Source organism: Ipomoea triloba, chromosome 11 (assembly GCF_003576645.1).
Source record: "Ipomoea triloba cultivar NCNSP0323 chromosome 11, ASM357664v1".
Taxonomy (NCBI): domain Eukaryota; kingdom Viridiplantae; phylum Streptophyta; class Magnoliopsida; order Solanales; family Convolvulaceae; genus Ipomoea; species Ipomoea triloba.
In genome coordinates, this window is record NC_044926.1 from 16,873,695 (window position 1) to 16,945,783 (window position 72,089).

Below are 72,089 nucleotides of genomic sequence, written 5' to 3' on the forward strand. Positions count from 1 at the left end.
TTTGACTGCGAGGTAGCAATAGCTTGTATAGACCGCTCGCAGTGGACCCCTTAAGAAGAACCGCCTGAGTTGTGCAGTCTTTCACAAAAAACAGAATTTTATGAAACTCGAAATACACGTTATTTTCATTAGTAAATCTGTAAAATGATAGTAAAGGGAGAGATAATTTCGGAACATGGAGTATATTTGACATTTGGAATTTGTGCGATTTGGAATGAATAACCGTGCGACCCACACTAGAAACGTCCAAACCTACACCATTGCCGACTTTTAGAACATCACTTCCGATGTAAGGCTCGGTGTGATCCATCATATGCCCGTCGGGTGTGGCATGGGACATCGCACCGGTGTCAGGGTACCATGCCTCAGTCGCCGCCACTTCACCGGAGAATGCCACGTGCGCGTGAGAGGTCGGACGATCATCGAAGCGTTTGAAGCAGTGTGGCCATGTGACCGGCCTATTTGGCATCGCAGTGTACCTCCTCATCCGTGACCTAGTGCACCATTGCCTCTGCCACACCAATGTCGACTGCGACCAGAGGAGTAGCGACCTCCCACGCCGGTTCCAGTTCTGCCGCGACCTGTATAAAATGCCAACGACGATCCTTGTGTGGGCGACGCATCTGCCACGGCAAAATAATCCGACTGGATGAACTCCTCGGCTTGGAGATGATCGGCGAGTTGGGGAAGGGTGACCGGTGTGCCGGCGGTGGTTAAGGAGCTCGCCATTGCTCGAAACTTCGGGCGCAATCCGTGAAGGACATATAGGATTTGCTCATCAACGGAGAGTGGGCGACCGGCGAGAGAGAGAGCTTCAACCAGCATATGTGCTTGACCCAAATACTCCGCCGGTGTGTAGTTGCCTTGCTGGAGAGTCTGGAATTGCCTGAGCAAACTCAGATAGCGAGAGCGAGAGGTTGACGTGAGGGCGGCCGTGATGGAGTCTCAAACAGCCCGAGAGGTCTCTTTTCCGACGGCCAGGTACATCACCTCGTTCGTGAGGGAGGATACGATCAGCGACAGGATTGCCTGGTCTTGCTGGATCCAGGCTAGGTACGCCGGATTAGGGGATGGCGGCGACGTGGCGGTGGCGGTGGTTGGAGCAGCAGGAGGGATGCTCGCCAGAGGACACGGCAGGCTTCCATCGATGTATCCAATCAACCCTTGGCTACGTAGGAACGACATAATCTGGGTTCTCCAATAGAGGTAGTTTCGGGCATTGAGTTTAATTGAGAGGAAATGGTGAGCCGCCGACAGGGAGGGTGCCGGCGGCGTAGCAGCAGTGGCGATGGTGGTGATCGCTTCATCGGCCGCAGGTGTGGTCATGTTGGGTTACGTGGAAGGAGGAGGAAAGATGAAGAGGATCCTAACCTAACTCAACTGATACCAGATGAACGTAAATTATCTCAATTACACAATTACAGGTGTGAGAAAGAGTCCATATATGAGAGTTAGCATAAAACTCTCCTAACCTATAGGAGCTCATTATTGACTAAATAGTAACCACTACTACAGAACTATATAATATAAACATATGGAATATAATATCACTAACATTTATATGTGCTAGAATAATGAAATTCATGGGGTAAGGTAATGTATTTTATGAGTTAGAATAATGTACTTTATGTGTTAAAATAATGTATTTTATGAGTTAGAATAATGCATAATGTACTTTAATTTATGTATTAGAATAGATAATGTATTTAATTTATGAGTTATAATAATATATATACTTATATACTTGATGTATTAGAATAATGTATTTAGTTAGAATAATATACTTTATGTATTTTTTGATAGTGATCCATATAGTCTGTGTTGACCACTGCCTATGCAATAATACCAATGTACTCAAGAGCTAGTGATATGTACCTTAGTAGTAGATGAATTCAAAACAAAGAAAGCACACCATAAGAGAACCCCTTTTTTAGTCGGCTTGATGACATTGATGCATGGCTTCTTGTTTGTAGTTGATGGAACAATTTTCCAATGCAGGCTGGTACTTGAATTCCACCTCATATTTCTTCAAAGCCTCCATCAAACGTTGAGTCATTTCCAGGGAAGCTATATACCCCTACAATTTAAAAAAAAAAACAACAAGTTAATAGACACACATTACACAAAACACACCTAGCTAAGCTAGTCAAATTAACAAAGTCCCATACATACATCACTCTGGACTTTGAGCATATGCAATGCTATCTGTTCTGGAGTGGTGGCCTCATTGTTCAGATCCTTAGATTGCAAGAACTCCAAAACGCCACTCTTCAGTTTGGAGCCCTCTGCCACAAGTCTAGTGGCCTCATCAACCAATTTCTGAATTGGCTCTGATGCATGGGCGGCCTTAACATTAGAGCCCAATATTGGAGGAGGAAGTAATGAAGGGCTCGCCATCTCACCTGCAAGTAAACATATAACTTCTAAATTAGAACCAGTGATGATTAAGGAGATGGTTTGGGAGTGCGTTTAATTTGACCTTGTACTAGAAACTGGGACTTTTGCTTTTGCTGGCTTGTTGCTCTCACTCTGCTTTCGTTCTGATTCTGGAGAAGCCCCCAAGCATGCCTAAATTCTGCTATTTCATCAAATTCTAGGAGCCCCTTTGTGCTTGGAAAGAAATGCACTTCACCATCCATGTTTCTGTGTAATACACACAAGCAATAATATATATTCAAAGGATACAACACTACATACAACTCCAGTTCTTCTCTATCCTTTATTCCGACCTTAAAATGAAATCTTTCAGACGTGTTTACCACAATATCATCTTCCAATCTAAAGTGAAATGTTAAAGGGTGATGATGCTTTAAGCACGTGCAATCTACGTGGGTGACTTCCTTTACAATCAAAGCACCACTCATTTTGTTTTTGACAATGATACGAGCTTCACAAGAACAATTAGGATCAAATCCCCCGTGGATAATATCAAAGAACTCATGTGTCAATTTCGACGGAATAGTGCAATATAAAAAAGATCCGACCATTTGAAGCCAAATCTCAACGTCATCACCTTTAGAATGCGCCTACATTATGTAAAAATACAATATAAAGAGCATTACTTGTTAGGGATAATTGTATTAAATGATGATATATGTTGTTGAGATTAATGAGAAGGAGATACAATAACAATGACAATGACAGAAAGTAAAGAAGACAAAATTTACGTGGTTCAATAAAGTTCCTACATGCATGTGAACAAAGTTTCATTATATTGTTCTTTTATTAATTGTGGTGATCATAAAAATAAAATCAATGTCATATTTATTGACATCTCTAAACATGTATATCAAAATACCCTTGTCCTGTACTATGGGCCCAACCCATTGCGTACTTATGAGATATACTCAACAAACCTCCATTGTGGTAAATATGCGAACTCTTAGGAGAAAAACCTATCTCACATATACCCATGGTTAAGGTAGCCATGCTCATCTAGCATATGGAAACACCCAATAACAAATCCAAACAATGCTTGAACTTGCCAATTGCCATAGTATAGTAACTGTATTTGTCAACATGTCTGATCTAATGCATTTACACTAGTATGAATTTTCTACAACAATATTTCACTAAAAGCCCCCAACTCTCTTACCTTATGGAATCTTACATTAATATGCTTCGTTCTGGAATAATATACTTCATTTTTAGCCAAAAAGAAGGCATTCTGGCTGTCACAATGTAATTGAACTCCACCTAACTCAATACACAATTCCTCAATCAAGCATGAAAGTCACAAAGCCTTTTTTAGCTGCCTTAGTCATAGCCATGTATTCTACTTCAGTTGTAGACAAAGCTACAACAAACTGAACTGATGATCTCCAATAAATAGGACCACCTGTTGTAGAACATTTGTTATCCATATCACCAGTATAATCAGAATCCACATATCTCACAAGTACATGCTCACTCTATTAACTTCCACTCACAATATAATGTCTCATAGTTCCCTTAAGTACCAGAAATTCTACTTAACTGACTCCCAATGCTGCATCCCAAGTTTAGACATGTACTTACTCCCAATGCTGCATCCCAAGTTTAGACATGCACTGGCATAAAAAAAAACATTTCTCATATCTTCAATCCACTAACTGTTTGGGGGCACTAACTAGATGAGAGCTTAAAATGATTAGCCAACGGAGCGCTAATCAGTTTAGACTTACTCATCCCAAACCTTTCAATGACCTTCTCAATATAACTCTATTGAGCTAGCTACAACTTCCTTACACCCTTATCCCTGCAAATTTCCATATCAAAATTTCCTATGCAATTCCTAAGTTTTGATATCAAATTCCTAACTCAACAAAGCTTTTAATACAATAATACCATTCATACTCTTAGCAGCAATCAACATATCATCTACATATACTAATACAAAAATAAAAGAACCATTATCAATGATCTTAACATAGACACATGAATCATACTCACAACATGTCTAGTCAACATGCGTCATTACCGTGGAACCTGTTTCAACCCATACAATGACCTTTAAGCTTACAAACTAAATGCTCACCTTCGGTTTAACAAATCCTTTAGGTTACTTCATAAAAATTTGTTCATCTAGATCACCATGTAGCAAAGCAGTATCACATCTATCTGGTCCAAATGCAAATCACAAATAACTACCTAAGCAAGAACTAACCTGATAGAAGTATGTCTAACAAGAGAAAAAACCTCATCATAATCAATCTCCTTTGTTGAAAAAAACCCTTCGCAACTAACTAAACATTGACATGCTTGCACGCTGCATCCTTCTTGCCTTGAGAAAGCTTAACTAACTCCCATGTATGACTCTGGTGCAAAGACTTCATATGACCAATCATAATTGCCATCTATTTATCTTTCTCATAGCTAGAAATAGCCTCTTGAAGGTAACTTGATCATTATTAGTAACAAGAAGTTCAAAAGAGACTATATCCTCAAACTCATATATGCTAGGTGGTTTGACATTGGTATGCCTTGGTCTATCTCTTGCCAAACAACAATCTTATAAATCCTCTTAAACTGAACATGTTGCAGATATGGAACTTGCTGCATATGTGGATCAGAACCTGTTGTAGATGTGGAATCTTCAACTTATTGAGTTTAAATCGTAAGTGGATTTCTTGATCTCTTAGTCAAAAGAACTCGATTTATATGCAGTTCTACTATGCTAAAAGCATCAACCAGTGCCATCTTCTTTTTTTGGCTTAAGCATAGAATGCTCATCAAATAAACATGACATCTCTGCTAGTCACCACCTTCTTGAAGCTCAGAAAGATGCACTTCTTTGACACCCTTGTAATTCTCCCTTACTTCCTTCTACGATTTTGACTCCCTTAACATACAAATTGTCACCAATAGAGTCCTTCTGTGCATTCCGCCTGCACTGATTATGAGTCACCAGGGTTGTGGAGATCTCATTGAATTTAATCATGACTTTCATGTATGTGAGAATAGTCACAAGACTTTCAAAGGAAAGAGTAAGTGAAAATAACAAGATCATCTTATCTTGATCTTCAATCTTGACATCAAGCTTGACCAGATTTGAGATTATTTGGCTAAAAACGTTAATATTCTACACCAAGTTTGAACCCTTCTTACATCTTAAGTACGTTAAGTCTCTATTCTAGATACAGTTTGTTCGTTAGAGATTTTCCTATTAACTGACCCACTAATTTATTCAAAATTTCTTTTAGAATTTCCAAGTTCAAAGCGTGATGCAAAACCTCATTTGCGAGGTATAACCAAGTGGTTATTGTCGCACGGTTCTTCAAATCTTCCCCGCTGGCCTCTCGTAGATTAGCTTTCTTTATGCGTTCAAGGTTTTCATAAGACCCTAATGTGTGATAAGCACCAAGAATAGTACGTAAAAAGGGTCTAAAATGGAATAGAAGTGTAACGTTTTGCCAACCGATCATAACAATATCGTGCATTTTAGCTCAGATGTGATTAAAATCTTCTAACATCAATTCTAGGAAAAGTTTTGAAGTATTTTACAGGTCGGAAAGGGATTTGAGGCTAAACAGAGCAAAAGACAAACGAAGCCGCAAAGTAGTATCTTCCCACGCAGCCCAACACGCGTGTGGAGGGGCGTGGAATCTTTCCAGTATCCATCCACGCCCACCACCATGCGTGGTGGCATGCGTGGTCGGGCCAAAGGGCCATTTTGGGAAATTTGTCTCTTTTTGTCACCTATATAAACCCTTTTGCCCTAAACCTAGGGAGAGAGCTTTTAGGATAGTTTAGATATGAAATTGTTGAGGGTTTTCTCCCCTCTTGGGGGAAAATTCCTTCTCTTCTAGGTTAGATTAGATTCAAGGGCAAGGTAGAAGATTGAAACTCCAAGAACAAGATGTAAGGAACCATTCTTATGGGTGGTAACTCTTTTCTCTAATGTCTTAATTTAATACTTTTTTCCTTTGAGATTTTCATTTCTTCTTCTTGTTTCTTTAGCATGTTAGAGTAGATTAGAAAGGGGATTGGTAGCCCCAAAGCTAAACTATGTGGTTGTTTGATATAAAATTGCTAGATGAAATGTGAGCTTTTTGATTGTTGGATGATGAACTTGTGTGGATGATGTTCTTTAGCTTTGTGCCTAAGTGTGGCCACATTAGGTAGCAAACCCAAAGAAAGTGAGTGTGTGCGTGATAGCGGCCACTCACGAGTCCAACTCACCCACATCTCCGCCCTTAGTTCGAAGGGACAAGGTCCGAGAGGAGTGGTAGACAATGTGTTCGATGAAATGCCCCAACCGAATGAGGATTTGGGAGTCCAAAGTGTGACGCCACTTGGTGAAGTGCCATGAACTCCTTAGTCTATTCCACGTCATTTGCTCGCAAGACCATACAATGATAGACCACGTAGGGAAGCTTAAAGCCCCAATCTCCGCTTTTCCATTCCTCTTACACAACCATTTTCAATCTTCCATTTACTTACAGATGAATCTTACCCTTAGCCATTCCCGTAACTCTTCCCTTTCAACTTCCTAAATGTCAACACACATATTCGTTCCCATTCGCCATCCTTGAGAGACACGACACTCGGGGAATCTTGACTCTTTGTTTTAACACACTTCCATACCACATCCAACTCACCCCACATACTAACATCCTTGTCAATGTGCTAACAAATCCTTAACCCTAGACTATCATAATTTGAAATTCCATGTATAATCAAACTTTGATACTTTGAATTTCAGACTCGAACTGGTCATGTACCAATTTGTTGAGACTAACAAAAATGAAAAGTAATAACAATGACGACAAAATGCCGACGTCTACGGGAGCAAAGCTGTTCTTTTATTAATTGTAATGGTGATAGAACAATTAGAGATACAATCAATGTATTTATATGTATCTCTAAACATGCACATGTACTAAAATATTGATGTACTATACGGCGGCCCGACTCACTTCGATCCGTTTTATTCCGTATATATGAGACATACTCAATATATGTAATAGCAAAGTATATTCACCTTTTTGTCATACTAGGTTATTGACCCAAAAGCTAAGGAGGATATTTTTAGATTTTAAATAAAAGATTATTCAATGTACAAAATTCTAAAGTAAAGCGATAAACTATGCTAACTAGACCAATAGTTACCAAAGCAAGGAAGATGCCAAAAGTAGTTGAAGCACACACAATGATATAAATTAGTCAACTTGGGGATCAAAATTTAAATTTGAATTATCTACTTCTTCAATGGATAGTTCAAACTCCACCTTTACAAATAGAGCTTGCGAGCATAAGAGAAGAAATGAAAACGAGTGTGAGAAAAATTATACAAGTCCAAGCACTAATAACACAAACATTTAGTCTACCTTCTACAAGCTCAAAGACTCAAAGGCTAGAAAGTTCTTACCATGTTATTTATAGTTAGTTGAAATAAAGTTTAACCTTGTTCTTGAAAAGCAAATGGATTAACCGATTGCAAAAAGACTTTTTTCTCTCTAGTTTTCTCTCTCTAGTTTGTGCTTTCTCAGTGGGTTCGTCTTGTTTCTTCTGTCCGATGGAGATCGACCTCCTAGAGCACACCACAAAGAAGACTAAGACTGCAATGACGACCACTCCGATGGACAACAACGATAACTTTCAAAGGAGTGGGGAAGCAATTTGTGTAACCGACAAAGATAATGTTAGCCCAAGCGTACAGAACCTGTCGTACAGTGAAATGGTCTAGGGTGGGCATGCAAAGGGTGATCAAGAAGAAGTCCAAACGATGAAGACCTAATAGTGGAAGAAGGGTCGGATAGATGCCCGATCATCAAATTGACAAAAGAGGAAAAGAGAAACATTCATCGTCCATGGAAGCTTGTCCTTATAATTAAAGTTTTAGGTAGGAAAGTTGGGTATAATTACTTGCTAAACAGAATCAAAGCTTTGTGGCACCCAAAATCCAAAATGGATCTTGTGGCAATTGAGTATGACTATTTTGTTGTTAAGTTTGGCTTGGTTGATGATTATGAATATGCGAAATACGAAGGCCCCTGGATGGTGATGAATCACTACCTAATCACAAAGGAATGGGTACCAAACTTTGATCCGTTTCAAGATATGATGGAGAAGATCATAGTCTGGGTACGCTTCCCATCTCTACACATGGAATTCTGTGGAGGTTATTCAGTGGACTACTTTGTGGTACACATTCAAGGATGAGTTAGAGAATGAAAAGAATATGCTTGGTGGCTTCTTAAGTATTAAGGCGGACCAACCGACCTAGAAGTCGTGGCTAAGGTAAGGAAGACGTCAGGTGAAAGGCGGTTCTAGGAAGGTTTCCTAAAGACATTTTTGGAAGGTTTCCTAAGGGCAAAGGCGGTTGATCGCAAGATTTTTGCCAAAGATATGGAAAGAAGGTCGGATTGGATTAGGAAAGTAGCCAAATGTAATAAAGAAAGAAATCTTAATTTGTATATGGTAGTTTAGGGTTACCAAAGGGAGAAATCCCTCCTAACTTGTATAAATAGGGGTGTAAAGTCTTGATAAAGGCTAAGCAATTCATAAAACAAAGAGGGACGAAACGCTACCCTAATTTCATCTCAAATACTTAGTCAATTTTCCAGTGGTGTTAGCTTGCCGATCGACCATCCGTGGTTGATAAAACCAACATTGGTGTCGTCTGTGGTGATCGATACAAAAAGTCGTGTGGATCTAGTTGACTAAGAAGGTTGAAAGTACGTAGCAATGGTGATTGGTGACTAGTAAGAGTTGTCAAGGTCAAGGAAGGACGCAGCCCCAAGGGCAAGTGAATGGGGGTGTAGTGTGAACCGTTTCTTAAGAGCTGGACTTGCGAGAGCAACTCAATCGAGCTCGTTCTAGCGACTTGCAAGAACAACTAAGCCGTCAAAATTCTCGTGGATTGGGCAGACGTGAACTAGAGCACGCTTCAGTTAACGAGGGGGGGGGGGGCAAGTTACGGAGGTACCCCCTCCACCTCCGTCGCCTGTGCTGGTTGGGCTTGGAATTGTAGATGCCATAAACAGAGTGGTGGAGGTATACAAGTGAGCCATGGCTGCTGGTAAAGTGTAGGCTCTAGTGGAAGGCATGGTTCCAGCCCCATCACTAAGGGCTCAAAAGAATCAGGCACAGCAGCCTCGGTCTATTCGACCAGAGACACAAGAAAGGCCAGTTGCTTCTCACAGATCTCCAGCCCTGTCTTTTTCTTTGCCTGTGTTTTTTTTCTTTTCTTCGTTTGTTTACTGGAGCTTCTTTCTTTGTTTTTTTGCTCTATTTTGTTTCCCATGATGATTTGTAGCTAGAACTATCAAGAGGCGGAATATACGGAATTCGTTAGAGCCACTAAGCATTCATCAACACTTAAAAACTTTCCATGCCCTGCCTTCTTGAACAAAAAATTTCTGATTTTCAAGCTAATGTGATTTGTCGCAAGTTGGCTTTTGACTAGTGGATCAGGATAGAAGCCGCCAAGTTTAGTGCTGGTATCTAAATCATGTGGATGGATAGATGGGCAGTGGAAATAATCTACACCCACCCCCAATTTGCTCTCGTTAAAATTACAGATGACAATAGAAAACTTTGGTACCTTGCTTATGTGTATGGCAGTCCCACCCCCCATTTAAAGAATAGACTCTGGGAAGCTTTGGGTAAACAAAAAATGAATTTCAATGGTTCTTGGTGTGCCTTGGGAGACTTCAATTCTGTTACCTGTAGGGAGGGTGGATGTTGGTTAACCTTCTCGACAAACAGGTGCAACAATTTTAATAAATTGTTGAATATTGAAGGTTTGGTGGATGTTGGTTTAGCTTCTCGGGACTTCGGTTCACTTGGACTATGGGAAATGACATTGACACCTTTAGAGGAGCCCGCCTCAATAGAGTTGTGTGCTCAACAGACTTCCTCGACATTTTCCCAGGTATTAATGTTCATCACATTGTCTCGCTCCACTCTGACCATCTGGGTATTTGGGTCAGGTTGGAAAACAAAAACTTAAAGCAAAAAAGGAACTAGTTCATCTTTAAACCTGCTTAGATCTCACATGACAGCTTCAATGAGGTTGTTGATTCAAATTGAGACATGAATGCTAGTCTGAATTCTAATCTTCAGCAAACAGTGAAAAGACTTATTGACTGGAGCAGGAAGGATCTTGGATCATGATAGACGGCAAAAGTACCTAGCTATTTAGAATTAATTAAGTTAGAATTCCTGCTAAAACAAAGATTTGAAAGATGCAATATATGTTTTTTCATGTTATTTTGCTAACAATTACGAAAGAGCTTTGCGTGGTATGTTTTGAAAGATTTCCATAGGATCAAAGACTTAAATCAACCAAGGAAAGCGTGAACAATGAAGAGAAGAACAAATCCAAACTAGGGACACGCAAAAGACCAAGCCAAAGACAACAAAGCAGAAGTGAACGAAGAAACTTCCGTCCACGACCCCCACCACGCGTGTAGGCGTGCGTGGACAAATTCCAGAATGCATCCACGCCTGCTCACACGCGTGTGGTCGGCGTGGACTGGCACTAGAACCCTGCGCGATATTTTAGTATAAAAGGGGCATTTCAGCTAGGAGGGGAGGACCTTTTTCCAATTTTCCACTTCTCAATTTTAGATTAGGGTTAGATAGGATTAGTGAGAGGAGGAAGAACTTCTTGGAGAAGAGAATCTTGGATCTCCATAGCTTGGGAATCCTCTTGGGTACACTCTTCCATTGTTATTTGATTTTTCCTTGGAATTCTTTCTTACACTTTCATTTTTCCTAAAGATATTTGCTTTTTGCTTTGATCTTGTAAATATGCTTTACTATTTGAATGGCATGATGTTATTGAAGCCTATGAAGGGCTAGACCTTAGGATAGGGGCTAGGAAGGATGGAGATTTTGTGTTCATGATCTAAAATTGTTGAATGAGTTTTGATTTCTTTGGGATTATTGAAATTGTGTGTATGTTTTGGATGTTCTTGTTGGATCGAGGGCCCCGATCTCTTCAAAGATTTAGGATCATCCCTTTGGTGAGATATCGCAAAGGGATGAGAGCCCACTACTCACATCTCCCGTTCTCAATCTTAGAATATGAGATCCGGAGGGAACTTGTAGGCAAAGTGTTCGATAATTTTCCCCAACCGACTGAAGATTGGGAGCTTGAGTGTGACGCCACTCAGGACCGTGTTCCGAGTTCCTTCAATCATGTCTCAAGGGAAATCGAATCTCCCCAGTATGCTTTGAACCAATCTCCATGATATTCTAGCCCCCGTCCGCCTTTATTTCACATTTATCTCTTATAAACGCACCCAACCTTGCACTCTCATTATCATGTTTCACTGCACTCTATATTCCCTACTCTTGTGTTGTCTAAACCTTCAAAGATAGGAAGCTTTCACTCTCCAATTTGCCATCCACAAGAGACACGACACTCGGGGAGTTCAAGACTCTTCATTTTAACATAACCCTTCATTTTGTTCCATACCAATCTCCACACCTCACCACGAATAACTACCCTTCAGATCAATGGAAAAAAAGAAAAAAAAAAGATTGAGGCTCGTTTTGAAGGAATCAAAAACTTTCTTAGTACCTAAAGAAGTAGGGGTCTCATTAAATTAGAGGCCATGCTTCGAAAAGATTTAGATGATATTTTATTCGAGGAGGAACTCTTCTGGTTCCAAAAATCAAAAGAGCAATGGATATCCTCTAGAGATCGCAATAAATCCTTTTATCGTATGGCCACTAAAATTAAAAGGATGAGGAACAAATGTACCAACCTTACCAATGAGGAGGGTATGTAGATCACTGACCAGGATCAAATGAAAGATATGGTTAGAAAATATTTTGTTAAAATATTTTCCGAAGATAAAAGGCCTTTGACATACAATAGTCTTCCAAACCTTTTTCCATAGTCAGTAATGAAATTTGGAGAAATATTTACAAGGATTGTACGGATGATGAGGTCAAGAACGCATTCTTCGACATGGCACTCTTTAAAGCTCCGAGACTCGATGGTTTCCATGCAGGATTCATCAGAAATCTTGGAATACAGTGGGTAAGTCGCTTATCAATTACACTAAGGACTTTATGAACAATGGTATTCTCCGAGAAGGTCTTAATGATACGCTTGCCCTCATTCCGAAGGTCAAAAACCCTTAAAAAACCTTCATAGTTTCTTCTAATCAATCTATGCAATGTAGCCTACAAGGTAATAACCAACGTCCTAACCAATAGAATCAAGGAGATTGTTCGTCAAGTGATTGACCTTGGGCAAAGTAGCTTCGTCTCGAAAAGAAGATCACTGATAACATTGTGATTTTCCAAGAAACATTGCACTCATATGAAAAAAAAGACAGGGAGTTATTGGACAAATGGTTATTAAAACTGATCTTGAAAAAGCTTATGACCACATCTCAATATCTCCGTACAATTTTGTTCTGTGCATGGAAAGATTAAGCCATATCATAAAGGAAATTGTTGGTAAAAGAGCTTGGCGTGGAATTAAATTATCCAGGTATGGCTCCATTCTCACCCATCTATTTTTTTACTGATGATTTGGTGTTGTTTGCAGAAGCTACAGTACAGTTGAACAAGTCAAGGTAGTGAATCTTGTCTCGATCAGTTTTGCAACGCTTCGGGTCAAAGGGTCAACCTTCATAAATCCTAGATGATCTTCTCCAACAGTGTTGATAAGGAGAAAGCTCAGATTATCACCCACAAAATTGGCATAAGAGTTACTGACAACCTCGAAATGTACTTGGGGGTTCCTGCTTTTCACAACCGTGTGAACAAGGATTTGTAATCTAAAATCATGAATAGAATCATTGATAGATTGGAAGGCTGGAAGACGAAAATGCTATCCTTCACTAGTAGACGTGTGCTAGCGCAGAGTGTCCTCTCCTCTATAACGTTTTACACCATGCAATCCATGTGGCTCCCGAAAAGGGGTTTGCGATGAGGTTGAGAAGAAAGTCATATCTTTTCTATGGAATGGGGGCAAGAATGGAAACCACTTGCATCTTATTAACTGGAAGACTATCACCAAGAGTATTGATAAAGGAGGGCTCGACATCAAACGTATGAGGGATATGAACAAGGCTTTTATGGCCAAATTGGGTTGGAGACTCATTAAAGAAAAAAAAAACCCCTCTAGGCTTCTGTTGTCTCTAAAAATATAATCACAAGGATGAAGACATGAAGGAGTGGAAGGAAAAACACGACTGCTCTAACCTTTAGAAGGGCATCGTTCGTAGTAAAGACTTGCTCTATGAAGGCCTGGATACCGGACAAAATGGGGGAGGAGCTCAAACCAAAGGAAATTTCTTAGTGGCTAGAGCCTACAAGGCTCGGAGGAAGAGAATACCCATCATGAGAAAGATTGAACTACTATCTAGAAGCTCAAAATTCCTTGCAGAGCCTGTGCTTTCCTTTGGCTTTTAAAGCATCGAAAAATTGACAAATGATGAAAGATTTGCAGGGGATTCACCATGGGTAACACATGTCACATTTGTAAGAGAGGAATTGAAGATAAAGAGCACATTTTTAGAACAGGCAATGCTAACTTGGGAGAAAACTTTCGCCATCACTATTTAGTGGCTTTGGAAGTGGCGGAACGCTATGATCTTTCAAGGAAATGCTTGGACTATCCAAATGAAAATGGAGTGGATCGGAAAACAATGGCAAGACATTAAAAGAGCTTAAACCAGAGCCAATATTCCAGGAGGAACACATGGCCGATTTGGCTCCAAAAATCTAAAGTAGGAGCCCACAACCAATGCTCATTACATATTAATCATTGATGCTAGCTTCAAAAACTGCGACAACTTAGCTAGAGGTGGAGGAGTCCTCAGAGCTACGATAACAAAGGAAAAAAATCATTATACATACCGTAACTCATATTTCTATGAGCTACGATATTACATTCTTTGATATTTACGATATTTCTAATGTGTTCGAAATATGAGTTATGATATGTGTAAGGATTTGTTTTCATTGTTATATGTCAATTTTTTTTAAAAAATAAATAGGAGTAAATGTGGCAATGACACAATTGTCGATAACTAAAAGTGGAAGCTGCTCAAAGTCATGGATGTAATATGACAAAATTAAAAGAATATGACTAAAGGTGACAATGTCAAAATAGTCGAGGACTAAAAGTAGAAGTTGTTCAAAGTCAGGGATGTAATATGGAAAATTAAAATTAAAAGAGTAAGACTAAATGTGGCAATGCCACAATAGTCGAGGAGTAAAAGTGTAATTTGCTCCACTTGTTTATTTACATTCTATGAATTCCCATCCCATTTACCACCTTAACAAACCAATTAAAAATTAACGTGTGCACATTTCCACAACAAAAATTACAACAATATATTGACTATTAAGACCTCCGCTATGTTCTAAACTCAAACAAATTTTAAAGACTACATCATTAAAATTTCAAGATAACACTCATGTATCTTTTTTAAAATTTGGGGCAATCACCATCATTGCTATCTTTTTTTTTTTTAAATTATAAACAATCAATCTTAGCTTATTTATGATAGCCAACATAATATGCTAACTCTTGAATTAGGGTGGGATTGTGACCCTCCGTTTAGAATGGTAACAAGTCATCAAATCACAAGGTACTTATTTTTAGTACATGACACCAAATATGAGAGACATTGAGATCGTAAGATTAAAAAAAACTAACCTGAAAGCAGCTTTCAATCAACGGGATACTCAGAGCAGTACAATTTGTTATCTCAAGTCTTTGTATGGAATCAAGGCTCTCCAGACCTGGAAGCTCAACTAAACTTTTACAGTTAGGAAGGTACAACTCCTTAAGTCTTTTCAAGTTTGATATGCTTGCTATTTTTTCCAATGAGACACAACCTTTTGCCGAGAGTTTCTCTAAACTATGAGGAAGTTGTTGGAGTTCTTTGAGATTGAGGCATTCCTCCAATTCAAGGTTTTCCAATCTAGAAAGGTGTAAAAGGGTGAAGGGTAAACTCTCAACACAATAACTTCCTCTTAAACTTAAAACTTTCAAAGAGGACAATCTCTGAAGATTAATGGGAAGATCTATCTCACGCAGATAGTTGTCGGTTATATATAGAGCTTCCAAGAAACATAAATTTGCAACTGTAGGTGGGAAAAAGCCAATAAGATTAGAATTTGGAAGATGGGATTTTAATTTTGGTTGTAAGAAATGGTTGTGGCGCCCAACAGACAGGATCTTCAGGTTTCTCAAACATCCCAAAGAAAATGGCAAATGTGAGATGTTAGTGCTATGAGCAAGTAATTTTCTTAGTTGCTTCAATTTTCCCAACTCAATGGGGAATTCTTGAAGTGTGGAGCAATAACTTAGGTATAAAAATTGAAGTGATTTTATGTGGCAAATGTTAATTGGAAGCTCCTTCAGCTTCTCGCAAAATGTCAAATCTAACTGAATAAGCCTCTCCAAACTCCCAATTGAGGGGTGTAATTGGACCAAATTTGAACAATGCTTAAAGCACAGTATCTGAAGACTCGGTGTCCCGGTGAAGTTTGGCGTCTTTATAAGTTGTTCACAGCCACCAAGATTTAAGATCTTCAAGCTTTTGAAATGCTGTTGAAATCAATCAAGCCAAAGCTAGGGTTTAATTTTCAACATCTTATACTCTTTTAGTGCAAAAGTTCCTAGCTAGGTTATATATATTTAATGTTAAAAGAAGGAGTTAATTTCATTTTTAGTCCTAGATTTATAGGTAGCAGTCCACTTTTAGTCATTTTTTTCAAAATATTTACTTTTGGTCCTAGTATTATTGTGGCATGACTTGTATCAACAAAACAGTTTAAATTTCGTTAAATACAAGGGCATTTCAGCCTCAAATTTAAAAAAAAAACAAAATTAAAAATATAGCAAGTCAACCTAGTTTTTTATTAAAAAAAAAAAGATCGAAATGTCCTTATAATTAACTTCATTTCAATGATTTTGTTGACGGGGGACAAAAAATGATCATGTCAGAATAATACTATGACCAAATGAGGATGTTCTGATAAAAAATGACTAAAAGTTGACTGATACATATAAATCTAAGACCAAAAATGAAATTAACTCTTAAAAAGGAGCATTATATTAGACATATATACCTGCATACTGAGTTGAACTCGATTGATCTTGCTACCCTGCAAGTGTAACACTTCAAGGTTTGCATGTCGAAAATCAGATGATATGCTTCTTGAATTACAATTATGCCACCAAAGCCATCTAAGCTCCTTCGGCAAATGTTTAAAAGATCCTTTGAGATGAACACCATCCAATTTGAGTAGTCGTAATTTTTTCATTCTTGAGAATATTTTGGTACTCAAAGGCTCATTTTTTAACATATTAGAATCTACATACATCCCTTCAATTGCTTCTGTGCCCTAATAAAATAAATAAATAAAACATTTTATAGAAATATAAGAAAATCTAAATTTTCTTTTAGATAGATTTTTATAAAACTAAGTAAGCAAATGGATTGAGGCGAATAACTAAGTGAAAAGGGCCAAAGGCCTTGTGGTCGAGCGGCATAGCTCCGCGGCTTCATAAACGAGAGGTTTCAGATTCGAAACTCAGTGTAGGGGCATTGACTCCAAGTGCTTCAGTAGGTTAAGAAATTATGTGTGAACAGATACTACATATTCTAACAGAGCCAATAGTACTGTACTCAACAAAAAATAAAAAATAAAAAAAAAACTAAGTGGAAAGGAAATGTTTTACCTTGTCGCCATGCAGCACTTCATAGACATCATCTGGGTCCATAACTCTACTTCGTTTGCAAGGATCTCGAGGGCATTCCTTTCGAACAATACTTCTTGCCATTTCCCGCACTAAATCATGCATTTGGAGTTTCTCTTTTTCTCTGTTTCTATGTATTGTTAACAAGCATCTTTCTGTCAAAGTTCTTATTCCAATTTCATATCGAAAGCCAAAATCTTGAATAGTATCATTTTTGTCTAATCCAATGAAAATACAAGCAATATCAAGGAAGGTGCTTTGAATGTCATCATCAAGTGTGTCATAGCTTATTCTAAGAATTTCTTGGACATCATCAGGAGGCATCAACCTTAATTTCTCAATGTTATTGCTCCATTCTTTCACTGATCTTCCACGCAAATGAGAGCCTAAAACTGTAAGTGCTAATGGAAGTCCACCAGTATAACTTACTATTCTTTCGGATACTTGAGTATAATCAGTTGGTGGTATAGGAACACCAAAAGCATGCCAACTTAAAAGTTGTAAAGATTCATTACAGCTTAACGCTTCAATCTCGTACTTCTCATGTGCTCTAAGGTCACTCAACAAATGAGCATTTCTAGTCGTTATTATAACAACGCTACCCAAACCAAACCAATTTCTTTGTCCCGCTAATGATTCTAGTTGGCTTATGTGGTCTATTTCATCAAGAACAATAAGAACTCTTTTTGATTTCAATCTTGCTTTAATCAAACTTATTCCTTCATCAACATTACCTATATCAAATTCTTTTATCTTGAGTATTTTGCGAAGAAGCTTCCTTTGTAAACCAACTAGACCATTATGTCCCTTAGAAATTTCTGATCTAATGCTTGCAACAAAGCAACTACTGTCAAACCCTTGACACCCCACGATCAAGTGATTATATATGGCTTTAGCAAGGGTTGATTTTCCTATACCGCCCATACCAAAAATTCCAATCATTTGGACACCATCATTTGTTTGAATTTTTAATATATCAAGTATATCTCTAACACGAGAATCAATTCCAACTGGGCGCTTTGCAACATTCATCGGCATAAAATTCAGCACCACTAGTACTTCTTTAGTAATGATGTTAATGAACTTTGATTCAAACCTGATCAAAATTTAAATTTATTGCATATAATATTAGTCTATATTGTTTAAAAAAAAAGTTAAAAGAACAAAGAATTAAGAATTAAGAAATCAAATTGAACACATCATAGTAAACATTAAAAATGCTAGTATAGCAATTTAATGTTATCACAAACTTATTTCAGTATTTTTATATATAACAAGTTAGATAGATTCTAGATATTTGATAGCGATGGAGAAATTGGGCTTGGCCCATAAAGTGATTAGAGTCCCAATCATTATGATCCACACAGCTGTGTGGACCACATTATCAAATAATGTACATTCAATATAAAAATAATATACATTGTATTCAGAGAATATACATTATTTGTGTACTGAATGTATATTATTTTTATAGTATAAAAATAATGTACATTCAGTACGAAAATAATGTACATTTAATACATTAAAAATGTACATTTTATCATGGTCCACACAGCTGTGTGGATCATGGTCCACACAATAATTTGCCTTAGAGTCCAGGGGTAAAGGAGGCAATCATTATTGTGTGGACCATGGTTCACACAACTGTGTGACTATACTATCAAATAATGTACATTCACTATAAAAATAATGTACTATTTGTATATTAAAAATGTACATTGTATTCAAGAGATGTACATTATCTGTGTATTGAGTGTACATTATATTGTATAATGTACATTCATTACACAAAATTTACATTTAATATATTAAAAATGTACCTTTTATTATGATTCATACAACACTATGTGGAATATGGTCTATACAATAATTTGCCTAAAGTAGGGGTATAAGTTAGGCCCGAGGGTTGGGCCCACTGGGCTTAAAAGGGACGTGGGTGTGAATTTGACTAAAGTGCAAAGGAAGAGGGTGAAAATTGAGATGGGGAAGAAAGATTAGGATGTTTGAGTGCAAAGGTTGGAGAGATGGGATAAAAAGTGGGATGGGCAAGGATTTTGTGTCAAAAAGCAAGAAGTGGGGTGGGGAGAAACGATTCTGGATCCATAATTCATACTTGTAAGGTATAAAATTTTATAATACAAGACACAGAAAATGAGAACACAAGACATATATAAATGTTATATATTTACTTATTTTTTAAATCTAATTTAGGTACATAATTTATGTTCATAGGCGTAGAAATACTTTAACAGGGACTCATAAAATAAGATACAATTACTAATGATGCAATAAAATTGCACTATATACTCTGTGTGTATGATGATGTATGTAGAAGGTAGGATCAAGGCAATAATTTAGCTCAAAGTTCATCTCTTTATTCATTGTTTTAGAATAAATGTAGAGAGAAGGGAGAGAGCTAACTATCATTAATCATAGAGAGAGGAAGAAGAGAGACCAAAAGGGCCTTTAACTTGGAGGGCTAAGGTCCCTTAAATAGGGATGAGCCAATACCTGTATAGTACATGCAACATACGTATAGTATTCGTAGGGCGGTATACGCGGGGTATATTCCCTATCAACTAATTTGCCTCAGATATAGAATTCGTACTCTTAAAGTACATAATTTCATAACACAAAATACAAACACTTACAATAAAAGACACATACACATGTACCAGGGTCCACAATGCACTGTGAACCCTAGTTCATGGTATAAGGATTGGGTAAAAGGGGTGCTAGGGAACCTTGGTATTCCAGTTAGCTAGGCGGAGCATTATTGGGCATGTAGTGACCTGTTGCCGAGTGTTGTTGGTAGATGTTGGTCATGAAAGGCCCAACAATAGGTACTGCTAGGTTGGGGTAAATTATTGTGTGGACTATAGTCTACATAGTTATGTGGACCATGAATGCAATATAAAATGGGACGGAGGAAGTATTTAAAAATAAAAGAAGAAGGGGGTCACCCACTAACAGATCATACAAAAGTCAGTCACTATACAAACAACGCCAAAGCGGTAAACCAAGTCGATCATCGTCAAGTATCCCTAAGATTCCTTCCGGTGGGAAGTGAAGAACGTGCAAGTCTCTGGAAAGGCCAGTTGACATCTTTGCTAAGTAGTCAACCGCATGATTTTGATTGCGCCTTATTGTCTTCAACTGCCACATATCAAGGTTACGGAGTTCTCTTTTGTAGGCATGTAGGATATTCTGGGCAATTGAGGTTGGTGGATTATTGCTGTGTATGTAGTCCACCAGGTCCTTTGCATCACATTCGAACTGAACCTTGTTGAAACCCAATGATACAGCTAGCTGGATGCCTTTCAATAAGGCCCAAGCCTCCGCTTCTAAGGGGAAGCACCTGCCTATTGACTAACCATAACAAAAAAAAACGAAAGAAGACGCGCTAAGAGCATAGGTGCAGGGGCACCACTTGGCCATCCTGGCCAACAAGATACTAGTCTTCATCCATGGCTTCATTTAATTGGTCTGTTCTCATGGTGTAGTTGCGATCAGTGTCCGGGGGTGCTTCTTTGAGCACTGTTGCAAGACCATCAATTATGGGAGGATTGAGACCACCCTCATTATGGTAGACCACCATTGTTGATATGGTTTTTCCTCTAGTTGAGCCTCTGACGATTGTGTGTTTGGGCTCCGCCGCAGCGCGGTTGGGAGTGCCACCCCTTCCGCCACGCCCTCTATAGCCTCCACGATTAGCTTGCTGGACCTATCCATGGGCAACAGGCTGAGGAAGAGCTCTTTGCGTGACGTACGGTAACTTCTGCTCCGGGCGAGTCCGGTCTTTTGGAATATTCGTTCTGATTCTAGGCAGTAGGTTTGTATGCTGTTGCATTGGTAAGGATTAGTCAAGTACGTCCTGTTCTTGAGCCATTTCATTAAGGTCAAGATCTTGTAAGGGGGCGAATCTTAACTGAGTTTCAACTCCTTCAAACCCCTGTTCTCTAGTTCATGGTTGTTCCGGCCGTCTTCCCTAAGCCGCACCTTTGTTAGCTTGACTAGAAGTTCTAGGGCGTCCTCTTCTATTCGATCTAGACACTAACATCCAAGAACCGTATTTCCTTGGGTCTTTCTACTTTATTCTGGAGTCATCCACCTTAGTGTTGGTTCTCGTTTCCTCGCGTGCTGCTGCAATGTCATTCCCATTCTCGTCTTTCCCGCATTGCTCATGTCGATGACCATATGTTCCACAGTTGAAGCATACAAGATGGATTCCCTCGTACTCGATTGGCCATTCTTTTTCATTCAGGACAAATCTTGACAGTAATGGCTTCGAAATATCAAGTTCGATACAAATTCTTGTGAATCAAACTTTACCGGACGCCCGATGTCTTTCCCGATCTTCATGAAGAAATCTTCCTCAAAGTATTATACTGGTAAGGATGGAAAGCGCACCCATACCAATAGCTTTGTCGTCTTGTTGTTTCTTGTGTCGAAATTGGGCTCCCATTCTTGCACCACAAGATAGTGATCTAATATCTTCCATGGCCCCTCGTACTTTGCGAATTCATAGTCTCTCCGCGATTCGAACTTGGCAATGAAGTATCCATGATTCAACTCAATCAGATTAAACACCGCTTCCGGCTTCCACATTCGCTGAAGTCTCTGCAACAAGTATGCATATCCCACTGTTCTGCCCAAGACTCTAATAATAAGGGACCTGCGCCAAGGTCTTCGTAGCCTTTTCTTTTCTTCTTTGGTGACCAAAATTACGGGATATTCTGAACGCGCATTGTCCATATCCATGGTGTCATCATTAGAGACTTCTTGGTTCTCCTGGAGATCGCCGTTATTCCTCTGTGTCCAAGCCTGGCTCGGAGTTGCCGTAGGGGTTGTCCAGTTATTTGAATCCGGGGTCGCTGCTCCCGCCATGGATGGCGAATCTTACATGCTTTCCTCAAGGGGAATGTCGTTTGTTACCGTCCTCTGATCCCTGAGTCGCTTCATTTTTTTTCATACTCCGCTCTAGTAGGTCTTGACCTTTCGGCGACCCAACGGTCGCCGCTGGTGAGGCGTGCTCAAAGAGAGAATCCGTTACGTACTGCATGGCCTTTTTTATGAAGGGCTAGTTAAGTGTGTAAGATAATGCATAGAATCGGAAAGACAGTAATTGATGGAGGAAATATTAGTATATTAAAAATGTACTTTTTATTTATGTTACAAACAAATATGTGGACCATGGTCCATGAAATAATGATTAGCTAGTTGAGGTGACAAGTGTCTATTATTAGTGGTTGGGGGCCAAGAATTTCCCCTCCTTAGTAGGCCCCCAATTCAGCATGAGGGGCAGCTAGTATGGGACAATAACTTGGCCCACCTAATTGGGATAATGAGCGGCTTGGGAGCAATGATCGCATGAAATCATATAAAATTGCAAATCATATAGAGGAGAGTGTTCGCTTCATACGAGTCATGGGATTATAGGCAAAATGTGATATCATTTCTATATATTCAAGGAAGATATCGCATGCTTCTTATGTATGGAGGCGACGGATATCTCATGCATTCAGTTGTTTATTATGTAAGTTTTCACTTATTGAGATATCTAATTGTGTTATGTTTTTACTTATATGATCTATTACACTTAGTATCTCTTCTGAATTTCAATAAATTTCTTTATCAACATTTTGATTTGAAAAACAAAAGCACGTATGGATTCTTATACATACCCAAATGTCATTCAATCTAAAGGGATGACAGTTGCAGAGCGGTTGTTATACGGTGGTCCATGGTCCACAATGCATTATGGACCAGGGTCACAAAACGACGTCGTTTCAGTAAGTAGGGGAAATAGCTGCTGATAAGCTCCCAAGAAACATATTATTTGAGTATAAACTAGGGTGCTTTATAGTATTTTCAGTATCCTTAATTGATAATTTTGTGAGAATTTGTGCTTTAAATTCGTTAACCGCACACAAAGCTACCTTTGGTTGATTAACTAGTGCACATCGTTCCCACTAGTGGGATCGGGTAGAAGCCCTAATTAAACGAGAGGTGAATTCGAATTTGGGTTTGCATGCTTGCGCGTGGTGCGAGAAGTGTGATCTTCTGTTTTATTTGTTTATCTACGAAAGGTTTTTACGTCCCCAAAATATTCCTTGAGTTGATGGCATCTAACCAACATCCTTTGTAGATAACACAAAAGATTTCCCCCTTTTTCGATAGTCTTAAACACCCACCATTTTGATTGATCAAGAGTTCCGTTTTGTATGAGTGGTATCTTGGAAGCTTATGTGCTTAGAAGTATGTTATCTTGCTTGAGGGCAAGTAAGAAGTAAAGTGTGGAAACTTGATAAGCTCCCAAGACACCTATTATTTGAGTATAAACTAGGGTGCTTTATAGCGTTTTCAGTATCTTTAAGTGATAATTTTGTGAGAATTTGTGTTTTAAATTCGTTAACCGCGCACAAAGCTACCTTTGGCATGAATTGAGACATTATAGAGGTCCCGGGAGCTATTAGGAACAAGTAACAAGCTAAGCAAGAAAACCAAGTAAGTTAGGAGCCCTGAAGGACCCGGAATGAGGCCCCTCGACTCTTCGATGAACAAGCCAAGAAGGAAGGAAATGAAATAGCAGAAGAGAAAGATGAAGAATCATATGCAATGGTCAAAGCTAGAACTAAGACATAACCCAAACGGAAGAATGAGAAGCTGATTTGGAAAAACACGTGGGTACCAAAATGCTTTCAACCCACTACAAAGGAATATCGCTGAGAAGAGAAAAGGTATGATGCGTCTAGCCAAAGACATAAACTGTGGCATTGGTTGGGAGGCAACCCAAGGTTTAATAAATTGTTTTATGTTTATTTTTATGCTTTTTTTTTAATGTTTTATTAGAGTTCTACTTGGTGCAATGTTTTGGGAGACTAATTTGTAGGTTTTAAGACCGAAAAATGCAATGGAAAGATAAAATTTGGGCAGAAGGCAAAGGAGAAAAGCGAAAACCGGAGGAAAGGATGAACTAGACCATCCACGCGTGTGGAACGCGTGGATGATTTCCAGTAGCATTCCACGCACGCCACCACGCGTGTGGATGGCGTGGATGCTACAAAGTGGCGAGATAAATTCCTCTCGGCCGAACCACGTCACTTCCACCCCAAAACCTCAAAAACCCTCTTCTCCTCCACGCAATACACCATCCCAAGTCTAAAGTTTGAAAGAGTTAACTATTTTTCATCTTCCTTAGGCTAAAAATCTTCTACCACAAGGATGACTAGACATAAGGAAATGGCAAAGAAGGCAAAGCACGATCACCCCGAATCCAGCAGATCTAGGGCAAGGGCCCAATCTTCGCGAAATCAACCACAAGCGGATGTTCCACCCGTTCCACAAGAACGAGGAACAAGACCATTACGGCATTTGACAGCTACAGAGCGAGCCTTGGTAGATGTCTACCGAGGTAAAAGGTTGAGCGAGGGCAGATTCTTTGATCAAAATGTTTTGCAAGAACTTGGTTGCCAAGATGATGTGAACCGATTACTAAGGCATCGACAATTGGGCAGACTCTTTGAGTGGCGAGGTTTGACTTACTTGCCAGTTACTTATGAATTCTTAGCCACGCTTGACATTAGGCGTGAAGTCAATGATGCGAAGGAGTCAATCAAATTTTGTCTATTCGGTAATCGCTATCACATTTTGGTGAACGATCTGGGTGTTGCCCTTGGCTTTCACGATGAGATTCAGGTAACCATGCCTTATTTTAGGAACTTCAAGACTGACTTTGATACTGACAGGGATGTCGTGAATTACTGGAGGGAGATTACAAACAATGAAAAGTTCGACTCATCAAACTTGAAAGCAAAGCTCATCTCCAAAAACTATCTGAAAGCCATCAGATTGGCTTTCGCTGTGAATCTCTCAGGACGAAAGACAAATAGGAATAAATCCTATCGACAAGATTTATTCTATATGTGGAGCATGGAGAATGGTGTTAATGTCAACATGGGAGTCCAGGCTAAGAGATGGCTGCAAACCCAAACAAAAAGAAAGGTACAAGCCGTGTTTATTGGACCTTTTGTGACTAGATTGTGCTAGGGTTTGGGCTTTGGAAACCACCTTGCAGGAGAGAAGGATGATGGCCCCATGATTGCATTCTCTATCAGTGAGTTTCACGCGGTGTACCTCAAGCTTAGAGGAGATGATGCGCTTGATGTAGGAGTCAATGTTAATTCTGATGAGGATGAAGAGGAGGAAGATGATGTCGCGCAGGCACAGGAGCAAGGCGAGCCAAATGCACAGCACGATGGCCCGACTTCGATGGATTGGGAGGCTTTTCAAGCTTTCCACAAGCAGCTCCATGAGGAGCAGATGTCATACTTACGCGCCCAGAATGAGGAGATTCTCCGAACAAGGAGAGCTGTCGAGGAAAATGCCCGGATGATCCAGGAGCTTCTGGCTCAATTCGCAAGATGATTCCATCCTCCGTCCTTCGGTGATCAGTGATGAGCTATACATCGTCCCGGCATTTGGATCTTGAAATGGAAGTTTCTGAGACATTGTTACTAAGTTGATGGTCCCATTGAAAACATTAGGTTCCCTGTGCGTGGGGTTCCGCCCTTTATTTCTTTACTTACGTTTATTCGCTTTTACGTTTACCTTTAATGCTTTTTATGATTATCTGCTTTACTTTTATGCATTTTTATATTCGGTAGTTTATTTGAATAATTTTACTCTATTAAGTAGTTCTATTTTAAATATTTAATTATCTATGTTTTATGCTTTTATCTATTTTGCTATAAGATATTCTATCAAGTTTATAATAATTGAATAGTTCTCTTGAATCATTATTGTATATCTTGTTACCATCTTTTGAATTAGAGCATTGATAACGGAGGCCGATCGAAGTTGGAAGCTACAGTGTGGAAAGTGGGATGCATACTTGGTTAACCTCTTATCCCTTTTCTATTTTATGCCCCGTTTTCGACTCTAAAGTGTGGAAATCTGTTTATATAACTTTGTATGTGTTTGTTTGAGCTTACCATGTTATTTTACCATAAGGATCATTAAAACATACCCTATATCCCAGAGCAAATTCCAAAGTGTGGAAAAGGATTTCTTATTTGCAATATCCGTTGAAACCCATTTTTCCTTTACCCTATGTTATAAGTTAACATCGAGGACGATGTTTATTTTAAAGCGTGTAAATGACGCACTTTGTGCTTAACATGCTTATTTGTTTAGAGTTGAAAAGTTGGTCTCTTGGGAATGATAAACGGGTGTATTTGCAATTTGAAAAGAGAGTTATTGTTTGTGTTATCTATAGAGAATTTTTGCCTAGATGCCCAAAAATTTTTATTCTTGAAATATCTTCGAGGAAGTTACTTTTCGCACCTATGAGAGTGTTTAGAGCCAATTAAGTTTATATTCTTGCCTGCTTGCATGATGTTCGCCTCTTATTTATGTAGGGCCTTAGTCAATGATCTCTCGAAGTGGGAGTGTGCACTTTTTAAGAGAAAGATAATTTGTAGCGAGGCCTGGAATTGAACTAATCTTGGTAGGGCATGGGGCAAAAGGTGAGCCTATTGGTAAGCTTAAGAGTGAAAAATCCCTTAATCCCAAGATAAAAAGGCATGAGGGGTTGCATGGAGAAACAGTTGAAAAGGCACAAAGGCCAATCACCGAGATAAAAATTGACGAAAGCCGATTCGCTGGGTTGTGCTCAACCATAGTCTTCGGTAAGCAAAAGCTTTATCTAGAGTCGGTTGTCCACATAAAATGATCCCAGGAATTGAGAAAATAGAGATGAGGTGAGCCGCTTCGCTGAGATTCGAGTACCCATTGCACTGTCTTCGAAAAAGCATGCAGCTCCATGTGAAGTCGGGTCGCTCGATGGCGTTATCCTAAGAAGTGAGAATAAAAGAGGGACCTCACTAAGCCATAAGCGGTGAGTGGTCCATTCCCCAACCCTCACTTATTTTATCGTTGGGCTTTGGCATTTAGGACGGAAGGGTTGATTAACTAGTGCACATCGTTCCCACTAGTGGGATCGGGTAGAGACCCTAATTAAATGAGAGGTGAATTCGAATTTGGGATTTCATGCTTGCGCGTGGTGCGAGAAGTGTGTTCCTCTATTTTATTTGTTTATCTATGAAAGGTTTTTACGTCCTGAAAATATTCCTTGAGTTGATGGCATCTAACCAACATCCTTTGTAGATAACACAAAAGATTTTCCCCTTTTTCGATAGTCTTAAACACCCACCATTTTGATTGACCAAGAGTTCCGTTTTGTAAGAGTGGTATCTTGGAAGCTTATGTGCTTAGAAGTATGTTGTCTTGCTTGAGGGCAAGCAAGAAGTAAAGTGTGGAAATTGGATAAGCTCCCAAGACACCTATTATTTGAGTATAAACTAAGGTGCTTTATAGCGTTTTCAGTATCCTTAAGTGATAATTTTGTGAGAATTTGTATTTTAAATTCGTTAACCACGCACAAAGCTACCTTTGGCATGAATTGAGACATTGAAGAGGTCCCGGGAGCTATTAGGAACAAGTAACGAGCTAAGCAACCAAACCAAGCAAGTCAGGAGCCCCGAAGGACCCGGAATGAGGCCCACACGCGTGGTTGGTGGCGTGGCAACATTCTAGTAGCCAACCAGGCACGCAACCAACCACGCGTGGTGCTAGCGTGGATGGAGCACTGCGCGGAAATATTTCTAGGGCGAAATTTCGGAGACTATTTAAGGCCCCTTGATAGAATTTCAGGGGAGTTCCTGCCTTTTTCCAATTTTAGGGTCTTTTCCCCTTCTCTCAATTTTAGAAAGTTCCCTTTTCATTTCTTAGTTTTTAGAATAGATTAGCTTTGCAATTTCACCTTGTAAAAAGAGACTTGAAGTTTGGATTGAAGAAACATTTCCCTACTAGGTATCTCTATTACACTTTAATCTATTTTTATTATTTTGTTCTTGGATTACATTAGCTATTGTTTTTGAATTCTTGAATATGTGTGGCTAGTTTACTCTAGGGTTTGGATTGTGCGATCCCTTACTTTCCTACATTTATTTACTCATATTTGTTTTATCTTCACTTTGCACAACCTTATGAACCTTTGCACCTTTAAATTTCTATTCACCACACCCACAACCATACTCAATCCATCACATGACTCAATCAATTGAACGCACGAACACTTGACACACCTCCACGTCCTTCCTTCGAGACCGAGACTCGGGGAGTCATAGACTCTTCGTTTTATCCTTTCACACACATTCACATTCTTTTGACAATCCTCACCCACGCAAAACTGAAACCTGTCAGCTGCCGTAAGTCGTAACGGAGCTCCGTAACTGATACTACAATTCAACTCAAAAGATACTGCTTCACATTTGTTTTTATATTCGAATGAAATTATAGTTATATCGAAATGAAACTGTTGTTGTGTTGAAATGAAACTCAGTGTATATAAAATGAAATTGAATAACAGTTTCACATTTTTTAGTGTATATTGTCCAGCGAAACTGTAGTGATATCGAAATGATATTGTAGTTGTGTTGAAAGGAAATTGTAGTTGTGTTGAAAAGAAATTGAATAACAGTTTAACATATTTGCGTGTATAATGTTGAATGAAAGTGCAGTTATATCAAAAAGTAACTACAATTGCGGTGAAAGATAACTGCGGTTGTGTTAAAGGTAACTGCAATTGTGATAAAAAGAAACTGAATAACAGTTTCACATATTTGAGTGTATAATGTCGAATGAAAGTACAGTTATATCAAAAAGGAACTATAGTTGTGTTGAAAGGTAACTGCAGTTGTGTTGAAATGTAACTACAGTATATATAAATTGAAAGTGAACAGCGCGAACGGAGGCCATTTCAGCCATTTGTTTTCATTAATCAAAATGACGTCGTTTTGATGCATGGTCCACGATCCATTGTGGACCGCGGTCCACAGTAAAATTAGAGGGTGAGATATATTTCTAAAACCATTTGTTTTGGAAAGAAAAATACTTTTTAGCTCCATATATTGACAAGTATTTAGTTCTTCAATAACTTGTATAATACTTACCTTAAATATTTAAACTAATGATTGATATATATGTAGTGGACATTAGATGTTGTGTGTGATTTGTCTTGAATTATATGAAGTTTATTGATTCAATTTTATTGGAGGCAAATAGCGAACAAATATTAAGAAAATAATTGACAAGTTCGTGATTTTAATATGTTTGATATTACTTTACATTATATTAATTTAATAAAGTTACTTATATAGATTGCTTTTTTTTGTATATGCAAGATACATCAATTCATCATAATCATCCAATAGAAACAATCCAAATTAATTAAAGGTACCGAAATGAATTATTTGTAGCGTAAGTACTTCACCATTTCTTTTTAAATATGTTGTTGTGCCCTCCACAACGTGTAAGTGTTAAATGTTGATGTTATGTGATGTGGTATATGTTTTAGATTGTCTAAGTTAGGGTACAAAGTGAAATGCAAGATGTAAGTGAGAGTCATGTAATAATTGTTAGTACGTTTATTACAATTTTAAATTAATATTTTATAATATTTGATCAAAACTTTTTAGATATTTGGTGGAAGCAGGGCCGGAGCTACTTGCATAGTGCAAGGGACCTTCGCCCCCCCCCCCCCACCTGCGCTAATCTATGCTTAAGTCAATCAGCGGAAAGACAAGCAGCAGACCAACAGAAGTGATAACCAGTAGAGTTGAAGATCAGAAAGATATTCCAGCTAAAGTGCAGCAACTAGCAATGAAGTCTTGAAGGACTTAGCTGCAAATCAAGTAGATCAGCAGATGAGCAACCAACAGAATAGTCTTAACGACTCAGCAACAAATTAAGTGGATCAGTATAGGCAAGAAAAATCAGTTGACCCTAAAGCAGTCAAGACTTAGCAGCAAAAGCAAGGAAGATTAACTAATCTTGAAGTAGTCAAGACTTAGCAACAGAAGCAAGGAATATCAGTTGACCTTGAAGCATTCAAGACTTAGCACCAGAAGCAAGAAATATCAGTTGACGAAGAACTCAAAACTTAGCAACAGAAGCAAGCAAGATCAGGTGACCTTGAAGCAGTCAGTTAGCTAAAGCCAGATTAACATACCCTGAAGCAACAAATCAGTTGAGGTCTACCAGCGGAGTTTCTATAAAGTAGAGTCAATAAGTTAAGTCTTTTTCATTGAAGTTCTACACACAAAAGAAAGATTCCAGATGAAGTATCATGAAGACACCTCGACATCTCTCAGCTAAGAATGAAATAAAGAAAAAAGGACAACATGTTCCTTTTTAAATTAACGCAAACTTTCAAGAAAATGACGAAGTTGTTACGCGAAAAAAAAAAAGGCAAAGACATACAGCTAAACAACCATGCAGTTTTTTTGCAGCATGGACACCTGTCAGATTGGAGTGCAACAGGCATATTCAAAATCAAGGTTGTTTTACCGACTTGCCCCCACCTCTATTCTATAAATAGAGAACTCTTAAGCTTATAGAAGGCACGAGTATGCGGCGGGTACAAGATATCAAAAGAAATTACTACTTCTTGAAAGTTGAGAAAAGAGAATAAGAACATTGAAGCTATATCCAGAATCTCTAAAGCTTCCTGTCCATGAGCAGTTTGTGAAGAACAAGCAATCTTCATTGTAATGCTTCTGTCATGGTGAAGATCTTACTTAAAGGGACTTAGTGGACGATCTTTAGAGATCAAGTTTTGAAGAGTTGGTGGGGATATCCATGCCGAAGGAACATCACCCTCAATCACAATACTTTTTGGATAGTCTGTGATTGGATCACTTTGTATTTTGGGGCAAAAAATACTTAGTCGAAACCTCCTTCGAATTTAATGAGAAGAGTAGATGTAGGCGGAGTTTGCCAAAGCACTTAAAAATCTCTCTCACATTTACATTATTGCTTACCTACGCATTTACTTACCCTATCTGTCAACGGAATAAGCTAATCACACATGTTACACTATCTAATATTTACGCCTAAAAACAATGCTGCTTAAGATAAAATACTCTGCAACGCACAAATCAACACTCAAGCTTATTACACTCTTCATTTTTTAAAATCTAGTTTTAAACTTGAAAAGTTTTTGAAAGTCTATTCAACCCCCCCTCCCCCCGCCCCCCAATCCCCCTCCCCTCTCCCCTCTAGACTTTCACCTCTTTCGGGACAAACAGCTACAACAATCAAGATGAGATTTATAGTCAATGTTGGAAAAATCGCGCCTAGGTGCTAGGCTGCTGTAGTCGTGTCGAGGAAGGCCGAAATTGGCCTCCTCCACTGCCAGCCGCCTCGTCTCAGTCACCCCCCCTTTTCATCGGAAAGAGGAAATTTGGTCTGCAATGATTGCCGAACGGAGCTACAAATGACGGTGAAGAAGTCGATGCTGGAAGAGGTCTCTGTACTACATGCAACAAGATTTTAGATTTGTGAGTTGTGAGCTTGGATGGCGTAGCTTCCGCTTCCGAAGAAGATGTTGACGCCAGAAGAGGTCTCTGTTGCCGGTCTAAAGGTTGGATGGCGTAGCTTCCGTTTCCGACAATGGAAGTTGGAGGTTGAGATTTTAGATTTGTGAGTTGGAGACTTGGAGTTCAAATCGGCTGTCAAAAATGGGCTGATGGATGGAGGCTCGAGGTTGGCGCGATGGTCGGACTGGCGGTCGGCGAGGTTGTAGGTCGCCGGTCTGGAGGCTGGCAGTCAGCAATGGCAAGTTTGTAGCGTAGTATGTAGTCTATAGCGTAGCTCATTTCAATATTTCATATATTCTTGGACGTTGGAGGCGCTTTTTTTAATTAAAAAAACGGGCGCCTATCATCTTTTTCAACATTGTTTATGGTACAGTTATCTTCATAAAGTTTTGCGGTGATTGTATAGTACGATGGTGATGATTTAGTAGTTGTAATATTACTTTTAATCTATTATTTTGCTTGTGAAGTATTGTTAAATAAATGAGTTAATACCTCCAATGGTCCTCCGAGTATTAGTGATTTACCAGTTGTGGTCCCACGACTTTTAAATGACCTCCAATGGTCCTCCAAGTTTTAAAAAATAGCCCCACGTAGTCCTAATTCTTAAAATAATCCGAGTTCAAAATGACCATGAGACGTCTTAAAAGGATCATGGGTACAATATATAATATGGAATAATTGACCATTAACAGGCTAATGTAAGGTTTCAAGTAAAAAAATCTATAGATCTAGTATTGGAAGAAGTATTATCTAAAGAAACTGAATAAATTTCTTTTTTAGTTCGAACTCATACGAGCCAAAGTCCAGGCCTGGGTCCGGGCCTAGGCTGTGCTTGGGTCGGTTAGGAGCCTAGGTTGTTCCTGAACCCGGTCCTAGGCCGATTTTGAGTTGGGCCCTGAGCTTTTTTTAATAAGACCTAAACCAGCCAAGTTGGTCCCTATCCAAATTAGGCCCGGTGAAGCTCAAGCCCAGTTTTTTTTGACTGGTTCGATCTTGAACTGGCCCTTGGCCACCTCTATTCCTCATCTAACTAGGACTCTTTGTATTATTACAAATACATCTCTTCATGTACTTTGTAAATTGAATTGTTCAATAATTAAAATCTTCTTAAAATTATTGTTCTCATCTGGCATCAGTAGGTTTAAAAAACCATAGCTACCAACCCTACCACTATTGTCGCTACCACCGAGGAAGTTGCGTCGCCGCCGCCGGTGACCAATGACTTTGCATCTTCCTCTTGCACCATCTCAAATATTTCATCCCCATCCCCGATAAATACCCTATCACTTTATATCCATTAAACTTACCTCTTGAAACTATTTATTCTCAAAAACCCAACTTGTTCGTCTTTGGATGGATTTTTCGTGGTTGTCAATCGTGCGGCTCAAGATTTGGTGTATAAGGATTTTTCTATTTTGTACATGTCCATATCATCTCTATTTGATGAGGTGCATCCCGAGCCCTATGGTAGGCTATTGAAGCTATGTTTGGGTCCTCCTCTTGGGCACGTTCTTTGAGTCTCTTTAGTCCGTTGCAATCTTTGTGCCAAGGAAATTCCACGACGAGTGAGTATCTTGGCAAAGGCAATGTTTTAAATAGATTACTTGTTGAAGTTGGCCAACCAATTGGTTTTGATGAACATAATCTCTATTTGTTCAAGGGTTTCCGCCTGAGTACCGCGTAATGTCATCCTCATTAATCACTAAGGAACCTGTGACAATTCATCAATTAAACGACTATCTCATCGCACATTAGTTCATCTATGCGCATGAGGTCTCTTTGGCTGATCCCCCATCTCCACCGTCAATACTTGTTGCACAGAGAAAACCAACCACTACCTTTCAAAAGGAAAGCACTACTAATAAAATTTAACCTCATGGTTTTGGTCATGGAAATAGAGGAAGTCGGGGTCGTGGACGTGGTCTTGGCTATGTTCTAAACTGTCAAATCTACAACAACCTTGCTCACACTGGCCCACAATGTTACCAGAGATATTTAGGAGCACTCATTTCCCAAGAAAATATGACTTATGCTAATGATCTAGCCACCGCCCCACTCTCAAGAATTAGCTGCCTGACACTAATGATACACATCATGCCACTTCAGACTCCTCTTCATTACAGCAAGTGGAAGAGCACACAGACAACGACACTCTTTGAGTTGGTAATGGTACAATTTGAATATTTCTAGTATTAGAGATACTTCTATATCTTCTTCCTCGCATTCCCTTAAATTACAAAATGTGTTAGATGTTCCTGATCTAACCAACTATCTTCTGTCTATCAAACATTTTGTCACTGACAATAATGTTTTCTTTGAATTTCATCCATCCTTTTTTGATGTGAATCGAAGGATCTCACAACCAACCAAGTTCTACTTAAAGGAGAAAGCTCAAAGGGTTATACAAACTTCCAGTACAAAAACTAATGGCATTCGTTACATCGAAAGCATCTTTAGAAGTTTGACACCACCGTCTCGGCTACCCTACTCTAGAGCCCTACACAACATTCTACATCATTGTTTAGTGTCAAAATCGTCAAGTAATAGTAGTACACTTTGTTATGCCTGTCAACTAGAGAAATCTTCATAATTTCCTCTAGAAAGAGTTACAAAATCCAGTTCTTCTATATTAGATTTAGTTTACACAGATGTTTGGGGACCATCCCCGATTTTATCTAATGAGGGTCATCGTAATTTCGTTATATTTGTTGATGATTACTCTTGATATATTTGGTTTTTTCCCAAGAAACTAAAAACAGACATCCATGCTATTTTTCATATGTTTAAAGCACTGCTTGAGTGAACCTTTTCCTACAATATAAAAGTCATTCAGTCTAATCTATGGGTGAATGCAAAAAGCTCGACAAACTCTTTGTTAGTCTTGGAATAAACCACCGCCAATCTTGTGCTTATACACATGAACAAAATAGGCGTGTTGAAAGACGTCACAAACACATTGTTGAAACTAGTTTAACCTTACTTGCTCAATAAAGTTTCTGTCCCTACCAGATTTTGGGTTTACGCCTATGAAATTGTTTTCTAATTAACCATATGCCCTCCACGACCTTAAACAATTTGAGTTCCTATGAAGTTATCAATTAAACAACTCGTAACTACTCCTTCCTCTGTGTCTTTGTGTTTATATTTTCCTATCTCCATCCCTACAATAAACACACAATAGAGTATCGTTTTGCTTCGTATGTCTTCCTTACATATCCAGACTCATTTAGAGGATATATCGTTGCTTGAATCTAAATACTGGAAAAATTATAACCATTCTTCATGTTCGATTTGATGAGAATGTTTTCCATTTTACAGCTAAAACTCCACTTCAGGTTTCCACTTCGACTCATGATGCGATACCATGGGCTATCGTCAACGTACTGAGCAGAATAGGAATCCAAGAGATCGGTATAGCCACGACAAGCCTTTAACACAACCATGTCGCAGAGACTTTCCCTACAACAAGAAAAAATACAACCATAACATGACTAGGACATGCCCGTGTCAACGTGAACCCCCCTCCCTCGGTGGATTTTGCTCTCGAACCTCCTCTAACTGTTCCTTGAATGCTTGAATGACATCGACCACCACCCCTGGCTCAACGTACACATCCTATTGTCTTACAACAAATGACTCGTGACTCCACAAGTTCTAAAGCTCTAATTGCATGTGTAGATGAATTTGAACCCACATGTTACTCTCAAGCTGCAAAGAGCCCTAAATGGCGAGCAACGATGGACAAAGAATTCAGTGTTCTCCCACACGACAACACATGGAAGCTGGTTCCACATGAATGAGATACGAACATCATTGGATGAAAATGGGTTTTTCAAATCAAAAGAAAAGTTGATGGTATAACTGAACGATACAAAGCCAGACTAGTTGCAAAAAATTCAATCAGGTTGAAAAAAAATATTATTTTGAAACTTTCAGTCCAGTTGTCAAACCAACTATAGTGAGACTTCTCATATCTCTTACTATAACAAAAGATTGATCTATCAGACAACTTGATATTCACAATCCCTTCCTCTATGGATGTCTAAGTGAAAATGTTTACATGAAACAACCACTAGGGTATATTGACAACAATTTTCCTACCCATGTCTGCAAACTACAAAAGTCTCTATATGGTTTGAAGCAAGCACCACGTGCATGGTTTAAACGTCTTCAAGATTGTCTACTCTCAATTGGTTTCAAGGCTTCGAAAATTGATGTATCATTGTTTATATATTCTTCTAGTAATGTTCAAATTTTATTTACTTGTCTATGTTGATGACATACTAATAATGAGCATCAACAAAAGTCTCTTGGCTTACATAACAAGCAAACTAGCTAAAAGTTTCAAGATCCAAGATATGTGACCACTAAACTTCTTCTTAGGAATCGAGACAGTTCACAACAAGGAGGTGGTGATCCTATCACAATGGAATACATGCTTGAAATAGTGTAATACTCAAAAAATTGGAATGGAACACGACAAGCCAACCTCCACTACAATTCCAATCAACATCAAGCTAAGTGCAACTAACTCATCTCAACCATATGACAATCCCGCAAAATACCGCAACTTAGTTGTAGCACTTCAATATCTAACCATCACATATCCAGATCTCTCATTTTCCGTAAAAAAAAAGATCTGTCAGTTTATGAAATCTCCAACCAATGATCACTGGGTTTCCCTAAAGCGTGTTCTAAGGTATGTCAAAACTACTCTAGACTATGGGCTATATTTTGTGAAATTATACTCAAACGACGTTCATGCATTTTCAGACTCTGATTGGACGGGATGTCCTAATGACTGCAAGTACACTAGTAGTTTTACTGTCTTTATTATTGGTAAAAATATAATTTCATGGGCTTGCCGCAAATAAAAGAAAGTTGCTAGATCCGAAGTAGAATATAAAGCTATAACCAATGTCTCAATAGAAATAACATGGTTAGTTTCTTTAATTAAAGAATTTGGTCTTACTATGCAAAAATCTCCAAACTTTGGTGTAACAACCTTGGTGCTACCTATTTGTGTGCAAATCATATGTTTCATGCAAGCCAAACACGTTGAAATAGATTACCATTTTGTCCGTGACAAAGTAGCATCAAAAGAACTACAAGTAAACTACATTTCTACCACTACAAAAAAAAAAGGCAAAAATAGTGACGAAAAATTCTATCGCTAGAAATGGAAAAATCCGTCGCTATTCACTTTAGCGACAGAACTTTTCCGTCGCTAAATTTTTGCGACCAACTTTAAGTCCGTCGCTAAGTTTAGCGGCAGATATTTCCGTCACTAACATAAAAAATCCGTTGCTATTTTTTTCTCTCTACAACCTTTGGAAGACAAAACTTGTAGGGCAATTGCGACGAAAAATTCCGTTGCTAATATTTTGCGACGAAAATTTCGTCGCTAGTTTGTTTCTATTATTCAGAATGAATATCATTTAGTTACAGCTTAGAGACAAAAATATCCTATTTCGTTGCCATCCTTTATTGTTGAAATGTATTTAGCTACAAATTTGCTATGGTTTTTGTTTGTCGCTAAATTTAAAAAAAAAATTATTTTTCCCACTAATTATTATCCAATACCTGTATTAAACGTATATAATATTGTACTTCAGTGACATAATTGCAAAATATATTACAATAAGAAATTCAAACTCAATAACATTAACAAAAATATAACATTGTCGAGTGTTACATTGTTAGAAACAGTATCAAATATATTAATTCACACCGTCCCAACCGCAGGCTCAGTTGCGGTCGCGACCGTCGCAACCTCAAGCCCAGGCTGTGGTGGCGACCGTTGCCACCGCAGGCCTAGGCCGTTGTCGCGACCGTCGCAATCGTAGCCTAGGGTTAGCCGGTGTTAGGAACCCCAAGCTACTGATTTTGATGATACCAATAACCCGAGGAGACCCCTAATTTTTCTTTTGTCTTCTAGAATAGATCTTTCAGTCTCATGACTCGGTCCTAGAGGATGATCGAATCCTTAATAACGAGTCATCACTAAGATAACTCTCTTAAAAAGGATTTAAGTCTTTAGCACCGAAGAATTGGAGAATCAAACCAAAGTGTTGAAGATCTGAAGAACCGAAGCGTTGAAGATTTGAAGAACCGAAGACAAAGGATTTAGGCCGAAGAATGGAAGGGTCGAACTCTTATGATCGAACAATCAAACTATGATTGTTTCGAAGAGATCAAAGGGAATGATAAGGTCAATCATTCTCACAAGTAACCGAGGCAAAGACATTCTCTGGAAATTGTCTTATCTATTGCCTTGAGAATGAGTTTTAACTGAATGTCAAATCGGATCCTATGCAACGATCCCAAGGAGCATTAAATGATTGTCACCTTTTTGTAGGACAAAAGACAAATTGTCCTTGCACAAAAGAGAACAAACGGCTAGAAAAGTACTGACATTCTTGCACAAAAGAGAACAAACGGCTAGAAAAGTACTGACATTCTGAAAAAGGTCAAACCTTACCCATTGGATAGTACTGACATTCTGAAAAAGGTCAAACCTTACCCATTGGATATTACAGACATTCTGAAAAAGGTCAAACCTTACCCATTGGATATTACACACTGGATAATAGGTTTTGAATTTCATATTCCCTCCATTACACACTGGATAATAGGTTTTGAATTTCATATTCCCTCCAACGGATCTGAAATTCACACCTATAAATACCCTTGTCCCATCACACTTTGACAAGTTTGAAAAAGCGAAAAATTGTCTAGCAAGCAAACTGCTCTCAGTGTGTTAAAAACTCAAAAGCGTACAAGCAATATTCAGCACCAAAGGAGTTCTTGTGCGATTCATAAAGTTTATCAAGAAACTTAAACACAAGAATCTCAAAAGTTGGAGAAAACATCACATATTTCAACCATCTCTACGTGTGGAGTAGAAAGAGACGGAGTAAACTTGGGAGAAGTTGAAAAACCTACAACAACGAAGCTGTCGGGCTAAGTGATCAAAGGAGCACGTTGTAAAGGAGTTTGTACTATTAAAGGGAATATAGTGCAAACCTTCACAAGTTGTGAAGAAGAGTGGAGTAGGCTTAGTTAATAGTCGAACCACTATAAAAATCTCTCTCTCCTTTTATCTTTACACATTGCATTGCATTTTTCACACAAACCTAAAACTAACTTTTATAAGATAACTCTTGTGCAAAGTAAACACTAATATTTGGCATAATCCTTCCGCTGAGTTACCATCTTTGTTTTTTAAAAGAAAAGTTTTAGAAACCCTTGTGAGTCTATTCAACCCCCCCCCCCCCTTCTAGACTCACACCGTTACCACCGGGACTAACAGCTGGGGAAGGGAAATTACCTATTCACATCTGTTGCACCCACGTTCGCATCCATTGTTAGCCAGGGAGGGGAACTACCTGTTGTTGAAGAGCGCAATGTTGAAGAAGAGCAACCCTAACCCTAGTTCCAGAGACAACAGAGTGCGATATTGAAGAAGAGAAATGGCGAAATCGTAGGACAAAAGGCGTGAGAGAAGTGAAGATAAGTGGCAAATACCTAGGGCTAAGTCTCTAATTACTCTTTTTCTTTTTACTTTTAAATTTAATTTTAAATTTAAATTATAATATAATAGCCCAAAATGACGTGATTTAAACTATTAACAATAAAATTCAAAAACAACAGTGACCGATTACTAAATCCGTCGCTAGGATTAAAAAAAATCATAAATTTTAGCGACAGATTTAATAATCCGTTACTAAAATGAAAAAATTTCTTGTATATTTAGCAACAAAATTATAAATCCGTCACTACAATATTTTTTAAATTCGGCTACAAATTTAGCGGCAAATTTTAGAATCTGTCGCTATTTTACCGACAAGTTCTAAAATCCGTAGCTAAATAGTAAAAGAAAAAATCTCGATTAGTATATTTAGCGATGGATTTACCTAATCTATAGCAAATAAAAATTTTGGAATTAGCCCGCGAAAAATACGTCGCTATTCTGTTGTAAATTCGTCACTATTTTTGCGCCAAAGTTTACCGCTAAAATTAGCTATCGCAAATCTCTCGCTTATCCGCCACTAAATCTCCATTTTAAAAAAATTAAAATTTGTCACTAAATTGTCGCTATTCCGTCACTACTTTAGCAACGGAATAAGTCCGTCGCTAAATCCATCGCTATTTTCTCTTTTTTTTTGTAGTGTACAAAAGGCCAACTGCCAGACATCTTCACCAAGCGACTAACCACTACAAGGTTCAATGATCTAAGGAACAAGCTCAACGTTCTCTCTAGAGAAACTTAAACTTGAGAGGGTGTATTAGGACTCCATATTCTAGTCACACTAGAATTCTTCTCCCTTTCCATGTGTTATTGTGAATCTACCTTTTATCATTTCTGATCTTACTATGACTCTTTGTATATTTATAAATGCATCTCTTCATATACTTTGTAAATTGAATTGTTCAATAATAAAATTCTTTTTAGAATTATTGTTCTTATCATAACTTATTTTTAGAATTATTGTTCTTATCATAACTAATAAAAAGTGTGTTACTGTAATCAGATAAAGTGTAAACTTTTACATTGTGATTTCTTTATTGTAACTCACAAATACATTCTAATTTTATCTTCTTTTTTTTTTTTCTTTTCATTAGTAAATTGTTAACCCCATTAAATATACTGATGTAAAATTGTGTTTACTTTTGTGTAAACTTATAAGTTATTTCTAATTTTACATTTTTCTTTATCCGTAATATAATGTCTTGATTATTTCTATTTCTTTTTTCTCTTTATACTTTTACAACTTGTTTCTCATAATAATTATAAAATCCATGTACTTATATATTTATTTTGATTATATAATTTCGCTTTAATTTGTGCTCAATTGGGATTTTTCTATAGCACATTGGGTGTGATTGTAACTAGTTCAAAAAATAAACAAAAATTGAAAAGAGCTAGGATTACCCATTTGCCATGGTTTGCAAATCCCATCCGGACAAATTAGCAGCCATAGCGAGTGCCGTTTTCCATTCATCAACTTTTTGTTCCCCAAATCTTTCTCTATGTCGAGCTAATGCATCACCAAACTCGCCTGTCTGGTTGCGGACTTCTGAAGGATCAACATCATAGAATATGGGGAAAACAGTATGTTTCAACTGCTTTTTACGTTCCATGATCTTCACAAGTTCATCTAGACACCATCTAGATCGAGCATATGTTTTGGAGAATACGATGATAGATATTCTCGACTCTTCGATAGCCTTAAATAGCTCAACATAGATGTTCTCACCCTTCTCAATTCCTTCATCATCCCGAAAAATATTAACTCCAGCTTGTCTTAAATTTGAATAAAGATGATCAATAAAGTTTTTTCGTGTATCGCCTCTAAAACTGAAGAAAACATCATACACCTTACTAGCATAAGACGATGATGATGATGATGATGATGATGATGCCATATTTAATGTTGAGTACACTATCTGGTGTCTTGCCTAATGAGCTAGTAACTCAAGACTCTTTCATTTATATAATAATCGCAGTAATGACTTAAAAATCAACAAAGCGTCTGTATCGGTGTAGCAGTCGATAGCACAATATTCTCTTTTCATTTGCTAAAGCACGTAGCTAGCCTAGTACCTAGACATTTAGGATTGTTAGAGAAAATGGTAATTTATGCCCCTTACAAATATGCCAATTATCAATGTTATCCTTAAATTATTAGTTGTGTAAATGTGGCCACTTAATTTTCAAAACGTGACATATATTGTCTCTTCCATGAATTATTAATGGTGTAAATGCGATTACTCGTCATTTTTTCTGTTTGATGGTCACAATTTTTTTCCTCCATTTTTCTTTCTTTATTTGTTCCCCTTCCAGTGACAATGTTTCTCGAGGAGGGAGCGCAATATATGTCACGTTTTGAAAATTGAGGGCAATGTTTACACCAAAGTTGATTTAACCAATTTTAGCATCAAATAGTTAAAATAAGTGTTTAATAAACATTTGATTGATAAACTAATAACGAAAATGTTTTTGAGAATAAATCTTATGTGAGACCGTCTCACCGTGAGATGATCTCATACAAGATTACTCATAATGAAAATGTTACTTGAGATAGTATTTTACATCAGATCGATAATTATATTTTATTTTAAAAAATATAATTTACTCCTAGAAATTCTTAAGATGTATTTATAATAATAATTTAAAAAAAAAAAACTTACTATGACATTAATAACAACTAACATTATCAATAAATTATAAAAATTAAATTATTTTGAAATTGACATCTATAGCTAAATATAACTTCAAAATTGTTAAATGAATAAAATAATAAATTATTGTCCTTATATGTTATTTTGTGTCTTACCTGATAACATAAGTAACTAAATTATCAAACATTTTTTTACAAATTATTAATCTTATCTATTGACAAAACAATTAACGCAATAATCCACTATATCTACTATATATATATACTATATACTAATAAGAGCCAAAGAGAGTTAGGCCTAAAATGGGTAGAAAAAATGGCGGTCAAATTATTTAATCAAATAGATGGTTCAGATGAATTATTTGATCAAATAGATGGTTAAGATAATTCAGATTAATATTATTAATAGATATTACCTAATTTAACCTTACTTTTATGATTATCCGTTAAGTTTTCCGTTAAATATTCTCTTCTCCATTAATATTCCATTAACTTTTAACTTATCCATTAATTTCTATAAGAAATGTCTTAGGTTCGAACCTCATCTCAATCAAATTTGACATAATTAAGTTTCTCACTCTATTTACTCGTATTAAATTAAATAAATTAGTAGCTACAACAAAAAATGATGCATATGTATTTATTTAATTTAGAATTATGTGTCTACAATACATTTATTTGAAAAAAATTATTGATTATCAAAAAATTAAATTAAATAAGAGAAATAATTTCATTAGTTATATTGTCTTTATCTTCTCTCATGCAAAGATTCTTTGCATTCAAATTTATCAATTGATATTTATTACAATGTCCATTATCTTATTTTTACAATATCTTGTAATTAAATATCAAAGTTATAGTACAAAATAATGTTTTATATTTATTTACCAAGTATTTTATTAATACTATGAAAAAAAAATTTTAAATAATTTGAAACTAATTATATTAACTACTTGGGGATTGGTTGACAAAGAGAGTACTCAAATAACCCAACAAATTGAAGCGGAATCACTCTATTTTACTCTTATTGAAGAAATAAATTAGTAGTTACACCAAAAAATGATACATATTTATTTCTTTAATACCATGAAAAAAATAAAAAAGAATTGTTTGAAACCAATCATATTAACTACTTGGGGATTTGTTGACAATTAAAGTACTCAAATAACCCATTACCTAGCAAATTAAAGCGAGAAACTACCTTTTAATGTCTTTGGAATACATAATATTTTAAAATTTCAAATTTTTATTAATTTTTTTTAATTTTGATTTCTTAAACTAGGGATTTCTTTATCTACAATAACTCATTCAACAATAATGGTTGAACCAAATGAACCCCAAGCAGAACACCTAAAGGAAAGTCCATAACTCCTATATCATAATCTCATTGCATGACGTTGTCATCTATGCTACCAACAATAACCGAATTGCAAATAACACACTACCAACGAAAAGGAAGAGAACAAATAGTAAAGATGAAGACAATGACAATGTTACTCAAAAGAGAATTAAGAACACTTAGAATAATTCAAATGAAAAGTAGTATTTATTTAGACTATCATTTTTAGACCAAATATTTAGACTATCGATTTTACAAGGTTGAAAATATTTATTTTAGTAATAATTATAATGAATTTTCTATATTATCTTGGATTCATATACTTTGAGTTAGATATTTAAATAAAAAAAATTCGACATTCAATTACCCATGTATAAACTTCTCCTATATAATCTTTCATTGATATACTTTCAAATATTTATTTAAATATAAACATTGGGCATTAACTCATTCGCGCAATGCGCGTATAAAACTAGTTAACTATATATGAGCTAACATAATTCACTATAAAGTATCCATTAATTGCCAAACATCTTTAAATTAAACAACATTGAAAGCACATTAAGCAACAAACGAAGTGCCAAGCACCTTGTGCTCAGATGGCAGAGTAGTGGCTCTTCCATATGGGAGGTCATGCCTCAGTAGAGTCAATATGACTCTTTGTGCTCCAATAGGTTGAAAAAGTATATTTTAACAGATACTACAACCTAATAGAGTTAGTTGTATTCAAAAAAGAAAAAGCAACAAAGGAAGTGTTTAGTTGTGACTTAGACATTCCAAAGTCGAGCTAAAAAAATTCCAATTGTTATATCATAGAACGACAAAGTTATAATAAAAATAGATTTTAAAAACAATCCCTAACTTTGATCGAAATTGGTTTTTGCTTAACTTTTTTATACTTTTCTTTTTGCAAAAATAAATTTAAACTATAAAAAATATATTATTAAAAATTTCTAATTAAGATCTTTTAAATAACATACAGATTTAATATTTTTTTTTAATTTTTTAATGAACCTAAAAGTTCATTAAGTTACTATTGCAAATTCATTAAGTCATTATTTTTAATTTATAAAATCACTACTACAAGTTAATTAAACTATTACTATATTATATATATGTTCGTCACATAATTATTAAAATAATATAACCAAAAAATATATGAATATGTATGTCATTCAATTCAAAAGTTTTTAATGATGTATTTTTATGCTACTAGTTATAAGGTGGTGTTTGGTTGGGAACTTTTGTATCTTAATATGGGGTTTGATACTCATTATTACTATGTTTGTTTGATTACTTTTGTTATCATACTATTTTTTGTTATCCTACTATTAGAATCAAATCCTTTAGGGTGTTTGGTTGGGGAATTTTGCACCCTACGTACTATGGGTTTTGATACTCAGTATCATGTTTGTTTGCCTACTTTTGTTATTCTACTATTCAAATCAAATATTGTATAGTAGTAATTACAAAACTCATTACGCTTTTACTCTTCTACTTTTAAACAATGGAATCAAAAATTAGGGGAAAATAAAAAAATAAAAATAAAAAGATTATTATCCACGAATTAAATATCGAATTTTAATATATATATATATATATATATATATATATATATATATATAATTTTTATTTTATTTATTTGTATGTTTGTTAGTTTTTATTCTAATTCCTATTACGGTCAAACAAAATGACTCATTTGACTTAAATCAATTACTATTAGCAAAGTATTTGATTTTCATTACTATTTTGATTTCAATGTTGGCACCAAACACACCCTTAGTAATTACGAAACACATTACAATTTTACTCATCTACTTTTAAGCAACGGAATAAAAAATAAGGGATAAAAATGAAAATAAAAAAATAAAAAAGTCTTTGTCAATGCATTAAGTATGAAATTTTAATACACACACATGTATGTGTATATATATGTATTATACCCATCCATCCCATTTTATGTGTCTAATTCAGTTAATGAAGTTTGACTGAAGTAATTTACAATTTAACTTTTAATAATAAAATTAGTATGTAAAAATTATATATTTAGCAACTACATTAAAAGTATATTACTATTAATGACAAAAAAAATTATAAAAATTATAAAAAAAATGCTAATAAAAACAAGTAAAGAAAAAAGAGTCCATTTCATTTAACCATTGAATACTAAGACAGATAAAATGAGACGGATGGAGTATATTTTTATATTTTTATTTATTTTTATTTTAATTAATTAATCATTTATATTTTTAATTACAATTCAAAGTGATTCATTCTACTTAAAGTCTTAAACCCATTATCATTACTAAGGGTGTGTTTGGTTCGCATATGGGAATCTAAATCGGAATGTGAATCAAATACTTAGTAATGATAATGGGTTTTGGCGAAAGTATTTTGCATGTTTGGTAGTATGGTAGAGTTGGAATGATTACCAATATAGATATTTGGTTATGTATTGGGTTATAATGAAAATAAAGTATTAAAAGTACAAAAATAAAAAAGTAAGGCAATGGACCATAATATAATGACTTCCAAAGCAACAATATGAACAAAAAATTAAAACAAAAATCTAAACTAAAAGCACTAATCCAAACTTTTTTTTGAACAACAACAACATTAATTCATTAATAAGAGGATGGAACGATTACAACAAAGCGCAAGAGAATGTAATTTTTAATAAAAGGAATAATCAAATCCCATAGTTCTTGTTTGAAAAAAAAGAAAAAAAAAAAACTTATCAACCAAACACTAATTATGCTTTTGATTCCAATTCCTATATATAAACGCATGAAACAAACATACCCTGAAAAATCTTTCATCTTTACTATCTGTAAAATCAAATTGGTATTATCACCTCCGACAAACCCACAGTGGAATAGGGTTGGTATTCAAAAGTTTTGTACCATAAATTGATTAATGAAATACCATGACCAAGAAAATAGAACAACCAGACATTTTGGAGTTTTGACGGTGGCAAGGCCTTTCAGCGCAACGTAACGACAACCGACACTCAACTAATTTGCATTTGCTTGTTTCGTTCACACCTGTGTATCGACCCTTAAGTCAAATTAGTAGAATTGGATTTTATAACTACAAATATCTCTTTTGAAGTATTCTAAATCACCAAAAATACTGCAATTCGATTTAAGTACCTCTTTGCCAATTTTTTTCCAATTAGAAAACTTATCTTTTCAGAAAAAAAAAAATGTTACAACGTAGTATCTGTTCATAGCTAATCTCTCAAAATAGTACAGTCATCTTCACTGAGAGTCAAACCCATTCCCTTCCATGTGAGAGTGTAAATTGGGTGCCACTAAACCACAAGGTCTTTGGCTCAAAAATTTGACTTAAATGAATAATTTATTACTTTTAAATCTCTTATTCATTTGACTTAAATATTTGTATGTACACATTTTCAATTGAGTTAATTACCGATTTGGTCCCTCAACTATTGGGATTTCACCACTTTGGTCCTCGATAATTGTTCTTGACCAATTAAGTCCTCGACTTTGAAAAAATTAATCAATTTGGTCCTCTGTTTATTTTACCGTTTGATATCCGTTAAATCGGGACCAAATTGGTAATTTCATTATAGTCAAGGGACCATTTCATTCAAAATAAATTACCAAAATAGTCCCTTGGCTATAGTAAAATTACCAATTTGGTCCCGATTTAACAGTTGTTTAACACCAAAATAAACGAAGGACCAAATTGGTTAATTTTTTCAAAATCGAAGACTTAATTGGGCAAGAAAAATTGTCGAGGACCAAAGTGGTGAAATCCCAACAGTCGAGGGACCAAATCGGTAATTAACTCTTTTCAATTTAATGTTAAACTTTAATATTTAAATATTATTAAATGAATAATTTATTACTTGGGAAAATGACACTTTTTTCCCTTATGTTATGTGCATATAGCACTTTTTCCACCTGTGTTATTAAAGTGGCACTTTTCCCTTAAAAATAATTATTTCATTTATTTTTCTTCTCCAACAAATTATTATTTATATGTTTGGATGATCACGATTCGGTTCGAACCTAACCAAACATTGTAGCAATCATATCGAAATAGTATGGACGGTTCTGGTTACGATTCAGAACCGAAAAATTTTAAATTAAATAATTGTTGAATCGTGAACCGGAACTTAACCACAGTCATATATAGTGAAAATAATCAAACACTTATTTTGATAAATCGGTACGGTTCGGTTCAAATTTCGATTTTAAACCGCCAGTCAAAACTTATGTATTTATACTACGTATTTATTTTTATAATTTTATTTCTTCTTTAAAAATAGTCTAAATTTAACAATTATTTTATTTTATTTTTTTGGTTCTGAATCGTAACCGTAACCGTCTATACTATTTAAGTTCAATTGCTACAGTGTTCGATTAGGTTCGTATCGAACCGTGATCTTCCATACATATTAGTAACAATTGATTGGAGAATAAAAATAAATGAAATAGTTATTTTAAGGACAACAATGTCAATTTAACATTACAAGGGAGAAAACTACCATTTTTAAAATAACTGAGGGGGGAAAAAGTGCTATAAACATATAACATAGGAGGAAAAAGTGCTTACCCTAGTGTAAAACCTAGTTTACTCCTCGAATAACGTTTAAATTGAATGGTAACACAATAGTGGTGATGCAATATAAAATTGTAATAGGTATAGTTGAAAAAGAATTTTGAAATATTAATTTTCAAAGATGTCTTTGAAGACGTTATACAACAAGTCTACATATACCGTAACTAAAGGACTGGCTAGCTCTGGGAATATCCCAGTCTCCAAGGCAAAGAAATTGATCATAGAGACCAGGTTTCATCAAAGCAAAATTTCTGGAACTACTCTAAATTAAAGGGTGCTTTCTAACCTAATGGGGTAGTTCAAGTGGCAAATAAGCTCTCTTTGTAGGGGAGAATTCTGGGAGAACCCTGGGTGTACCTAAACCGTTAAACGGACAGCGTAAAAGAGCCCGTGAATTTACCAAAAAAAGGGTGCTTTCTCCAAGATGGAATAATATTCAAATCGGATTCTAGAATGGGAATATTTTGATATTTGGACGAGAAAGGGAAAAGCGGCAAATTATTGTGTAGACTATAACCCAATAGGATAGCTCAAGTGGCAAGTGAGCTCTCTTTGTAGGGATGAATTCTGGGCAATCGTTATACGCTGCACCACGGTGCACATAGCAATGTGCATCGTGGGACTAAACGGCGCCGTTTTAATAACGGTGACGGGACGAACGCCGTTTAGTCCATCCAATCAACGTTATTTTTTTTTTAATTAAAATATATAAGCGAAAAGCGAGAGAGTCTTCCTCAACAAGACTCTCTCGCTCCACTTCGACTGCACTTCGACTGCACTTCCTCAACAAGACTCTCAAGCAAAACACTAACGATCACAGCAGAACTCAAGAACATCACAACAAATACGCATTGATCAACAACAAATACACATCTTCATCAAAAGTTCACAAGAACACAGGGAACTGAAAAGGTAAATATTAAAAAAAAAACATTGTTGATCAACGACATTGTGCAAAAAAAAACACATAATGTTTGTGTTAGGAACATCATGTAATAGGTTTTGATGATACCAACTGATAAGTAGAAATCCCCAAGTCTCGATACATAGGCAAAACGCTGTAAGTTCGACAAGTAAACCAAGAGCGAAAATACAACCGGGTAACTTTGAGCTCAACTCGGAAAATATTTAAGCTTGAGGTAAATTTGTTTGAACATCTTAGAAGTCTCGTGTGTTGTAATCATATAGACAGATCAGAAGAAAGCATGGGACAACACTGGAGGAATAAGGGTCTGCGAGACATCAACTAAGTCTCGAGACATAAGCAGAGTTCGAGAGGTAGGACCTCTCGATACAGTTATCCAGTTCGAGACATAAACAGAGTTCGAGAGATAGACCTCTCTATATTTGAGTTCGAGACATCAAGCAATCAAGATATCAACCTTGGTCTCGATACACTAACAATTCTCCAACAAAGCTGAATGACGGTCAGGAAGCATACTTAAAGTTTGGAGAAGAAGAATATCATGGAGATAGAATAATGAAGAGGTGCCGAACGTGAAGATCTCAAAATGGGCGGAAATGGATGACACGTCAGATTTCCACCACAAACGGTCAAAAGGTGCACCAATGCTGAAGTGGTCTGATTCCCTACAAACAAGGAATAATGGGAATATAGAAAGAGTAACTTTTACCAAAAGACGAAAGTGGAGCATGGACTCAAGAAAGTGAACTATAGAATATTCACTACAAGACAAGAGGTTCAANTACATATAAACACACCTCTCGAATTAACTCAAACTCGTGCTAACTAAAAGGGGATAACATTTCCGCTGCGCATAAAACTTTATCTTCTCCTCGTGAGGTATCGAACCTAAACATCCTAAGTTCAATACACACGAGAGGTCGAAAAGATTTGCAAAATCTTATACAAGTCTATTCACCCCCCCCCCCCCCCCCCNTACATATAAACACACCTCTCGAATTAACTCAAACTCGTGCTAACTAAAAGGGGATAACATTTCCGCTGCGCATAAAACTTTATCTTCTCCTCGTGAGGTATCGAACCTAAACATCCTAAGTTCAATACACACGAGAGGTCGAAAAGATTTGCAAAATCTTATACAAGTCTATTCACCCCCCCCACCCCTCTAGACTTGTACCCCATCCCCTTGGGACCAACAGTTTGTATATATATCACATTCGCATTTGCATTCGCATTCGCATTCTAGCATGAATATTTACTGATTCTCAATATTCTAGCATTTTGTCATCCACATTGTTGATTACCTCATCAAACAACTATGTTAGGTTATTGATACTAGCGCTTAGATTCTGTGTATTATTGTTAAAGATTCTTTGTATTATATCATGTCATTGTGTGCATTTTAGCATATTATCATCCACATTGTTGATTCCAACAGTCTTGGTGTATTGATAATAATGACAAGTTTATTCTGTGTATTGTTGTTAATGAGTTTGTGTATTCGTGTTAATGTGTTTGTGTATTCTTCTTACTGACTCTGTGTATTGTAGCATTTTAACCACATCGTTGTGTTTAGGTTATTGATACTAGGGCTTAGATTCTGTGTATTATTGTTAAAGACTTTGTGTATTGTAGCATGTCATTCTGTGTATCCAAGCATATTATCATCCACATTGTTGATTCCAACAGTCTTGGGGTATTGATAATAATGACAAGTTTATTCTGTGTATTGTTGTTAATGAGTTTGTGTATTCATGTTAATGTATTTGTGTATTCTTCTTACTGACTCTGTGTATTCTAGCATTTTATCATCCACATTCTTGTGTTAGGTTATTGATACTATGGCTTAGATTCTGTGTATTATTGTTAAAGACTTTGTGTATTGTAGCATGTCATTCTGTGTATTCTAGCATATTATCATCCACATTGTTGATTCCAACAGTCTTGGGTTTTTGATAATACTGAGAAGTTTATTCTGTGTATTCTCGTTAATGAGTTTGTGTATTACTGCATTTCATTCTGTGTATCCTAGCATGTTAATTCTGTGTTTTCTATTATGTGACAACAATGTCAAGTTCTGACAAAAGTGATCAAGTCCTGGCAACTGCCTTACAGAGAAGGAAGAGAAAGAGACAATGTGCAACTACATCACAACCACAAACAGAAGAAAGACAAAAAAAACAGAGAAAAAAGCCTACACCTAAACAATCAACAAAGGGGAAACAAATAGATGAAGGCAAACCAAAAACCAAAAAGTACTTCACTGTCCGAACAACTCCTAAGCAGTTGTTCAGCCTTGTAAGTAGTTTGAGCAATGATCAGCATCAAGCAGTTAGAGATATAGGATTTGGATCACTGCTGGACATCAAGCTCACTCATTGTGATGGTGTGCTAATCAAGCACATATTAAAGAAAATGGACATAGAACGATGCTCGATTCAGATTGGTGATGGTGAGGATGAGCTCTGTTTGTCGGAAGATGATGTACAATCTACGCTTGGACTCCCAAAGGGTAAACTCCCTGTGGTAGAGGGCACTTCGGCTAATGAGACTGAAGGATTCAACACTTTGGTAAAAGATTGAAGACAAAGATGGGGGATAGAGAAGGGAACCCCAACAACCACTAAAATGCTAAACAGAATTGTCGAGAGACAAGACTATGGTGACATGTTCAAGCGTGACTTTGTCATCATTGTGGTTACAACACTGATTAAGGGGTACAAGAACACTTTCTGCAACTACAGGATTCTATACTCACTACAAGATGTGAGTAAAATCAAAGAATGAATTGGTGTGCTTACACCATAAAAAGTCTGCTAGACACTGCAGAAAACTGGAAATCAAACAAGGATTCCTCATACAGTGGGCCTGCAACTTTCCTAATGGTACACAATACTAACTTATTCTTATAATTCTATAAATTATTGAATAAAATGCTTACTTGAGTCTGTGTATTCTATGTGTACTCTGTTGAAAGTTTCTGTGTATTCATGTTCACATTCTGTGTATTACTGAGTAATATTCTGTGTAATATTCTGTGTATTTAGTCATTATGTGTATTCTCTTATATATCTCTGTGCATAGTCCTAAATACTAAACCTTAAGTCCTAGATCATAACCACTAAATGATAAACCCTAAACCCTAAACCCTAAATACCTGACCTACTAATAATACTTAGGATTATATTCTGTGTATTTATCTTACTAATTCTGTGTATCCTATTTACTCATTATGTGTATTATGTTATACAATTCTAATCTTTGTTTTTTTTTATTCTTTGAAGCTTTCTTACCTTGATCGAGTCCAGATCAGGGGGCTTGTTCTCACACAGACCCCACCAACCATTAAAGAATGGACAACAAAAGACATTAAAGCAACACTTGCAATGCATAGGAAGCCAGGAAAGTATGGTAGAGGAAAGGTCATTGATAGAAGGCCAATGTTGGAGGAGGAAGTGACTCCTAAACCAAATGAGTCTGAAACTGTACAACGAGTCACTGACTCCCTGAAGAAAATGACTTCTAGTATTGCGGAGTTTGGGGAAGTTATGGTAGGGATTGGAACCAACAATTCAGCAGCTGAAATAATAAAGAACACTTTTGTCAACTTTTCCCACACTGTCAATCCAACACCAAGTCCAAATCCAACCCCACCGGTCCCACCCGAGAGCCTGCTAAAAGATGATGATGTCTTCAACGAGCCAAGCTTCTTAGAGGCAGTCGTTGAACTTGAAGCTGCCTTCTATGCAACCATGAGAAACATCACTACAGAAATCTATGCACCTTCTTTCCAGCTGTTAAGTCCGACACCATCACCACCACATTGTGAAAATCAACAAGTAGCAGCAACATCACCAACAGAAACAACAGCACCAACGCAACACCATCCCCAAGAAGGCAATCGCCAAGAGGAAAATCAGCCCAACCTTCACTGGAAAAGACCCCACCACCATCAACACAGAGAGAACAACAACAAGAAGCAACACCATCCCCAAAATCTCCCCAAATAGCAACCATGTTGGAATCTCTGGTTGAAAATATTTCTAAAGTGGCTGCTGATGTTGTTAGTTTTAGTGGTGAGGTGTAGGATAAAACGAAGAGTCAAGACTCCCCGAGTGTCGTGTCTCTCAAGGATGGCGAATGGGAACGAATACGTGTTGGCATTTAAGAGGTTGAAAGGTAAGAGTTGCAAGAATGGCTAAGGGTAAGATTCATTTGTAAGAGAAGGGAAAGGTTGATAATAGTTGTGATAAAAATAAATGGAAAGGCGGAGATTGGGGCTTTAGGATTCTCTATGTGGTCTATCTTTGTATGGTCTTGTGAACAAAAGATGTGGAATAGACTAGGGAGTTCGAGGCACTTTACTAAGTGGCGTCACACTTTGGACTCCCACATCCTCATTCGGTTGGGGCATTTTATCGAACACATTGTCTACCACTCCTCTCGGACCTCGTCCTTTCGAACTAAGGGCGGAGATGTGGGTGAGTTAGACTCGTGAGTGGCCGCTATCGCGCACACAATGACTTCCTTTGGGTTTGCTACCTAATGTGGCCACACTAGGCACAAAGCTTAAAGAACATCATCCACACAAGTTCATCATCCAACAATCAAGTAACTCACAATTCAAATAGAAATTATATCAAACATCCACATAGTTTAGCCTTGGGGCCACCAACCCCCTTTCTAATCTACTCTAACATGCTAAAGAAACAAGAAAAAGAAAGGAAATCTCAAAGAAACAAATATTAGATTAAGATTTGGAGAGAATAGTTACCACCCTCAAGAGGGGATTCTTTTACACTTTGTTCTTGAAATTCCCATCTTCATCCTTGCCCTTGAATCTAATCTAACCTAGAAGAAAAGGAATTTTCCCCCAAGAGGGGACAAAACCCTCTACAATTTTCAGATCTAAACTATTCTAAAAGCTCTCTTAGGTTTAGGGCAAAAGGGATTTATATAGGTGACAAAAGGGAACAAATTTCCCGAAATGGCCCTTGGCCCGACCACGCATGCCACCACGCCCCTCCACACGCGTGTTGGGCTGCGTGGGAAGATGCTGCTTTGCGGCTTCGTTTGTCTTTTGCTCTGTTTTAGCCTCAAATCCCTCTTCAACCTGTAAAATACTTAAAAACTTTTCCTAGGATTGATGTTAGAAGATTTTAATCACATCTGAGCTAAAATGCACGAGATTGTTATGATCGGATGGTAAAACGTTACACTTCTATTCCATTTTAGACCCTTTTTAAGCACCATTCTTGGTGCTTATCAGCTGCAGAGCAACAACCAGAAACACCATCTGCTACAACATCACTAACAGAAACACCAACAACACCATCTGCTACAACACCAAAAACACCAGCTGAAATTGAATTTGAAAGGTATACACCTATGCTTATAAAACTTTATAATTTACTAATACTTGTGCTTATATTCTGTGTATCTTATTCAGTGAGTCTGTGTATTCTAACATTTCATTCTGTGTATTCTGTATATTACAAAGTTTATTCTGTATTTCACTTAGACTATATATTCTGTGTATTACATAGTAGTATTTTGTGTATTATATGTTGTCATTCTGTGTATTGACTATTATATTTCTGTGTATCTACACAGCATTCTTGCAGAACCTGAAGAGGATATTGAAGATGTCCACCTAAAGAAAAGACCACAGAGAAAGTTGAAACAACTCCCACTGGCCTTACGCTCACCTTATTGGGCACAAAACAAAACAAAGCTGACAAATGTTTCAGCTAAACAAAAAATCTTTTCAGACTACGCATTCTTGACTTGTGGTGGTCAATATTCAATAAAGTAAATTCCATTTTGATAACTTTTACTAGACATACATCATATTACGTAACATGTTATTTCCTTATGATTAATCTATATTTTCTTTTGTGTAGTGACATGCTTTATTTAGGGAACAATTTGGTGGCTAACCGGGAAGATTTCATGACATTGGCATCAAGTTACGTATCTACAAACATTGTACAAATTTGGTGCCAAATGATGAGTTTGCTAGACATGAGAATATCAATCGACAAACCAAAAAGGGTTTTCTTCTCTGAAGTTGTTTTTGTCAGTAAACATTTTACTCTAAACTTTTTTTTTTCTTTCCTTTATTCATACCAGTGCATTGTATAACAAAAAAAAAATCTTTGCAGATGACATTAGAAAGCGCAACAAATTTGCAGAATAGTAAAAGTGCTGCATCAAGGGCCATTTTGAAAGAATTCTGCGGAGCTATTGATCACCAACTGGAATCAATTTCTCTTGATATAAGTGATGCCAGCCTTGCAAGTACAAAATAATTGTACCTTAATTATTTAAATTCTGTTTATTATTCATTTGAATTGTCCATATAACACAAACTGATTTATTTTTTCTGACTACTCTTAACAGGTATTCTTCAGTATCCTCCGACACCAACATTTCTACTTGATATGCTTTAATTTCATGACATCAAGACTTCAAGTAATTGACAACAGGCCTATTCCTGAAGGAATTAAAGCACAAGACAAGTATGAAGGATGTCCAGAGAAACTAGTAAGAAATCATATCTCTATTAAATTCTGTGTATCTCATTCAGTGAGTCTGTGTATTCTAAGATTTCATTCTGTGTATTCTGTATATTACAAAGTTTATTATGTATGTGACTTAGACTATATATTCTGTGTATTACACAATAGTATTCTGTGTATTACATGCTGTCATTCTGTGTATTCTGTCATACTAATTACACACAACTATATCGATATTCTACAGTTGATTGCCTTCACTAAGTATCTCACCCTAAAGAAGAGTCCACTTGCAAAGAAGATGAAATCTATGAGAGTGCAATACATGCAGATGCCTTGGCAAAATGAAGAAAATGCTGTAGATTGTGCCGTATACACCATGAGGCATATGCAAACTTATACAGGCACATCAATAGCAGATTGAGATGCAGGACTCACTGGAGGCCAAGAAGATGTAAGTATAAAAATATTCTTTCAACTTTCTTCCGTATTAAAATATTTAACAATTCATTTCTAATTAATTTTGCATTCTATTGTTTGCAGTATACATTCCTCACATCACTAAGAGCTAAATATGCCGCAACCATACTCATGTCACCATGGAATACCCTGCTACCAGAAGTGACAGATGCAGCCAAGAAAATCTACAAACAATCAAAGTGACCATATTTGTAAAGTTGTTGATTTTTGTAAACTGAAATTGAAACAAGTATTTGAGATGTGTTCTCTATTTTGGAAACTCTTTTAACTCTGAAATGAAAAAAGCTTTTTGTCACATCATATATTATAGGGTGCCATATCTATTAAGTTTATTCTGTAGATTACAAAATTTATACTAAGTATGACTTCAATTATATATTCTGTGTATTACATAGTAACATTATGTGTGTTACATGCTGCTATTCTGTGTATTCAGTAAATGGTAACCTATAAGCTCTAACACTAAACCCTAAACCCTAAACCCTAAACCATAGTACATAATAATATTCTGTGTATTACATAGTAATATTCTGTGTATTATTGACTTAAACTCTGTGTATTCAAAAATATATCTGTATACATAGTACTGAGTGTTAAACCCCAAACCATAAACCCTAAACCCTAATGCTAAACCCTGGCTTCTAACTCTGTCTTCTAACTCTGAACATGTTATAGATTGCAATTCATATTTTGTGTATTCGTCAGTATTGTTCTGTGTATTACATAGTATCACTCTGTGTATTACAGATTGCAATATAAAGAAATAACATCAAATTGTTTCTGTTGTTGTGGTAAATAATTCTGTGTATTCTGTGGAAACAGTCTGTGTATTACTTGTAATAGTTTTGTGTATAAAAACTACAACTGCAGATCTCGAAAAAACAAAACTAACAAACAAAAACCTACTCAGAAATCAACTTATATCATTGAATGCATACAAACATTAAGACACACTCTGATTGTCCTCTTGATTTGCATTTGAACTAAAATGACAAAAAAATTGAACCTCCAGACATTGGATGCACCAAATATCCATTACCAGCAATATTAGAAACAGCATCTTCAACTTGAGACTGCCCAACCGATTTTGTTTTAGATGCAGCTATATGAGCAAGCTNGATGCCAGCCTTGCAAGTACAAAATAATTGTACCTTAATTATTTAAATTCTGTTTATTATTCATTTGAATTGTCCATATAACACAAACTGATTTATTTTTTCTGACTACTCTTAACAGGTATTCTTCAGTATCCTCCGACACCAACATTTCTACTTGATATGCTTTAATTTCATGACATCAAGACTTCAAGTAATTGACAACAGGCCTATTCCTGAAGGAATTAAAGCACAAGACAAGTATGAAGGATGTCCAGAGAAACTAGTAAGAAATCATATCTCTATTAAATTCTGTGTATCTCATTCAGTGAGTCTGTGTATTCTAAGATTTCATTCTGTGTATTCTGTATATTACAAAGTTTATTATGTATGTGACTTAGACTATATATTCTGTGTATTACACAATAGTATTCTGTGTATTACATGCTGTCATTCTGTGTATTCTGTCATACTAATTACACACAACTATATCGATATTCTACAGTTGATTGCCTTCACTAAGTATCTCACCCTAAAGAAGAGTCCACTTGCAAAGAAGATGAAATCTATGAGAGTGCAATACATGCAGATGCCTTGGCAAAATGAAGAAAATGCTGTAGATTGTGCCGTATACACCATGAGGCATATGCAAACTTATACAGGCACATCAATAGCAGATTGAGATGCAGGACTCACTGGAGGCCAAGAAGATGTAAGTATAAAAATATTCTTTCAACTTTCTTCCGTATTAAAATATTTAACAATTCATTTCTAATTAATTTTGCATTCTATTGTTTGCAGTATACATTCCTCACATCACTAAGAGCTAAATATGCCGCAACCATACTCATGTCACCATGGAATACCCTGCTACCAGAAGTGACAGATGCAGCCAAGAAAATCTACAAACAATCAAAGTGACCATATTTGTAAAGTTGTTGATTTTTGTAAACTGAAATTGAAACAAGTATTTGAGATGTGTTCTCTATTTTGGAAACTCTTTTAACTCTGAAATGAAAAAAGCTTTTTGTCACATCATATATTATAGGGTGCCATATCTATTAAGTTTATTCTGTAGATTACAAAATTTATACTAAGTATGACTTCAATTATATATTCTGTGTATTACATAGTAACATTATGTGTGTTACATGCTGCTATTCTGTGTATTCAGTAAATGGTAACCTATAAGCTCTAACACTAAACCCTAAACCCTAAACCCTAAACCATAGTACATAATAATATTCTGTGTATTACATAGTAATATTCTGTGTATTATTGACTTAAACTCTGTGTATTCAAAAATATATCTGTATACATAGTACTGAGTGTTAAACCCCAAACCATAAACCCTAAACCCTAATGCTAAACCCTGGCTTCTAACTCTGTCTTCTAACTCTGAACATGTTATAGATTGCAATTCATATTTTGTGTATTCGTCAGTATTGTTCTGTGTATTACATAGTATCACTCTGTGTATTACAGATTGCAATATAAAGAAATAACATCAAATTGTTTCTGTTGTTGTGGTAAATAATTCTGTGTATTCTGTGGAAACAGTCTGTGTATTACTTGTAATAGTTTTGTGTATAAAAACTACAACTGCAGATCTCGAAAAAACAAAACTAACAAACAAAAACCTACTCAGAAATCAACTTATATCATTGAATGCATACAAACATTAAGACACACTCTGATTGTCCTCTTGATTTGCATTTGAACTAAAATGACAAAAAAATTGAACCTCCAGACATTGGATGCACCAAATATCCATTACCAGCAATATTAGAAACAGCATCTTCAACTTGAGACTGCCCAACCGATTTTGTTTTAGAAGCATCTTCAACTTGAGACTGCCCAACCGATTTTGTTTTAGATGCAGCTATAACTTGAGACTGCCCAACCGATTTTGTTTTAGATGCAGCTATATGAGCAAGCTGCTTTACCGATTTTGTTTTAGATGCAGCTATATGAGCAAGCTGCTTTCGACCCCTTGCTTTCTTGTATTTCTTTTCAATCACACTACTCACCCTTCTATTACATAACCCTTTCAACCGCCTGTTTGATGGATCCTTTATAACACCGCTTGACGATTCCACATGACAATCTTCGCCTTCGAATAAAATAGGGCCATACTCAGCTTCAACTCTTCTCTTAGCATATAACACTGCTTGCTCAAAAATTTTCCGTGCTTCACTGAGATTTCCTAGTGATCTCTAAAGTCCAAACACAAGAGGGAACATTAAAGCACTGAGATGGGGGGTAATACCAGCATTCTCGACTTCTAAAACTTTTTTAGTCCATCTGTTTAGAATATATTTCTTGGGAACTTCAGACACACAATGCACGTTTAAAATGCGTAAACAATGACAACATAAGATCCCGGTTTCAGTGAACAACTTGCAACGACACCAAATATCTAACTCTCTAATGTTAAAAATCACTTCATGTCTAATAATATCAACCTCCGGCCTCCAAACGTGATACTTATACACACCACCTTCAAATAGAACACACTCTTGATAGCATGATGCCCTTTCAAAAACTGCTCTTCGAACAAGTAATATATCTCAATCGTATAAATATCCCTAGCGTGTGAAAGAATCTTAATGCGATCCATAGCCATTGTAGGTACACCTTGGGAACACCGGACATCTTCCCCATTCTCTCTACTCCTCCACTCCGAAACAACACCAACAAAGGAGCTATAGAAATCACATAGCCCAGCAGTCTTGGATAACCTTCTAGAAATAGAGTGATCTGTGGTTTCACTCCTTTGTGAAGATAAAATACCACCAGAAAAATAATCTTTGTTAAATGAAGGGCACCATTTTTCTCTACATTGATACAGCTTTTCAATCCAAGTATTATTATGACATTTGTATGTTGTGACCATCCTGAAATACCAATTATTATGACATTTGTATGTTGTGACCATCCTGAAATACCATAACATATATATTAACTAGACTGTGACCATCCTGAAATACCATAACATATATATTAACTAGACCTATACCATCCTGAAATACCATAACATATATATTAACTAGACCTATTCCATCCTGAAATACCATAACATATATATTAACTAGACCTATTCATATACTATAATGCATACACAGACTCTCATATACAAATACACAGGATCATTCAACTGAATACACAGAATATAAGGGAGTATTATCAGATATGAAGGTATGGAAATGAAAGCACAGAATCAATATAATAAACATACTCTAACACTGGAATACTCAGAATATATCAAGAGAATACACATAATCTGGGTGAGTATTGCCAACTCTGTATACTAAGGTAAGGAATTGGGAAAAGTATAATACACAGAATACTATAACTAAATAAACATAAATACCATCACCAATAGACAGAATGTTTAATGAAAGCATACCTTGTCCAATAAAGCTCAAACTCTGCCTCTGTATCGGTATGTTTCAACAAACAATTGAATATGTCTAGAAAATCTTTTTGATTTCTTAATCCCTTGATGTGCTTCTTTGAATTTTCACCGATATGCCATATACATAGGCGATGTCTTGAGTTTGGAAAAACTTGGGAAATAGTAGCAGCCATGGCAGCGCATTGATCGGTCATTATGCTTTGGGGACTTTTCCCATTCATTGATCTTAAAAATGACCTAAACAACCATACAAACGACTCAATCCTCTCATTCAACAAAAAACCACATCCAAACATGACGTTCATACAATGATGGTTCATACCAACAAATGGACCACAAATCATATCATATTTGTTAGTACGATACGTCGTATCGTGATCTAACAAATCTCCAAACAATTCATAGTCTAGCATCATTTTCCCATCTCTCCAAAAAAAACTACACAACCTTGACTCATCATCCACTTCAAAATCAAAGAAAAAATCTTTTTCACTTGACTGCCTTTGTCTAAATATTTCAATTAATGTGTTTGAGTCGGTTCCATCCAAATTGTTCAATACATCAGTGCACAACGAGTTATATGCATCCCTGCTTGTAAAACCAACAAGTGGTGAACCCCCTGATTGTGTTTTAAGAAACCGTAAACCATCCACCACAGAAATACCGCTCTTCTTCAAATCCTTTAGGTAGGAAAGATGATTTGTAGACACTGATCTATGTGACCATTGAAGATAACTCTTGGTCGTTGGAACAAACTCATGATTATGAAGCTTCTGGTGCTTTGTCACAGTCCACATCCCATTCCCATCTAAATCAAATTGAACAGATGCACAACAACCTGTTCGTACATCAACTTTTGAATAACTTCCCTTTCTTAAAACCCTTTTAAACCCAGACTTTGAACAATTAAACTCCTTCACCTTCAATTTTTTTTTGTACCAGCACTATATCTTTGCTTACCCCTCCTCACACTAAAACCTAGCCTGAAAGCATAATCATTATAAACCTCATATGCTTCATCAATAGAACTCACTGATAACCCTAACAAATCCTGATCAGCTGCAAAAACACAATGTTTAAGAACCCCTACAATGAATACACAGAATACATGCCTACAATACACATAGTGTATAAAAGGAATACACAGAATATAGAAAAACCAAAATACAAAATACACATCACCTTGTGTTTACATTACAACTAACACGAATACACAAACTCTCTGTCCAAAATACACAGACTGAATTCAAAGAATACACAAAATATTCACAAAAACACACAAAAATCCACCTGACTGACATTCGCTACACAAAACACAATACACCCTCTGTTTTACATACCACTACAATGAATACACAGAAACCTGGCTTGAAATACTCACAATGCATTAAAAGAATACGCATAATATCCACACAAATACACAAAACTCATCCTCTACCCTTCCAATCGCATAGTTGTATCATAAACAATCCTAAAACCAGTATCATATAATCCAAACACGAATATTATATACGAATTCAATGATTTTCATAAACACAAACAAAATCACAAAATCAAACATAAAAAACCTGGATTACGATCGTCTGAATTAGCCAATCCAACCGGATCATCGAGTTCTTCCGTCGCAACCACCTCCTGCTGCGAATTGACGTCTTGTATATCCTAATGCCTGAGAATCCAATAGCTACGATTGTATATTTGTTAGTTGTGAGTTCACATAGCGGAGAAGAAAATCGCCATAACCGCCACAAACAAACAATTCACTGTTTCTTCTTTTTTTTTCTTTTTTATATAATTGGAAGTTAACGGAGGAAACGAAAACGTGATTCCAAAAAAAGTCCACTTAGTGCTTAATGCTCAATACGGCGCCGTTTAAAGTCTTGGTGCACATTGCTACGTCCACCACGGTGCATGGTATAAATTGCCAATTCCGAGAGAACCCGAGTTCGATTCCCACAAGTGACGATGCCCTTGAGCCAACTCCCGTGCCTCCTAGAGCAGTTGTGTGTGGACCATGGTCCATGCAGTTGTGAGTAGGGAGCCAGGAATAGTTCACACAAAATCGCCAATCCACCAGACGATAACTTTGATGGTCCATGCAGTTGTGAGTAGGGAGCCAGGAATAGTTCACACAAAATCACCAATCCACCAGATGATAACTTTGATCGGGGCAACTGTTGAAATGCAAAAAGGAGTAGATGGGGGAATTTTTTAAAAATACATTTGATAAGCGCCAAAAACAGTCAAGTTTTGGGTCATGTTTAGATAACATTTTACTGTTTCAGCACCCATTTGTGATCATCTTTCATGGATAAACCTCTAATTAACATCTACTTGACAANCAGCACTATATCTTTGCTTACCCCTCCTCACACTAAAACCTAGCCTGAAAGCATAATCATTATAAACCTCATATGCTTCATCAATAGAACTCACTGATAACCCTAACAAATCCTGATCAGCTGCAAAAACACAATGTTTAAGAACCCCTACAATGAATACACAGAATACATGCCTACAATACACATAGTGTATAAAAGGAATACACAGAATATAGAAAAACCAAAATACAAAATACACATCACCTTGTGTTTACATTACAACTAACACGAATACACAAACTCTCTGTCCAAAATACACAGACTGAATTCAAAGAATACACAAAATATTCACAAAAACACACAAAAATCCACCTGACTGACATTCGCTACACAAAACACAATACACCCTCTGTTTTACATACCACTACAATGAATACACAGAAACCTGGCTTGAAATACTCACAATGCATTAAAAGAATACGCATAATATCCACACAAATACACAAAACTCATCCTCTACCCTTCCAATCGCATAGTTGTATCATAAACAATCCTAAAACCAGTATCATATAATCCAAACACGAATATTATATACGAATTCAATGATTTTCATAAACACAAACAAAATCACAAAATCAAACATAAAAAACCTGGATTACGATCGTCTGAATTAGCCAATCCAACCGGATCATCGAGTTCTTCCGTCGCAACCACCTCCTGCTGCGAATTGACGTCTTGTATATCCTAATGCCTGAGAATCCAATAGCTACGATTGTATATTTGTTAGTTGTGAGTTCACATAGCGGAGAAGAAAATCGCCATAACCGCCACAAACAAACAATTCACTGTTTCTTCTTTTTTTTTCTTTTTTATATAATTGGAAGTTAACGGAGGAAACGAAAACGTGATTCCAAAAAAAGTCCACTTAGTGCTTAATGCTCAATACGGCGCCGTTTAAAGTCTTGGTGCACATTGCTACGTCCACCACGGTGCATGGTATAAATTGCCAATTCCGAGAGAACCCGAGTTCGATTCCCACAAGTGACGATGCCCTTGAGCCAACTCCCGTGCCTCCTAGAGCAGTTGTGTGTGGACCATGGTCCATGCAGTTGTGAGTAGGGAGCCAGGAATAGTTCACACAAAATCGCCAATCCACCAGACGATAACTTTGATGGTCCATGCAGTTGTGAGTAGGGAGCCAGGAATAGTTCACACAAAATCACCAATCCACCAGATGATAACTTTGATCGGGGCAACTGTTGAAATGCAAAAAGGAGTAGATGGGGGAATTTTTTAAAAATACATTTGATAAGCGCCAAAAACAGTCAAGTTTTGGGTCATGTTTAGATAACATTTTACTGTTTCAGCACCCATTTGTGATCATCTTTCATGGATAAACCTCTAATTAACACCCATTTGTGATCATCTTTCATGGATAAACCTCTAATTAACATCTACTTGACAAATCCAATTCAAAGAATGCATTTTGAGTCATTTCCGCAGGATATAGCATTGTCTTGAATGCATTTTGAGTCATTTCCGCAGGATATAGCATTGTCTTGGGCCAAAAAGAAGCAACAAACGAAGAATCAACCAGCAGGAGGCTGCCACGCACCTTCACACGCGTGTGAGCAGGCGTGGAATAATTCTAGAGAGCTGCCACGCAAGGCCACACGCGTGGTGACGGGCGTGGACGCGCCCAGTAGGGCAACAGCGGAATTTCGACTCCCCCAATTTAAACCCTTCTTTCTTATTTTGAGAGGAGGACTCCCCCAATTTTCAGATCTGATTTCTCTTTCTATTCCTTCCCCTTTGGGGAGGAAAAACATACTTATTCCCATTAGATTAGTGTAGATCTTTTAGAGTTGAAGATGGATTGAAGATGTAGAACTCACCATTCCTTTGGTAAAATACTCTTTCCATTGGGATTGCTTGTTTAGATTTAATGCATTTTGAACTTTGCTTTGTTATTTGAATGATCCTCATGATTGAGTAGAGTAGTTTGGGTGTGTGTGCCCTTGTTAAACTATTGATTGATGATTAGACATTGCCTTATGATTTTGAGAATGGTAGAAGTAGGATTGATGTTTGTATGGATGATGTTGTTCAAGCTTTGCTTCTATTTCGGCCGGAATAGTTAGTAAACCGGGTGGAAGTGGGAGAATGCGCGATAGCGGCCTCTCACGAGCCCAACTCACCCATATCTCCGCTCTTAGTCCGAAAGGACGAGATCCGAGAGGAGTGGTAGACTAGGTGTTCGATAAAATGCCTCAACCGAATGACGATTGAGAGTCTGAGTGTGACGCCACTCGGTACCAATGCCTTGACTCCCTTACTTGATCGCGAAACTCGTTTTTCAAATCCCCTAAGAAGATCAATCGATTTGCCTAACATTAGTGCACACCCCCTTTATTTCCTTCAATATTGTTTAGTGTAATCTCATCCTTACATTCCCCAACTTATTTATCAAACCAACCTTTCATCATACTTGCAACTCTTACCTTTTAACACCGTTAATGTCAACACCAATTTGATTCCCATTGGCCATCATTGAGAGACACGACACTCGGGGAGTTTAGACTCTTCGTTTTACCACCTCCACATTCAACTCACACCGTACACACAACATCAACATTGTAACGAAGGTTTATAGCTGGGAAATGCTAAAGGAGTAGGGAGCAAAGAATATTTCACGTCGAAATCATAAGCACGCAAAATCGCCAATCCACCAGACTATAACTTTGATCGGGGCAACTATTGAAATGCAAAAAGGAGTGGATGGGGGAATTTTTTTTAAAATACATTGTAACGACCTTAGTAAGTGGAAATGAAGGGAAGCTTAGAAACGACGACGTATGACTCAAAATGGTTACCTGCAGTTGAACTTAATTAAAACGCAGTGTTTGAAGACAGGGTCGTTGGTTGAGATTCTGACGACGCCGTATTGAATAGCTTTAGCAGTCCGTTGAATGTAGTAGAATCTGGAAGTTGTTATGGGAAGATTCTTGTCTGTATTAGTTGTTATATCCTTATTTATATTAGAAGATTCCAAACGTGAGATAGGCTATGCAATTTTTAATGAAAATCTCTTTTCCTCTCCTCTGAATTTCTCTCGAAAACCCTACCCCCTTTCTGCGATTCTCTATTTCTCTTCTTCTCAACCCTAAGACTGTGACATTTGGTATCAGAGCCCTAATGCCCACCTGATATCTACTATTTTGTACAATAATTCACCCCTTATTTGAGTTATTTTTATGCTTATTTTCTTTATCCTAGTGAAATTGAGAATTGTTTGTGTGTTATTGATGTTTGTGGTTTAGTGTGAGTGAATGTGAAGGTGGTAAAACGAACAGTCAAGACTCCCCGAGTGTCGTGTCTCTCAAGGATGGCGAATGGGAACCGAACTAGTGTGTTGGCATCTAAGAGGTTGAAGAAAAAGAGTTACGGGATTTGCTAAGGTTGGATGTCATTTGTAGGAAGGTTTGTGTTGGTTGTGATAAAAATAAAGGAAAAGTAAAGTGGAGATTGGGGCTTTAGGCTTCTCTATGTGGACTATCTTTGTATGGTTTCGTGAGCTAGAGATGTGGAATAGACTAGGGAGATCGTGGCACTTCACCAAGTGGCGTCACACTTTGGACTCCCACATCCTCATTCGGTTGGGGCATTTCATCGAACACTTTGTTTACCACTCCTCTCGGATCTCGTCCTTTCGGACTAAGAGCGGAGATGTGGGTGAGTTAGACTCGTGAGTGGCCGCTATGGCGCACACACTCACTTCCTTTGGGTTTGCTACCTAATGTGACCACAAAAGGCACAAAGCTTGAAGAACATCATCCACACAAGTTCATCATCCAACAATCAAAAAGCTCACATTTAATCTAGCAATTTGTATCAAATATCCACATAAATCAACCTTGGGGCAACCAATCCCCTTTCTAATCTACTCTAACATTCTAAAGAAACAAGAAAAAGATATGAAAATCTCAAAGAAACAAATATTAGATTAAGAATTGGAGAAAATAGTTACCACCCTTAAGAAGGGGATCTTTACACTTTTGTTCTTGAAATTCCAATCTTCATCCTTGCCCTTGGATCTAATCTAAGCTAGAAGAAAAAGAATTTTCCCCCAAGAGGGGAGAAAAACCCTCTACAATTTTCAGATCTATCCTATCCTATCCTATCCTAATTGCCTCCTAGGTTTAGGGCAAAAGGGATTTATATAAGTGACAAAAGGGAACAAATTTTTCAAAATGGCCCTTGGCCCAACCACGCACGCTACCACGCGTGGTGGTGGGCATGGATGGCTACTGGAAAGATTCCACGCCCAACCACACGCGTGTGATGCTGCGTGGGAAGATACTGCATTGCGGCTTGTTTGTCTTTTGCTCCATTTTAGCCTCAAATCCCTCTCCAACCTGTAAAATACCTCAAAACTCTCCCTAGGAATGATGTTAGAAGATTTTGATCACATCTGAGCTAAAACGCATGCAATTGTTATGATCGGATGACAAAACGTTGCACTATTAATCCAATTAAGACCCTTTTTAAGTACCATTCTTGGTGCTTATCAAAGTTTCCAAACTTAGATCTTGCTTGTCCTCAAGCAAGCATACTTTTCTAAACTCTAATCAGATAAGCACCAAGAATTGTTATCTTTGTTTATTGTTAATTGATCAAGTGATGTGTGGGTGTTCGGAGTTGAGCGTGTGAAATCCCCTACACTATCTACCAAGACCACTAAACTCATGCCGACCAAATGTAAGAAATATGCTAAGGAAGTTAAGGTCTCAAGAGATGGATATAACATGAAAATTTGCTCACACCTTCAAGCATGTAAGTGACAAAAGAGTTTCACCTTGTATTTTCTAGGGACCAATTTTCAAACCAAAACGCCGAAGCCCCTTTACGTTATATAAGTGAGGGCAGAGACATGGACCGCTCATCGCCATGGCTTGGGTGATCACTCTATCTTCTCACTTCCTAGGATAACGTCATCAGGCGAACCGACTTCACATGGAGCTCCATGCTTTTTCGAAGACAGTGCAATGGGTGCCTGAATCCTAGCGAAGTGGCTCACCTCCTCTCTATTTTCTCATCTTTCAGGATCTCTTCGGGGTAACCGACTTCACATGGATCTCCATGCTTTTTCGAAGACGGTGCAATGGTTACCCCGTATCTAGACTAGATGGCTCACTTCTGCTTTTATCTCTAGGAATGGCCTTTTGCCTTTTTCTTTTCACCATATCAACCCCTCATGCCTTTTTCTTGGGATTAGGGATTATTTTCACTCTAAGCTCACTTAGGCTCACCTTTTGCCCCATGTCCTGCTAAGATTAGTTCAATTTTCGGGCTTCGCAATTCTTATCTTTTTAAAACTCAAAGGATTCACACTCCCACTTTGAGAGATCCTTGACTGAGGTCCAAACAAAATACAAGGTGAAGAACATGCAAGCACACATAAAAATTTTCAATTTTGGTCAAAATGTGCAAATTGGTGCAAAGTGATACTTCCAAAGCATATTTAGAACATTCAATTTTTGGCAGAAGGTTAGGAGCCCTCCTAGATAGTATTGGTAATAACACGCCCTCTAGTTCCTATACCTTATCACTCAGTCAATCAACTATTTTGAGAAGCATACACCCTTTTCACACTTAAAAATAAACATCGTCCTCGATGTTTCCATGAGGAACGGAGGAAATAGGATATATGTTCGAAGGGTCCTACACATGCCCCTTTTCCACACTTAAAAGTATAGACTGGGCTGAAACATTTCTAATAAGATCACATTCGACATAACAATCTTATGCAACTCTTCATGTGTGATATAAGAAAATAAAGCAATCAAATCAAACAGGACATTTAAAAGGGATAAAAGAAATACTTACAATGTGCATCCCTATTTAGAATTTGTGCAGTTTGTACTCGCCCTTCAAAATTTGGTCATAGTAGAGGTAAAGAAATGAAGAATTCAAAGTATACCTCTTAAGATTGGTTTTCTTGGATGATGGTGGGGTGGTCTCTTCTTCTCCTTATTNCAATCTCTTCCAATTTCTCCATCTGCTCCAAGTGCAATTGATATTGAAAGTTCTTGAGGGATCTCCAATCGGTGACTGGGGTAAACCAGCTTGGGATGTTGTAGCTTGCAGGGTTGGAAGTTTGCTCCTCGGCTTGTGGTGGAGGTACGAATGGTCCAGGCTCTCGTGGTGGTGGAGAATACATCGAAGAGTCCACGGGCGAGTACAACTCATTTGAATATGGGGAAAGGAATGACATCGGCGAGGGTGTAAATCCCGGAGATATCATTGGCGTGTCGGTATGGTCTCCTGCCATCTCATGATCGTCCCTCGTTCGTGCCAAATATCTCAAGTGGAGCTTTGCGACGTCCTCGGGAGATAAAGGAACAATGTGTACTCCTTGCAGCCTGTGTTCAAACCAATGTATTTTCATTTGATGACCTAGCGAGACACATAGTCTTGTCACCAATGGGCCTATGAAGATTGCCCTCGCTGACTCTTGCTGTTGCGCAATGAGCAGGTTCTTGCAAATTGAGCTCATATTCACCGAATGGCTTGTGTCCATACTCCAAAGCATGAATAGCTCCGCCTTGGAGACTCGATCATAAGTCTCCGGCCTGCCTTCCCATGAGTGTGCAATTACCTTCTATAAGACTTTTAGATCCTCCCTTACAATTTGAGAAACTCTTACTCTCGACCCAACCCATTCAACTCCCAGCCTCGCGATCATTGACCAATACTTTCTTGGGATGTCTCTATCTCCAAAGTCGTGCCTTAGCCTTCGATACCAGTGTTTTGACTGGTCATCTTCTTCGTAGAATCCCAAGAGAGCGCCCAAGCGATTGGCCAAAATATGATAATCCTGGTTGAAAAGCCGAAATTTGATAGTCGGGCTGTAGAGATCTCCGGTCACTCCTTCAACATTCAGGCTCGCAATAAACTCATGGACCAAGGGAATGAAAGTATCCTGCCTCCAGCTCAACAAGTTGTTCCAATAAGGCTCGACGATTAACCTCTCCAGTCCATACTTACATTCAAAATCCTCCAGCACTGTCAAGTCGATGTATTTCCACTGCACAATTGGGAAATTCAACAGTTGTCTGTACCGACCCAGCATTGTTGTTGTCATCAATAGGATTTGATTTCCCGTGGGTACTTCAATATAGCGAGTATTTGCGTTTCTAGCATTGTTCTCTCCCTCTGGAGCCTTTCCCTTTTGGAGCATTCTAGCTATTTGTTGTGCAAATTCGTTTGGAGAAGACATTTTTCCTATAACATTGACAAGCAAAGCACAATATAAGGAAAAACATTTTCATCTTTAAACATGAATGTGAATCAACATTGCACATTTCAAAGAAAAGATCATAAAAACTTCTTGCATGTAACATCATTTTGATATTCATCAATAATTCTATCATATACATGCAAGGATTAGCTCATTCTATTCCATACTCATTTCATAGTCAAAAGGTCAACATATGGTCAACTTCATCTTCTTCCTCAAGACTAGCTCAAGGTTGAAAAATGGAAGAAACATGAAAGTTAAAATTGGACCAAATAACAAGTGGAATATAACAATGTAGTGCCTAGAGAGTAGGAAAGTTGCAAACTTTGCCCACCATGCTTACTATATCATCAAGGATCTCATTATGACAAAAGAATGCCCAAATCAAACAATTTCAAGATCTAGTCACAAAGAGATGGTAAAACATGGAATTTCTAGTGTATAGAAGCAATGTAGGCCTATTACAAGTCTAACAAGTCATTTCATAACAATATATCTCAAGAAAAATCTCAACCAAGTAAAACCCATGGAGATATGGTTCAAAGAAAGTAAGCTCTTCATTCAAGTAAGTAATAGCAAAAGAGAGTATGTTCTTACCTTGGAAATGACTTAGGACGATGAAAAGAAGTTGAAAAACTTGGAAGGAAATGCCTTAGAGTTGTGTATTTTCAGCTTGAGGAAGACTTAGCTCGTGGTGGTGAAGAAATGAAGCAAGGAAAGGGATTTAAACTACTTCGCACGAAAAGTCCGCGAAAATTTGGTGCCCGTCCACGCACGTCACCACGCGTGGCAGTGGGCGTGGGAGCTTACTGGTTTCTTCCCACGCCTGCTCACACGCGTGTGAGTGGCGTGGCAGCTTACTGGAATTTTTCCACGCCTGCCTACACGCGTGGTGGTAGGCGTGGAAGGCTTTTTGTGCAAAATTTACCTTGGGCTAATGATGATGTTTGTCGATCGATTGCGGGCAATTTGTAACTCTCGGGCTTATGAACTGTACTTGTTAGCTTAACCGAGGTTATAAAAACATTATTGAAATAAAGATAAAGAAAAGTATACTATAGATAATAAGAAAAGCTGAAAGAAAAGGTAAGATAACATTGGGACCGCCTCCCAAGTACGTCATGGTTTTACGTCTCCTGGCCAGACGTAGTGTGGCCTATCCTTCAAGGCATACAGATTTTGGGACCTTACCAAGCGTCCCGTGAACTTTAGCTTCAAGAAATGTCCCAAGATGGGTAACATCCTTGAATTCAAAAGCAAAGAAGGGGAAAATATATCGTATTGATAAATAAACACGGGGTACTACCCTAAGCTGTTTAAGGATAGCAAGCCTCTCTTCTCCCTTCTCGTTATAAATTCCTTCCCTCAAAAATTTGTCCTTAAAAGCTTCCCAGTGAACACACTCACTACTATCTATTTCTCGTGAAGTGCCTACACCTTCTCCCGATTCATCAAACTCGCAGAACCCACTTTCACAAGAATAAAAAGATTTAATATCATCCTCACTCCCCAAAGTATCATCACACAGTTGTAAGGAATCACACTTGCATGAGCAAAAAGAAACTTTGTCACATTTATCAAAATTATCATTATAAATCGTAAAGGAGTCATCCTCACAAACATCATAAGAACTTTTAATTAGAGTTGGAGTGAGAGTTTTACCTTGTGCGGGGTTTTCGTCTTCCCACACTATTTCGATATTATCCTCGTCTTCACTCTCAATCTCTCCCCATTGTTGAGTGTTCAACTCAAGAGTCGAAACTTCTTGCCAGTACTGGGATCTCAAGTTCTGTGCATTCTTGGACACTCACCTCTTCATCATCAATCATTTTTTTCATCTTGTCATTCTCTCATCGGTTGGTTTCCATTGTCGGGTGGTCATTTGTGATAGGATTGTCAACCATTGGTACCATTATCTTCATAAGCTCCTCCGACATCGATAGCATTTTGGTCTCGATTTCATCCAGTGGAAGTCCTTCCTCTCGAAGAGCGACAATATTTTTCTTCATTTCGATTCTAATTTCATTTCGTAGATTGATGGTATCTTCCTTGGCCATTTGTATGAACATTTCTACTTTATCCTTCAAGATTTGGATTTCATCATTGGCTGGTGGAAGGTACTCATAAGATGGTATAGGTTGGTTGAAATTTTGAACAAAAGGTGGTGTTTCATTGAAATATCTATCACTTTGTTGTGGTGGGGGTGAATAGCTAGGATTGGTGTGAGAATGAGAATACCAATGTCTCTCAGGTTGATGGTTTAATGGAGGGTTATATGAATTGGGGTTTAACGGTTGAAGGAATTGTGGCCT

General features: G+C 37.1%; 3 protein-coding genes across 3 annotated transcripts in view; all 3 read right to left on the bottom strand.

Annotated features, from left to right (window-relative positions):
- Positions 1 to 2,680, bottom strand: part of LOC115995547 — a 6,750-nt gene extending 4,070 nt beyond the window's left edge. Inside the window, exons 1-3 of the mRNA XM_031234606.1 lie at positions 2,480 to 2,680; positions 2,173 to 2,402; positions 1,876 to 2,077 (exon numbers count right to left, since the gene is read on the bottom strand). Of these exons, the coding sequence (XP_031090466.1) occupies positions 1,931 to 2,077; positions 2,173 to 2,402; positions 2,480 to 2,639 (537 nt within the window). The 5' untranslated portion in view covers positions 2,640 to 2,680 and the 3' untranslated portion in view covers positions 1,876 to 1,930. The remainder of the gene's footprint in view (positions 1 to 1,875; positions 2,078 to 2,172; positions 2,403 to 2,479) is intronic.
- A 9,680-nt stretch (positions 2,681 to 12,360) lies between these two features.
- LOC115995997 (disease resistance protein TAO1-like) lies at positions 12,361 to 22,054 on the bottom strand. The gene is made up of 6 exons (XM_031235140.1): positions 21,584 to 22,054; positions 21,259 to 21,452; positions 17,150 to 18,263; positions 16,537 to 16,812; positions 15,116 to 16,012; positions 12,361 to 12,624 (listed from the first exon to the last, which is right to left on the bottom strand). The coding sequence occupies exons 1-6, from the start codon at positions 22,052 to 22,054 to the stop codon at positions 12,361 to 12,363; spliced, it is 3,216 nt and encodes a 1,071-aa protein (XP_031091000.1).
- Positions 22,055 to 34,859: 12,805 nt separating this feature from the next.
- LOC115995998 (TMV resistance protein N-like) lies at positions 34,860 to 41,037 on the bottom strand. Its single transcript, XM_031235141.1, has 2 exons — positions 40,544 to 41,037; positions 34,860 to 35,067 (listed from the first exon to the last, which is right to left on the bottom strand). Exons 1-2 carry the CDS (start codon positions 41,035 to 41,037, stop codon positions 34,860 to 34,862), a joined length of 702 nt encoding a protein of 233 aa, XP_031091001.1.
- Positions 41,038 to 72,089: the final 31,052 nt, after the last annotated feature.

Bases quoted from the DNA above. Each gene is read 5' to 3' on its own strand.
- LOC115995997 (XM_031235140.1), bottom strand. From the start codon at position 22,054: ATGGCGGGAGCAGCGACCCCGGATTCAAATAACTGGACAACCCCTACG. The intron at 21,453-21,583 runs GTATGGGTGCGC...GATATTTCGAAG, and splicing joins ACAAGACGACAAAGCTATTG to CCATTACTGTCAAGATTTGT. The intron at 16,013-16,536 runs GTATATATGTCT...TGATTTCAACAG, and splicing joins GAGTTCAACTCAGTATGCAG to CATTTCAAAAGCTTGAAGAT.
- LOC115995998 (XM_031235141.1), bottom strand. From the start codon at position 41,037: ATGGCATCATCATCATCATCATCATCATCATCGTCTTATGCTAGTAAG. The intron at 35,068-40,543 runs GTAATCCTAGCT...TTCTTGTTGTAG, and splicing joins TTGCAAACCATGGCAAATGG to GGAAAGTCTCTGCGACATGG.